This window comes from Triticum aestivum, chromosome 7A (genome assembly GCF_018294505.1).
Source record: "Triticum aestivum cultivar Chinese Spring chromosome 7A, IWGSC CS RefSeq v2.1, whole genome shotgun sequence".
NCBI classification, from domain to species: Eukaryota; Viridiplantae; Streptophyta; class Magnoliopsida; order Poales; family Poaceae; genus Triticum; species Triticum aestivum.
Window position 1 is genome coordinate 174,554,586 of NC_057812.1, and position 72,089 is coordinate 174,626,674.

At 41.7% G+C, this 72,089-nt stretch overlaps 2 protein-coding genes and 1 long non-coding RNA gene across 4 annotated transcripts; all 3 read right to left on the bottom strand.

The window, feature by feature from the left end:
* Positions 1–36,519: 36,519 nt before the first annotated feature.
* On the bottom strand, positions 36,520–37,841 carry LOC123150665 (protein CURVATURE THYLAKOID 1A, chloroplastic). The gene is made up of 5 exons (XM_044570494.1): positions 37,544–37,841; positions 37,368–37,459; positions 37,159–37,266; positions 36,973–37,044; positions 36,520–36,860 (listed from the first exon to the last, which is right to left on the bottom strand). Exons 1-5 carry the CDS (start codon positions 37,668–37,670, stop codon positions 36,795–36,797), a joined length of 465 nt encoding a protein of 154 aa, XP_044426429.1. The 5' UTR covers positions 37,671–37,841; the 3' UTR covers positions 36,520–36,794.
* Positions 37,842–41,793: 3,952 nt separating this feature from the next.
* Positions 41,794–45,954, bottom strand: LOC123151131 (carbon catabolite repressor protein 4 homolog 3). 2 transcript variants are annotated; one of them, XR_006475510.1, is made up of 14 exons: positions 45,631–45,954; positions 45,084–45,247; positions 44,944–45,009; positions 44,818–44,870; positions 44,647–44,728; positions 44,074–44,154; positions 43,763–43,855; positions 43,450–43,482; positions 43,269–43,339; positions 43,078–43,189; positions 42,909–42,994; positions 42,756–42,840; positions 42,109–42,586; positions 41,794–42,007 (listed from the first exon to the last, which is right to left on the bottom strand). XR_006475510.1 is itself a non-coding variant. In XM_044570898.1 (13 exons), exons 1-13 carry the CDS (start codon positions 45,890–45,892, stop codon positions 42,431–42,433), a joined length of 1,344 nt encoding a protein of 447 aa, XP_044426833.1. In that variant the 5' UTR covers positions 45,893–45,954; the 3' UTR covers positions 42,015–42,430. The 2 variants fall into 2 exon arrangements, 1 of the variants encoding a protein (XP_044426833.1); XM_044570898.1 differs by lacking the exon at positions 41,794–42,007 and having other exon boundaries at positions 42,015–42,586.
* Positions 45,955–49,539: 3,585 nt separating this feature from the next.
* On the bottom strand, positions 49,540–51,522 carry LOC123147253 (uncharacterized). Its single transcript, XR_006473143.1, has 2 exons — positions 51,475–51,522; positions 49,540–49,884 (listed from the first exon to the last, which is right to left on the bottom strand). It is a non-coding gene; the product is annotated as an uncharacterized lncRNA (long non-coding RNA).
* Between the last annotated feature and the right edge of the window lie 20,567 nt (positions 51,523–72,089).

The window sequence follows — 72,089 nt, forward strand, 5'->3', positions numbered from 1 at the left end:
TTTTAGCTGGATGGATCAATCTCAATCGTGGCAAGAAACATGGCATTGTCCTTGTGCTAGGAATTAGAGTGAAAAAGACAGCACAAGGGGTCGAACACTTAGCCTAGAGCGGCGAATGTTCGCTACGTCGGCAACGGCGGAGCAGATTGCCGTTGACGGCAGCGGAGACCAGCGGCGGGAGGTCGCTGGCGGCGAGAGGACGATCCGGAGACCCGAAGAGCCAGGGCAGGTTATGCGCGGGTGAAGGGTTTCGAAATTTTTCCAAAATTTGACCAGTCAATATATATAACCTGACCCTGTCAGTGTGACCAAGTGGAACAACTCGGTGTGACCGAAAGGTTCTAATCAGTTACACCGGGATTGAAAACCTAGATCAACTAAGTGATCTCGGTAGGACCGAAAAGGATGAATCGGTCAGACCGAAATGCACAAAGAGGTTTTGGAAGTTTAACTCTATGATGAATCGGGGACTCCGAGTGCTCCTCACACAGAGTGGTTCGAATCTGACTTGATCAAACTTTGTGATGTAGCACGAATAAAATTTGAGACGAGGAAAGCATAGATAGCTAGAGGGAGGTCTTAGGCATTCTTGTCCATCCATTTGGCAAAATAGAAAAAGCCAAACAATCACAGCAACAAATGGATGTCCTCGAATGATAAAAATATGCATTCAACATGCTCACACAATAATATGGCAAAAGAAATATGTGACAAAGCATGCACAAACACTCTAGCATCTATCAAGCAATTGGCGATGACTAGGTCATCTATATATGAGTATATTGACTTAGGAGTCAAATGAGAACATTTGACCATAGGTCATACTCATCGTTTAAGCACAAGTGGGGTTACCACTTTTACATAAAGCATTGTTGTGCTCACACCATTTGAGTTGCTTTAGCTCAATTTTTAGAGTAAAGCTCCCCCTAGATGTGATATCCTCCCTGATACGTCTCCAACGTATCTATAATTTTTGATTGCTCCATGCTATATTATCTACTGTTTTGGATGTTTATGGGCTTTATTATACACTTTTATATCATTTTTGGGACTAACCTATTAACCCAAAGCCCGGTGCCAGTTTCTATTTTTACCTTGTTTAGGGTTTCGAAGAAAAGGAAAATCAAATGGAGTCCAATTGACCCGAAACTTCACGGAACTCATTTTTGGAAGGAAAGAAGCCCAGAAGACTTGAAGTGCACGTAAGGGAAGCTTCGAGGAGGCCACGAGGTAGGGGGCACGCCCACCCCCCTAGGGCACGCCCTCCACCCTCGTGGGCCCCTCATGGCCCCCCTGATGTACTTCTTCCGCCTATATATCTCCATATACCCTAAAACTTCCAGCGAGCACAATAGATCGGGAGTTCCGCTGCCAGAAGCCTCCGTAGCCACCGAAAGCCAATCTAGACCCATTCCGGCACCCTGCTGGAGGGGGCAATCCCTCTCCGGTGGCCATCTTCATCATCCCGGTGCTCTCCATGACGAGGAGGGAGTAGTTCTCCCTCGGGGCTGAGGGTATGTACCAGTAGCTATGTGTTTGATCTCTCTCTCTCTCGTGGTCTTGAGGTGATACGATCTTGATGTATCGCGAGCTTTGCTATTATAGTTGGATCCTACGATGTTTCTCCCCCTCTACTCTCTTGTAATGGATTGAGTTTTCCCCTTGAAGTAATCTTATCGGATTGGGTCTTTAAAGATTTGAGAACACTTGATGTATGTCTTGTTGTGCATATCTGTGGTGACAATGGGATACCACGTGATTCACTTAATGTATGTTTTGGTGATCAACTTGCGGGTTCCTCCCATGAACCTATGCATAGGGGTTGGCACACATTTTCGTCGTGATTCTCGGTCGAAACATTGGGGCACTCTTTGAGGTCCTATGTGTTGGTTGAATAGATGAATCTGAGATTGTGTGATGCATATCGTATAATCATACCCACGGATACTTGAGGTGACATTGGAGTATCTAGGTGACATTAGGGTTTTGGTTGATTTGTGTCCTAAGGTGTTATTCTAGTACGAACTCTAGGGCTGTTTGTGACACTTATAGGAATAGCCCAACGGATTGATTGGAAAGAATAACTTTGAGGTGGTTTCGTACCCTACCATAATCTCTCCGTTTGTTCTCCGCTATTAGTGACTTTGGAGTGACTCTTTGTTGCATGTTGAGGGATAGTTATGTGATCCAATTATGCTATTATTGTTGAGGGAACTTACACTAGCGAAAGTATGAACCCTAGGCCTTGTTTCCTATCATTGCAATACTGTTTATGCTCACTTTTATCACTTGCTACCTTGCTATTTTATATTTTCAGATTACAAATACCTTTATGTACTATCCATATACCACTTGTATCACCATCTCTTCACCGAACTAGTGCACCTATACAATTTACCATTGTATTGGGTGTGTTGGGGACACAAGAGACTCTTTGTTATTTGGTTGCAGGGTTGCTTGAGAGAGACCATCTTCATCCTACGCCTCCTACGGATTGATAAACCTTAGGTCATCCACTAGAGGGAAATTTGCCACTGTCCTACAAACCTCTACACTTGGAGGCCCAACAACGTCTACAAGAAGAAGGTTGTGTAGTAGACATCAAGCTCTTTTCTGGCGCTGTTGCCGGGGAGGTGAGTGCTTGAAGGTATATATTTAGATCTTGCAATCGAGTCTTTTAGTTTCTTGTTTTATCACTAGTTTAGTTTATAAAAGAAAACTATAAAAAATGGAATTGAGTTTGTCTCATACGCTTCACCTTTTTAATATCTTTCATGAGTATGATGGAAAGGATAATTGTGCTCAAGTGCTAGAAGAAGAAATCTATAAAATGTTTGGCACTAAATATTTGAATGATGGGCATGATTTCAATGTTGTTAGTATGAATTCCTTGAATATCCATGATGCTATTGATATGCAAAGCCACAAGCTTGGGGAAGCTATGTTTGATGAAGATGATATTTTTTGTCCCCCAAGTTTTGATGAGCAAATTTATTATGATGAAAGCATGCCTCCTATCTATGATGATTATTGTGATGACACGTATGCTTTAAAGAATAATGATAACCATGAAACTTGTCATCTTGATCTTAATTTTCAATCACATGATAGTTATTTTGTTGAGTTTGCTCCCACTATTATTGATGAGAAGAATTTTGCTTGTGTGGAGAGTAGTAAATTTTCTTTGCTTGTAGATCATGAAAAGAATGCTTTAGGTGCTGGTTATATTGTTGAATTCATTCATTATGCTACTGAAAATTATTATGAGGGAGGAATATATTCTTGTAGGAATTGCAATAATATCAAGTTTCCTCTCTGTGTGCTTAAAATTTTGAAGTTATGCTTGTTTTACCTTCCTATGCAAGTTGATCCTTGTTCCCACAAGTTGTTTGCTCACAAAATCCCTATGCATAGGGAGTGGGTTAGACTTAAATGTGCTAGTCATATTCTTCATGATGCTCTATTTATGTTTAAATTCTTATCCTTTATGTGAGCATCATTGAAATCATCACGCCTAACTAGGGCGTCAAACGATAGCGCTTGTTGGGAGGCAAACCAACTTTATTTTTGTTCCTTACTTTTTGCTCCTGTTTAGTAATAAATAATTTATCTAGCCTCTGTTATTATTGAGTTTTTATGTTTTAATTAGTGTTTGTGCCAAGTAGAACCTTTGGGAAGACTTGGGGAAAGTCTTGTTGATCTTGCTGTAAAAAACAGAAACTTTAGCACTCACGAGAACTGCTGCCATTTTTATTTGGAGAGTTCTATTTAGTTAATTATTTTTTCATATGATTAATAGATAAATTCCTCAGGTCCAGAAATTTATTTTAGAATTTTTGGGGTTCCAGAAGTTTGCGTTAGCTACAGATTACTACAGACTGTTCTGTTTTTGACAGATTTCTGTTTTTTGTGTGTTGTTTGCTTATTTTGATGAATCTATGGCTAGTAAAATAGTTTATAAACCATATAGAAGTTGGAATACAGTAGGTATAACACCAATATAAATAAAGAATGAGTCCATTACAGTACCTTGAAGTGGTCTTTTGTTTTCTTTCGCTAACGGAGCTCACGAGATTTCTACTTTAAGTTTTGTGTTGTGAAGTTTTCAAGTTTTGGGTAAAGATTTGATGGATTATGGAACATGGAGTGGCAAGAGCCTAAGCTTGGGGATGCCCATGGCACCCCCAAGATAATCTAAGGACACCTAAAAGCCAAAGCTTGGGGGTGGCCCGGAAGGCATCCCCTCTTTTGTCTACTTCTATCGTTAACTTTACGTGGAGCTATATTTTTATTCGCCACATGATATGTGTTTTGCTTGGAGCGTCAATTTATTTTGTTAGAATTTGATTGCTATTATTTAGAAAAATGTTTTTCATCTTTTATTTCAATAAAAGTGGCATCGATAGCCTTTACAATGCGTATTTTACAAGTCTTCATGTTGCTGTTTGAAAACAGAAAGTTTACCGCTGTTGCAATAATTCCCTAGAAAATTAAGAATGTGATAAAATGTTTAAACCTTTTGAATTTTAAGATCTGATAAATTTACTACAGTGGGAATTTTCTTTCATAATTTTTGGAGTTAGGGAAGTATGGATCTAGCTGCATTCTTTACAGACTGTCCTGTTTAGGCAGATTGCTGTCATGATTGCATTGTTAGCATATGTTTGTTTCTTTAATGATTCGATTTGAGGATAGGTATATTAAATATGCAGAGGCATTTAGTGTGCAATGTTGAATAATAATTTTTGTGATTTGCTACAGTAGAGGATGATAAGGTTTTTGCATTGATTTATACTAACTTATCTCACGAGTCCTTGTTGAGTTTTGTGTGGATGAAGCTTTTGAGATTTAGGGAGACCGTGATATGAGAGGAATTAAGGAGACACAAAAGCTCAAGCTTGGGGATGCCCAAGGCATCCCAAGATAATATTTCAAGAAGTCTCAAGCGTCTAAGCTTGGGGATGCCCCGGTTGGCATCCCACCTTTCTTCTTCAACAACTATCGGTTAGTTTCGGTTGATCCTAAATTTTTGCTTCTTCACATGATGTTTGCCATTCTTAGAATGTCATTTTATTTTGCTTTTCTTGCTGCTTGAATAAAATACCAAGATCTGAAATTCTTAAATGTTAGAGAGTCTTCACATAGTTGCATAATTATTCGACTACTCATTGATCTTCACTTATATCTTTCGGAGTAGTTTGTTGTTGCTCTAGTGCTTCACTTATATCTTTTAGAGCACAGTTGTGGATTTGTTTTATAGAAACTATTGATCTCTCATGCTTCACTTAGAATATTTTGAGAGTCTTCATGGTAATTTGCTTAAATAATCCTAATATTCTAGGCATCCAAGAATAGTAAAAACTTTCATATGGAGTATTGAATACTAAGAGAAGTTTGATGCTTGATGATTGTTTTGAGATATGGAGGTAATAAAATCAAAGTCGTGCTAGTTGAGTAGTTGTGAAATTGAGAAATACTTGTGTTGAAGTTTGCAAGTCCCGTAGCATGCACGTATGGTAAACGTTATGTAACAAATTTGAAACATGAGGTGTTATTTGATTGTCCTCCTTATGAGTGGTGGTTGGGAACAAGCGATGGTATTTTCCTACGAATCTATCCCCCTAGGAGCATGTGCGTAGTCCCGAGGTTTTTGATGACTTGTAGATTTTTGCAATAAGTATGTGAGTTCTTTATGACTAATGTTGAGTCCATGGATTATACGCACTCTCACCCTTCCATCCTTGCTAGCCTCTTCGGTACCGTGCATTGCCCTTTCTCACATTGAGAGTTGGCGCAAACTTCGCCGGTGCATCCAAACCCTGTGATATGATACGCTCTTTCACACATAAACCTCCTTATATCTTCCTCAAAACAGCCACCATACCTACCTATTATGGCATTTCCATAGCCATTCCGAGATATATTGCCATGCAACTTTCCATCATTCCATTCATCATGACACATTCATCTTTATCATATTGCTTAGCATGATCATGTAGTTGACATAGTATTTGTGGCAAAGCCACCGTTCATAATTCTTTCATACATGTCACTCTTGGTTCATTGCATATCCTGTACACTGCCGGAGGCATTCATATAGAGTCATACTTTGTTCTAATATCGAGTTGTAATCATTGAGTTGTAAATAAATAGAAGTGTGATGATCATCATTTTCTAGAGCATTGTCCCAAGTGAGGAAAAAAATAAAAAAAATGAGAAAGGCCATAAAAAAGGAGAAGGCCCAAAAAAGAAAGAGAAAGGCCATAAAAAAAGAAAGTCCCAAATAAAAAAATGAGAGAAAAAGAGAGAAGGGACAATGCTACTATCCTTTGCCACACTTGTGCTTCAAAGTAGCACCATGATCTTCATCATAGAGAGTCTCTTGTTTTGTCACTTTCATATACTAGTGGGAATTTTTCATTATAGAACTTGGCTTGTATATTCCAACAATGGGCCTCCTCAAGTGCCCTAGGTCTTCATGAGCAAGCAAGTTGGATGCACACCCACTTCGTTTCTTTTGTTGAGCTTTCATACATTTATAGCTCTAGTGCATCCGTTGCATGGCAATCCCTACTCCTTGCATTAACATCAATCGATGGGCATCTCCATAGCTCATTGATTTGCCTCGTTGATGTGAGACATTCTCCTTTTTGTCTTCTCCACATAACCCCCATCATCATATTCTATTCCACCCATAGTGCTATGTCCATGGCTCACACTCATATATTGCGTGAAAGTTTATAGGTTTGAGATTACTAAAGTATGAAACAATTGCTTGGCTTGTCATCGGGGTTGTGCATGATGAGAGCATTCTTGTGTGATGAAAATGGAGCATGACTAAACTATATGATTTTGTGGGGATGAACTTTCTTTGACCATGTTATTTTGAGAAGACATAATTGCTTAGTTAGTATGCTTGAAGTATTATCATTTTTATGTCAATATGAACTTTTGTCTTGAATCTTTCGGATCTGAATATTCATGCCACAATTAAGAAGAATTACATTGAAATTATGCCAAGTAGCACTCCGCATCAAAAATTCCGTTTTTATCCTTTACCTACTCGAGGACGGGCAGGAATTAAGCTTGGGGATGCTGATACTTCTCCAATGTATCTATAATTTTTGATTGCTCCATGCTATATTATCTACTGTTTTGGATGTTTATGGGCTTTACTATACACTTTTATATCATTTTTGGGACTAACCTATTAACCCAGAGCCCAGTGCCAGTTTCTGTTTTTACCTTGTTTTAGGGTTTCGAAGAAAAGGAAAATCAAACGGAGTCCAATTGACCTGAAACTTCACGGAACTCATTTTTGGAAGGAAAGAATCCCAGAAGACTTGAAGTGCACATAAGGGAAGCTTCGAGGAGGCCACGAGGTAGGGCGGCGCGCCCACCCCCCTAGGGCGCGCCCTCCACCCTCGTGGGCCCCTCGTGGCCCCCCTGACGTACTTCTTCCGCCTATATATCTCCATATACCCAAAAACTTCCAGGGAGCCCAATAGATCGGGAGTTCCGCCGCCAGAAGCCTCCGTAGCCACCGAAAGCCAATCTAGACCCGTTCTAGCACCCTGCCGGAGGGGGGCAATCCCTCTCGGTGGCCATCTTCATCATCCCGGTGCTCTCCATGATGAGGAGGGAGTAGTTCTCCCTTGGGGCTGAGGGTATGTACCAGTAGCTATGTGTTTGATCTCTCTCTCTCTCGTGTTCTTGAGGTGATACGATCTTGATGTATCGCGAGCTTTGCTATTATAGTTGGATCCTATGATGTTTCTCCCCCTCTACTATCTTGTAATGGATTGAGTTTTCCCCTTCAAATAATCTTATCGGATTGAGTCTTTAAAGATTTGAGAACACTTGATGTATGTCTTGCCGTGCGTATCTGTGGTGACAATGGGATACCACGTGATTCACTTGATATATGTTTTGGTGATCAACTTGCGGGTTCCGCCCATGAACCTATGCATAGGGGTTGGCACACGTTTTCGTCGTGATTCTTCGGTCGAAACTTTGGGGCACTCTTTGAGGTCCTATGTGTTGGTTGAATAGATGAATCTGAGATTGTGTGGTGCATATCGTATAATCATACCCACGGATACTTGAGGTGGCATTGGAGTATCTAGGTGACATTAGGGTTTTGGTTGATTTGTGTCTTAAGATGTTATTCTAGTACGAACTCTAGGGCTGTTTGTGACACTTATAGGAATAGCCCAACGGATTGATTGGAAAGAATAACTTTGAGGTGGTTTCGTACCCTACCATAATCTCTCCGTTTGTTCTCCGCTATTAGTGACTTTGGAGTGACTCTTTGTTGCATGTTGAGGGATAGTTATGTGATCCAATTATGCTATTATTGTTGAGGGAACTTACACTAGCGAAAGTATGAACCCTAGGCCTTGTTTCCTATCATTGTAATACCGTTTATGCTCACTTTTATCACTTGCTACCTTGCTGTTTTATATTTTCAGATTACAAATACCTTTATCTACTATCCATATACCACTTGTATCACCATCTCTTCGCCGAACTAGTGCACCTATACAATTTACCATTGTATTGGGTGTGTTGGGGACACAAGAGACTCTTTGTTATTTGGTTGCAGGCTTGCTTGAGAGAGACCATCTTCATCCTATGCCTCCTACGGATTGATAAACCTTAGGTCATCCACTTGAGGGATATTTGCTACTGTCCTACAAACCTCTGCACTTGGAGGCCCAACAACGTCTACAAGAAGAAGGTTGTGTAGTAGACATCACTCCCTAAGAGGGATGAACTGACCTTGGGTTTTGTCGATGATGACTTCATGTAGGTAATGAAGATGTGGATGCTCAATGTTGATGTGGATCATTCGGAGCATTCCATTGGAGTGAGTTGCACTTTCAATACCTACACGGGTTAGTCCCACAAGGAACAAGCAAGGATATCCATATCCATAGAGTGATGTATACACAAGATGATGTCCATGAAAGCATTAGGTTACCTTGTCCCTTGTCTTACCAATAAGAGGGTTTTGTGACTCCTTGAACTAGTGCAAGATATGGAAGTTGTTTACACTTGTTATTGCCAAATGATAAGAGTGATGTATGTTGGAGGATCACCCTCAAGAACTCTCTAGTTCTTCTTCTTCGGGATCCACACCATCTTGATGAGAATCCTTTGAGTTGTAGTCGTACGTGATGAGGTAGAACTTGATGTAGTCTTGGGAACCCACTTGGCCAAGGCCTTAGGAGCTTCTTCAAATTCATCACTCTCCTCTTGAAGATTGTCCTTGCCTTTTTGCTTGTGGTCTTGTGGTGGAAGATCATCTTGAGCTTGTGTTTCTTTGAAAGAAGTAGGATCATACTTCTCTTGTTGAGGAACAAACTTCGTCTTGGGGTATTGATCTTCTTCCCACTCAACTCCATTGTCATTGAACTTTCGTTCAAAACCAACACCTTGATTCTTCCGGTGCCTTCCTTGCTTGCGTACAATTTCCTCAAATTGCTTACTTCCGGCAAGGCTCTTGTAAACACCTTTCTATATAATTCCCTTCAATAAGCTATTTTCTTGCTCAAGTGTAACTTGGATAAGAGAGTCATTAGTGGAATCAAGAGAACTACTAGAAGCAACAACATTGGATTTAGCATGATTGTTGTTACTACTAGATGAAGAATCTTTCTTGTTCTTGTTGCTAGATTTAACTCGTGGCATGTAAGTAGACAAGAGTAAACGCTTGGCAATGTAAGAAGAACTTTTCTTGTGAAGATCATCATTGGTTGCTTTTAAGAACTCATGCTCTTGCTCAAGGTTGAGCTTTTCAAAGCGTAGCTTCTCATGAGTCTTTAAAAGTTCTCGATGATCTTTCAAGGTAGTTTCATGAGCTAACTTAAGAGTGTTTAGTTCTTTAGTTAGACACTCAATCGCCTTCTTATCATCGTCATTCGTTTTATCTTGATTAGCATGATTAATAGCAAGTTCATCGTAGTTTTCATAACTAGAGTTATCAACAAGTAAATCATCATCTCCTAGCAAATCATCTTCATCACTATTGAAATCAACATACTCGGGGTGTGTTACCTTTGGACCTTTAGCCATGAAGCATATTCCAATTCCTTCATTTGGTGAGTCAAATATGTTGTAGGAGTTGGTTGTCACAAGTGCTAGTCCGGCAACACCTTCATCTTGAGTATATTCGGAGTCGGAGTAATAACTTCTTTCGGAGTGATGGTCAGAGTCAGATCCGGATACCCATTCACCAACATGAGCTTGATGTCTTCATTTTGTGTAGCTCCTTGATGACTTATCCTTCCTCTCCGAATCCTTGCTTCTCCGAGAGGGTCTTCGTTCATAATGATCATCTCTACTCCTCCTCTCTCTTGATGGTGATTCTTCTCTCCTACTTCTTCTCTTGGGAGAATCTTATCTTCTTTTGTAGGGAGCCGTACACTCACTAGAATAGTGTCCGGGTCTTCCACAATTGTAGCAGTTACGCTCATGACTAGAAGATCTTTTGTCATTGTAGGACCTTGACTTGGAACTTCTTTCCTTGCTTCTAATCTTGTAGAACTTGTTGAAGTTCTTCACCATTAGGCTCAATTCTTCATTTAAGGTTTGCTTCTCATTTGATAATGTGGGGGCATCACATGAGGCTTTGTAAGCACCACTTGACTTGTTGTGAAGCTCTTCATTATCCTTAAGTGACATCTCATGAGCAACAATTCTTCCAATGACTTCCGTTGGCTTGAGATCTTTGTAGTTGGGCATCATTTGGATCAATGTGCACACGGTATCATATTTTCCATCCAAGGCTCTAAGGATCTTCTTGATGATGAATCTATCGGTCATCTCTTCACTTCCTAAGCTGGCAATCTCATTTGTGATGAGAGCAAACCTAGAGTACATTTCAGTGACACCTTCACCATCCTTCATTTTGAAATTGTCAAGTTGACTTTGAAGCACATCCAATTTGGATTCCTTGACGGAGTCGGTACCTTCGTGCATATCAATCAAAGTATCCCAAATTTCCTTTGCATTCTCAAGACAGTTGATTTTGTTGAATTCTTCGGGGCACAATCCATTGAAGAGAATATCACAAGCTTGAGAATTGTACTGCAGCATCTTCAACTCTTCCGCGGTAGCTTCATGGTTCAGTTCTCTCCCATCAAAGAATTCACCTTGCAAGCCAATACACACAATAGCCCAAACGGCGGGGTTATGTCCAAGAATATGCATTTTCATCTTATGCTTCCAACTATCAAAATTTGTACCATCAAAGTAAGGACCTCTACGGTGGTAATTTCCCTCGCTAGACGCCATACTCTCCTAGGTTGTGAAACCAAGGCTATGACCACCAAAAGCTATGGAAATCAAAGCAAATGGAGACCAACACTCTGATACCACTTGTAGGATCGAAAGTATGTCTAGAGGGGGGTGATTAGACTACTTGACCAAATAAAAATCTAGCCTTTTCCCAATTTTAATACTTGGCAGATTTTAGCAACTTTGCACAAGTCAAGCAATCAACCTAAACATGCAATTCTAAGAGTATAGCAGCGGAAAGTAAAACAATTGCATATGAAGGTAAAGGGAGGAGTTTGAGGGAGCAAACACAATGTTGACATGGAGATTTTTGTCTGTGGTTCCGATAGGTGGTGCTATCGTACATCCACGTTGATGGAGACTTCAAACCACGAAGGGTAACGGTTGCGCGAGTCCATGGAGGGCTCCACCCACGAAGGGTCCATGTCGGGGGACTGATCCACGAACACCTATGGGACCGGCGGGCCGAGTCCCTTTCGATTCGGTGAGGGCGGAGGCCGTGCAAAGAGCGGATCGAGGCGAGGCATGCGAGCGGTTTACCCAGGTTCGGGCCGCACGGATGCGTAAAACCCTACTCCTGCTTTGTGGTTTGTATTGATTTCTTGCTCGGGAGCGCGGAGTGCTACAGTACACACCAACAGCTAATGAGACCGAGCGGGAGTGTTCTCCGAACTAGCTAACTAGCTAGCCCATTCACCAGCCAACCTCCTCTACGTTGCGCATGGGCCTCCTTTTATATGCTCAAGGGGTCACCGACAGGTGGCAACGTAGACAAGGGTAAAAATGGAAAGGTGCTGCGGTAGGTACAGCTACCTGCTACAGTGTATAATACCTAACCCTGACGGCAGGGGACAAGGGCATTAAATGCTCGTCTGGTCGCCTAAACAGTGCAAAAGGGACCGCCAGGGACGCCACCGCGTGCCACGATGGCAATCTTGTCAGCGCCGCTTGCCACCGCGCACCCCTGGCTGCACAGCCTCCCGCCACGTACGCCTGGAAGGGTCCCAGAGCGACACGTTGGTGGATGTGCTGGAGCGCGGGCGCGGAGTGGTGGCTTGCCGCGGCAAGCGCCTTGCCGTGGTCGTTGTCTTGTCACGTCCGGGAGCTTGTCGCTCACTGGGCCTTGCCGGGGCGCGTGGCGCGTCGCGGCAAGTTCCTTGAGGTGCCTTGGTTGGCCTTCCCGGCAAGCTCCTCTTGCCGGGGTCTTGCCTCCTTGGCTTGGATACTTTGTTCTTGAATGGCTCCAAAGGAACCACGGAGGACCTTGGCGGTCACCCGGCAAGCCTTGCCATGGGACGCTGCGACTGCCCGTGCACAAGTTCGGGATACTAGGGTACCCCTACTCTAGTACACCGACAGTCCACGAAGAAGCAACCTTGTCTATCCCACCATGGTCGTCGCCCACGAAGGACTTTCCTCACTCGGGTATATCTTCATGAAGTAGGCGATCTCCTTCCCCTTACAAACTCTTTGGTTCAACTCCACAATCTTTACGGAGGCTCCCAAGTGACACCTAGCCAATCTAGGAGACACCACTCTCCAAGAGGTAACAAATGGTGTGTTGATAATGAACTCCTTGCTCTTGTGCTTCAAAAGATAATCTCCCCAACACTCAACTCTCTCTCACGGGATTTGGATTTGGTAGAAAGAATATTTGAGTGGAAAGCAACTTGGGGAAGGCTAGAGATCAAGATTTATGTGGTTGGAATGGAATATCTTGACCTCAACACAAGTGTAGGTGGTTCTATCTCAGAAAATGTATGTTGGAAGTGTAGGCATGTTCTGATGGCTCTCTCCATGAATGAAGAGTGGGTGGAGGGGTATATATATCCTCCACACAAAATCTAACAGTTACACACAATTTACCAAACTCGGTGGGACCGAATCATGAAACTCGGTCGGACCGATTTGGTTCATAATGTGACCGTTAGAGTTTTCGGTGGGACCGACATGTCAACTCGGTGGGACCGATGTCATTAGGGTTAGGTCATAACTTAATCTTGATGAGACCGATTACACAAACTCGGTGAGACCGATTTTGGTAATAGACTAACCAGAGAGTTGGTCAGGCAAACTCGGTGGGACCGATTCGCTCATCTCGGTTGGACCGAAATGTTACGAAAGGGAAACAGAAAGTTTGCATTTCAATATTGGTGGGACCGTTCGCTCATCTTGGTTTGATAGAAACGTTACGAAGGTAAACAGAGAGATTACAATCCCACCTCGGTGATACCGAGATCCCTATCAGTGAGACCGAAAAGACTAGGGTTTCTGGCAGTGGCTATGTCAAGAGAACTCGGTGGCACCGGATAGAAAATTTCGGTGGGGCCGAGTTTAACTTTTGGTTTGGGACATATGTGGATATGAGAAAGTAGTTGAGGGCTTTGGAGCATATCACTAAGCATTTTGAGCAAGAACCTCATTAAGCAGCACCTCACCCCCTCTTGATAGTATTGGCTTTTCCTATGGACTCAATGTGATCTTGGATCACTAAAATAAAAAATGTAGAGTCTTGTGCTTTGAGCTTGAGCCAATCCTTTTGTCCTTGGCACTTTAAGGGGTCCACTTTTCTAATACATGCCATGCCAATAATTGAGCTTTCCTGAAATATTTATCTTGAAATAGCATTAGCTCAATGAGCTATATGTTGTTAGGAATTACCAAAACCACCCAGGGATAGTTGCACTTTCAGTTAGTATAAGAAAATAAATCACCACTTAGGTACTGTTGTTAACTCATTCTAAATTCATATTGGTGTAATATCTACTATATTCCAACTCATATATGGTTCATACCCTCCGATACTACTCATAAATTCATCAAAATATGCAAACAACACATAGAAAACAGAATCTGTCAAAAACAGAACAGTCTGTAGTAATATGGATCAAACGTATACTTCTGGAACCCCAAAAATTCTAAAATAAATTGCTGGACATGAGGAATTTGTCTATTAATCATCTGCGAAAAGAATTAACTAAATAGCACTCTCCAGTAAAAAATGGCAGCAAATCTCGTGAGCACTAAAGTTTCTGTTTTTTGAAGCAAGATCACAAAGACTTCACCCAAGTCTTCCCAAAGGTTCTAATTGGCACAAACACTAATTAAAACATAAAACCACATGTAAACGGAGGCTTGATAAATTATTTATTACTAAACAGGAACAAAAGGCAGGGAACAAAAATAAAATTGGATTACCTCCCAACAAGCGCTATCGTTTAACGCCCCTAGCTAGGCATGATGATTTCAATGATGCTCATATAAAAGATAAGAATTGAAACATAAAGAGAGCATCATGAAGAATATGACGAGCACATTTAAGTCTAACCCACTTCCTATGCATAGGGATTTTGTTAGCAAACAACTTGTGGGAACAAGAATCAACTTGCATAGGAAGGTAAAACAAGGATAACTTCAAGATTTTCAACACATAGAGAGGAAACTTGATGTTATTGCAACTCCTACAAGCATATATTCCTACCTCATAATAATTTTCAGTAGCATCATGAATGAATTAAACAACATAACCATCACATAAAGCATTCTTTTCATGATCTACAAGCATATAAATTTTATTAGTCTCCAGATAAGTGAATTTCTTCTCATGAATAGTAGTGGGAGCAAACTCAACAAAATAAATATCATGTGAGGCATAATCCAATTGAAAGTTAAAATCAATATGACAAGTTTCATGGTTATCATTGTTCTTTATACCATACATGTCATCACAATAATCATCATAGATAGCGACTTTGTTCTCATAATCAATTGGAACCTCTTTCGAAATAGTGGAATCATTACTAAATAAAGTCATGACCTCTCCAAATCCACTTTTATCAATATAATCATCATAAATAGGAGGCATGCTATCATCATAATAAATTTTCTCATCAAAACTTGGGAGACAAAAAATATCATCTTCATCAAACATAGCTTCCCCAAGCTTGTGGCTTTGCATATCATTAGCATCATGGATATTCAAGGAATTCATACTAACAACATTGCAATCATGCTCAACATACAAAGATTTAGTGCTGAACATTCTAATGCAGTCTTCTTCTAACACTTTGGCACAATTATCGGAATCCTTATTTTCACGAAAGACATTAATAAGATGAAGCATATGAGGCAAACTTAATTCCATTTTTTTGTAATTTTCTTTTATAGACTAAACTAGTGATAAAACAAGAAACAAAAAGATTTGATTGCAAGATCTAAAGATATACCTTCAAGCGCTAACCTCCCCGGCAATGGCACCAGAAAAGAGCTTGATGTCTACTACACAACCTTCTTCTTGTAGACGTTGTTGGGCCTCCAAGTGCAGAGGTTTGTAGGACAGTAGCAAATTTCCCTCAAGTGGATAACCTAAGGTTTATCAATCCGTGGGAAGCGTAGGATGAAGATGGTCTCTCTCAAATAACCCTGCAACCAAATAACAAAGAGTCTCTTGTGTCCCCAACACACCCAATACAATACAATGGTAAGTTGTATAGGTGCACTAGTTCGGCGAAGAGATGGTGATACAACTGCAATATGGGTGGTAGATATAGGTTTTTGTAATCTGAAAATATAAAAACAGCCAGGTAGCAAGTGGTAAAAGTGAGCATAAACAGTATTGCAATGTGTTGAAACAAGGCCTAGGATTCATACTTTCACTAGTGCAAGTTCTCTCAACAATAATAACATAATTGGATCAAATAACTATCCCTCAACATGCAACAAAGAGTCACTCCAAAGTCACTAATAGCGGAGAACAAACAAAGAGATTATTGTAGGGTACGAAACCACCTCAAAGTTATCCTTTCTGATCGATCTATTCAAGAGTCCATAGTAAAATAACACGAAGCTATTCTTCCCGTTCAATCTTTCCTAGAGTTCGTACTAGAATAACACCTTAAGACACAAATCAACCAAAACCCTAATGTCACCTAGATACTCCAATTTCACCTCAAGTATCCATGGGTATGATTATACGATATGCATCACACAATCTCAGATTCATCTATTCAACCAACAAAAAGAACTTCACAGAGTGCCCCAAAGTTTATACCGGAGAGTCAAGACGAAAACGTGTACCAACCCCTATGCACAAGTTCACGAGGTCACGGAACTCGCAAGTTGATCACCAAAACATACATCAAGTGGATCACGTGATATCCCATTGTCACCACAGATAAGCACATGCAAGACATACATCAAGTGTTCTCAAATCCTTAAAGACTCAATCGGATAAGATAACTTCAAAGGGAAAACTCAATTCATCACAACAAAGTAGAGGGGGAGAAACATCATAAGATCCAAATATAATAGCAAAGCTCGCGATACATCAAGATCGTGCTGACTCAAGAACACGAGAGAGAGAGAGAGAGAGAGAGAGAGAGAGAGAGAGATCAAACACATAGCTACTGGTACATACCCTCAGCCCCAATGGAGAACTACTCCCTCCTCATCATGGAGAGCGCCGGGATGATGAACATGGTCATCGGAGAGGGATTCCCCCCTCCGGCAGGGTGCCAGAACAGGTCTAGATTGGTTTTCGATAGCTACGAGGCTTCTGGCGGCGGAACTCCCGATCTATGTTTCTTTCTGGAAGTTTTGGGTTATATAAGAGGTGTTGGAATCGGGAACAAGGCAGGGGGTGATGTCTACTACACAACCTTCTTCTTGTAGACGTTGTTGGGCCTCCAAGTGCAGAGGTTTGTAGGACAGTAGCAAATTTCCCTCAAGTGGATGACCTAAGGTTTATCAATCCGTGGGAGGCGTAGGATGGAGATGGTCTCTCTCAAGCAACCCTGCAACCAAATAACAAAGAGTCTCTTGTGTCCCCAACACACCCAATACAATGGTAAATTGTATAGGTGCACTAGTTCGGCGAAGAGATGGTGAAACAAGTGGTATATGGATAGTAGATAAAGGTATTTGGAATCTGAAATAATAAAAACAGCAAGGTAACGAATGATAAAAGTGAGCGTAAACGGTATTGCAATGCTAGGAAACAAGGCCTAGGGTTCATACTTTCACTAGTGCAAGTCCTCTCAACAATAATAACATAATTGGATCACATAACTATCCCTCAACATGCAACAAAGAGTCACTCCAAAGTCACTAATAGCGGAGAACAAACGAAGAGATTATGGTAGGGTACGAAACCACCTCAAAGTTATTCTTTCCAATCAATCCGTTGGGCTATTCCTATGAGCATCACAAACAGACCTAGAGTTCGTACTAGAATAACACCTTAAGACACAAATCAACCAAAACCCTAATGTCACCTAGATACTCCAATGTCACCTCAAGTATCGTGGGTATGATTATACGATATGCATCACACAATCTCAGATTCATCTATTCAACCAACACATAAGACCTCAAAGAGTGCCCCAAAGTTCCTACCGGAGAATCACGACGAAAAACGTGTGCCAACCCCTATGCATAGGTTCATGGGCGGAACCCGCAAGTTGATCACCAAAACATACATCAAGTGAATCACGTGGTATCCCATTGTCACCACAGATACGCACGGCAAGACATACATCAAGTGTTCTCAAATCTTTAAAGACTCAATCCGATAAGATAGCTTCAAAGGGGAAACTCAATTCATTACAAGAGACTAGAGGGGGGAAGAAACACCATAGGATCCAAATATGATAGCAAAGCTCGCGATACATCAAGATCGTATCATCTCAAGAATAAGAGAGAGAGAGAGAGATCAAACACATAGCTACTGGTACATACCCTCAGCCCTGAGGGAGAACTACTCCCTCATCGTCATGGAGAGCACCAGGATGATGAAGATGGCCACCGAAGAAGGATTGCCCCATCCAGCAGGGTGCCGGAATGGGTCTAGATTGGTTTTCGGTGGCTACGGAGGCTTCTGGCGGCGGAACTCCCGATCTATTGTGTCCACGGATGTTTTTAGGGTATATGGAAATATATAGGCGGAAGAAGTACGTCAGGGGGGCCACGAGGGGCTCACGAGGGTGGAGGGGGCGCCCAGGGGGTGGGCGCGCCCCCCTGCCTCGTGACCTCCTCGCAGATCCCCCGACGTGCACTCCAAGTCTTCTGGGCTTCTTTCCTTCCAAAAATGAGTTCCGTGAAGTTTCAGGTCAATTGGACTCCGTTTGGTTTTCCTTTTCTTCGAAACCCTAAAACAGGGTAAAAACAAAAACTGGCACTGGGCTCTGGGTTAATAGGTTAGTCCCAAAAATGATATAAAAGTGTATAATAAAGACCATAAACATTCAAAACAGTAAATAATATAGCATGGAGCAATCAAAAATTATAGATACATTGGAGACGTATCAGCATCCCCAAGCTTAATTCCTGCTCGTCCTCGAGTAAGTAAATGATAAAAACAGAATTTTTGATGCGGAGTGCTACTTGGCATAATTTCAATGTGACTCTTCTTAATTGTGGTATGAATATTCAGATCCATAAGATTCAAGACAAAAGTTCATATTGACATAAAAATGATAATACTTCAAGCATACTAACTAAGCAATTATGTCTTCTCGAAATAACATGGCCAGAGAAAGTTCATCCCTACAAAATCATATAGTTTAGTCATGCTCCATTTTCGTCACACAAGAATGCTCTCATCATGCACAACCCCGATGACAAGCCAAGCAATTGTTTCATACTTTAGTAATCTCAAACCTATAAACTTTCATGCAATATATGAGTGCGGCCATGGACATAGCACTATGGGTGGAATAGAATATAATGAGGGGGGTTATGTGGGGAAGACAAAAAAGGAGAAAGTCTCACATCAACGAGGCTAATCAATGGGCTATGGAGATGCCCACCGATTGATGTTAATGCAAGGAGTAGGGATTGCCATGCAACGGATGCACTAGAGCTATAAATGTATGAAAGCTCAACAAAAGAAACTAGTGGGTGTGCATCCAACTTGCTTCCTCACGAAGACCTAGGGCACTTGAGGAGGCCCATTGTTGGAATATACAAGCCAAGTTCTATAATGAAAATTTCCCACTAGTATATGAAAGTGATAACATGAGAGACTCGCTACTATGAAGATCATGGTGCTACTTTGAAGCACAAGTGTGGTAAAAGGATAGTAACATTGTCCCTTCTCTCTTTTTCTCTCATTTTTTGGGGGCCTTCTCTTTTTTTTATGGACTTTCTTTTTTTCGGGCCTTCTCTTTTTTTATGGCATTTCTTTTTTTATTCCTCACTTGGGACAATGCTCTAATAATGATGATCATCACACTTCTATTTATTTACAACTCAATGATTACAGCTCGATACTAGAACAAAGATGACTCTATATGAATGCCTCTGGCGGTGTACCGGGATATGCAATGAACCAAGAGTGACATGTATGAAAGAATGATGAACGGTGGCTTTGCCACAAATACTATGTCAACTACATGATCATGCTAAGCAATATGACAATGATGAATGTGTCATGATGAACGGAATGATGGAAAGTTGCATGGCAATATATCTCGGAATGGCTATGGAAATGCCATAATAGATAGGTATGGTGGCTGTTTTGAGGAAGATATAAGGAGGTTTATGTGTGCAAGAGCGTATCATATCACGGGGTTTGGATGCACCGGCGAAGTTTGCGCCAACTCTCAATGTGAGAAAGGGCAATGCACGGTACCGAAGAGGCTAGCAAGGATGGAAGGGTGAGAGTGCGTATAATCCATGGACTCAACATTAGTCCTAAAGAACTCACATACTTATTGCAAAAATCTACAAGTCATCAAAAACCTCGGCACTACGCGCATGCTCCTAGGGGGATAGATAGGTAGGAAAAGACCATTGCTCGTCCCCGACCGCCACTCATAAGGAAGACAATCAAATAACACCTCATGTATCAAATTTGTTGCATAACGTTTACCATACGTGCATGCTACGGGACTTGCAAACTTCAACACAAGCATTTCTCAATTTCATACTCAACTAGCACGACTTTGATATTTTTACCTCCATATCTCAAAACAATCATCAAGCATCAAACTTCTCTTAGTATTCAAAACACTCATAAGAGAATTTTATTATTAATCTTGTATACCTAGCATATTAGGATTTTAAGCAAATTACCATGCTATTTAAGACTCTCAAAATAATATAAGTGAAGCATGAGAGTTCATCTATTTCTACAAAATAAAACCACCACCGTGCTCTAAAAAGATATAAGTGAAGCACTAGAGCAAATGACAAACTACTCCGAAAGATATAAGTGAAGATCAATGAGTAGTTGTATAATTATGTAACTATGTGAAGACTCTCTAACATTTAATAATTTCAGATCTTGACACTTTATTTAAACATCAAGCAAAGCAAAATAAAATGACATTCTAAGAATGGCAAACATCATGTGAGGAAGCAAAAACCTAGGATCAACCGAAACTAACCGATAATTATTGAAGAAGAAAGGTGGGATGCCAACCGGGGCATCCCCAAGCTTAGACGCTTGAGACTTCTTGAAATATTATCTTGGGGTGCCTTGGGAATCCCCAAGCTTGAGCTTTTGTGTCTCCTTATTTCCTCCCATATCACGGTCTCCCTAAATCTCAAAAGCTTCATCCACACAAAACTCAACAAGGACTCGTGAGATAAGCTAGTATGAACCATTGCCAAAACCTTATCATACTATACTGTAGCAAATCACTAAAAATATTATTCAACATTGCATACTAAATGCCTCTGCATATTTAGTAGTTCTATCCTCAAATAGAATCATTAAAGAAGCAAACATAACAGCAATCTGCCTAAACAGGACAGTCTGTAAAGAATGCAGCAACATCCATACTTCCCTAGCTCCAAAAATTATGACATAAAATTCACACTTTAGTAAATTTATCAGAGCTTAATATAAAAAAGGTTTCAACATTTTATCACATTATGACTTTTCTAGGGAATTATTGCAACAGCGGTAAACTTTCTGTTTTCAAACAGCAACATGTGGACTTGTAACATAGGCATAGTAAAGACTATCAATGCCACCTTTATTGGAATAAAAGATGCAAAATATTGTTCTAAATAACAGAAAGCAAATCCTAACAAAATAAATTGATGCTCAAAGCAAAACACATATCATGTGGTAAATAAAAATATAGCTCCAAGTAAAGTTACCGATGAACGAAGACGAAAGAGGGGATGCCTTCCGGGGCATCCCCAAGCTTAGGCTTTTGGTTGTCCTTGAATAATACCTTGGGGTGCCTTGGGCATCCCCAATCTTAGTATCTTGCCACTCCTTATTCCATATTCCATCGAATCTTTGACTCAAAACTTGAAAACTTCACAACACAAAACTTAAAGTAGAAAACTCGTGAGCTCCGTTAGTATAAGAAAATAAATCACCACTTCAAGGTACTGTAATGAACTCATTCTTTATTTATGTTGGTGTTAAACCTACTGTATTCCAACTTCTATATGGTTTATAAAGTCTTTTACTAGCCATAGATTCATCAAAATAAGCAAACAACACACGAAAAACAGAATCTGTCAAAAACAGAACAGTTTGTAGTAATCTGTAACTAATGCAAACTTCTGGAACCCCAAATATTATAAAATAAATTGATGGATCTGAGTACTTTATCTGTTAATCATCTTAAAAAAGAATTAACTAAATATCACTCTCCAAATAAAAATGGCATCAATTCTCGTGAGCGCTAAAGTTTCTGTTTTTTACAGCATGATCAACAAGACTTTCCCCAAGTCTTCCCAAAGGTTCTACTTGGCACAAACACTAATTAAAAGCATAAAACCACATCTAAACAGAGTCTAGATGAATTATTTATTACTAAACAGGAACAAAAAGCGAGGAACAAAAATAAAATTGGGTTGCCTCCCAACAAGCGCTATCGTTTAATGCCCCTAGCTAAGCATGATGATTTCAATGATGCTCACATAAAAGATAAGAAATGAAACATAAAGAGAGCATCATGAAGAATATTACTAGCACATTTAATTCTAACCCACTTCCTATGCATAGGGATTTTGTGAGCAAACAACTTGTGGGAACAATAATCAACTAGCATAGGAGGGCAAAGCAAACATAACTTTGAAACTTTAAGCACATAGGGAGGAAATTTGATATTATTGAAATTCCTACAAGTATATATTCCTCCCTCATAATAATTTTCAGTAGCATCATGAATGAATTCAACAATATAACCAGCACCTAAAGCATTCTTTTCATGATCTACTACTATAGAAATTTTATTACTCGCCACATAAGCAAAATTCTTCTGATGAATAATAGTGGGAGCAAACTCAACAAAATAATTATCATGTGATTGCAAATTAAGATCAAGATGACAAGTTTCATGGATATCATTATTCTTTATAGCATACAAGTCATCACAATAATCATCATAGATAGCAACTTTGTTTTCATAATCAATTGGAACCTCTTCCGAAATAGTGGAATCATTACTAAATAAAGTCATGACCTCTCCAAATCCACTTTCATCAATATAATCATCATAAATAGGAGGCATGCTTTCATCATAATAAATTTGCTCATCAAAACTTGGGGGACAAAAAATATCATCCTCATCAAACATAGCTTCCCCAAGCTTGTGGTTTTGCATATCATTAGCATCATAGATATTCAAGGAATTCATACTAACAACATTGCAATCATGCTCATCATTCAAATATTTAGTGCCAAACATTCGATAGATTTCTTCTTCTAGCACTTGAGCACAATTATCCTTTCCATCATACTCACGAAAGATATTAAAAAGGTGCAGAGTATGAGACAAACTCAATTCCATTTTTTATAGTTTTCGTTTATAAACAAAACTAGTGATAAAACAAGAAACTAAAAGACTCGATTGCAAGATCTAAATATATACCTTCAAGCACTCACCTCCCCGGCAACGGCGCTAGAAAAGAGCTTGATGTCTCCTAGACAACCTTCTTTTTGTAGACATTGTTGGGCCTCCAAGTGCAGAGGCTTGTAGGACAGTAGCAAATTTCCCTCGAGTGGATGACCTAAGGTTTATCAATCCGTGGGAGGCGTAGGATGAAGATGGTCTCTCTCAAGCAACCCTGCAACCAAATAACAAAGAGTCTCTTGTGTCCCCAAAACACCCAATACAATGGTAAATTGTATAGGTGCACTAGTTCGGCGAAGAGATGGTGATACAAGTGGTATATGGATAGTAGATAAAGGTATTTGTAATCTGAAATATAAAAACAGCAAGGTAACTAATGATAAAAGTGAGCGTAAACGGTATTGCAATGCTAGGAAACAAGGCCTAGGGTTCATACTTTCACTAGTGCAAGTCCTCTCAACAATAATAACATAATTGGATCACATAACTATCCCTCAACATGCAACAAAGAGTCACTCCAAAGTCACTAATAGCGGAGAACGAACGAAGAGATTATGGTAGGGTACGAAACCACCTCAAAGTTATTCTTTCCAATCAATCCGTTGGGCTATTCCTATAAGTGTCACAAACAGCCCTAGAGTTCGTACTAGAATAACACCTTAAGACACAAATCAACCAAAACCCTAATGTCACCTAGATACTCCAATGTCACCTCAAGTATCCGTGGGTATGATTATACGATATGCATCACAGAATCTCAGATTCATCTATTCAACCAACACATAAGACCTCAAAGAGTGCCCCAAAGTTCCTACTGGAGAATCATGACGAAAACCTGTGCCAACCCCTAAACATAGGTTCATGGGCGGAACCCGCAAGTTGATCACCAAAACATACATCAAGTGAATCACGTGGTATCCCATTGTCACCACAGATACGCACGGCAAGACATACATCAACTGTTCTCAAATCTTTAAAGACTCAATCCGATAAGATAACTTCAAAGGGGAAACTCAATTCATTACAAGAGAGTAGAGGGGGGAAGAAACATCATAGGATCCAAATATGATAGCAAAGCTCGCGATACATCAAGATCGTATCATCTCAAGAACACGAGAGAGAGAGAGAGAGAGAGAGATCAAACACATAGCTACTGGTACATACCCTCAGCCCCAAGGGAGAACTACTCCCTCCTCGTCATGGAGAGCACCGGGATGATGAAGATGGCCACCGGAGAAGGATTGCCCCCTCCGGCAGGGTGCCGGAACGGGTCTAGATTGGTTTTCGGTGGCTATGGAGGCTTCTGGCGGCGGAACTCCCGATCTATTGTGTCCACGGATGTTTTTAGGGTATATGGAAATATATAGGCGGAAGAACTACGTCAGGGGGGGCACGAGGGGCTCACAAGGGTGGAGGGCGCGCCCCCCCTGCCTCGTGACCTCCTCGCAGATCCCCCGACGTGCACTCCAAGTCTACTGGGCTTCTTTCCTTCCAAAAATGAGTTCCGTGAAGTTTCAGGTCAATTGGACTCCGTTTGGTTTTCCTTTTCTTCGAAACCCTAAAACAGGGTAAAAACAGAAACTGGCACCGGGCTGTGGGTTAATAGGTTAGTCCCAAAAATGATATAAAAGTGTATAATAAAGCCCAGAAACATTAAAAACAGTAAATAATATAGCATGGAGCAATCAAAAATTATAGATACGTTGGAGACGTATCAGCATCCCCAAGCTTAATTCCTGCTCGTCATCGAGTAGGTAAATGATAAAAACAGAATTTTTGATGCGGAGTGCTACTTGGCATAATTTCAATGTAATTCTTCTTAATTGTGGTATGAATATTCAGATCCGAAAGATTCAAGACAAAAGTTCATATTGACATAAAAATGATAATACTTCAAGCATACTAACTAAGCAATTATGTCTTCTCAAAATAACATGGCCAAAGAAAGTTCATCCCTACAAAATCATATAGTTTAGTCATGCTTCCATTTTCGTCACACAAGAATGCTCTCATCATGCACAACCCCGATGACAAGCCAAGCAATTGTTTCATACTTTAGTAATCTCAAACCTATAAACTTTCACGCAATATATGAGCGCGAGCCATGGACATAGCACTATGGGTGGATAGAATATAATGAGGCGGGTTATGTGGAGAAGACAAAAAAGGAGAAAGTCTCACATCAACGAGGCTAATCAATGGGCTATGGAGATGCCCACCGATTGATGTTAATGCAAGGAGTAGGGATTGCCATGCAACGGATGCACTAGAGCTATAAATGTATGAAAGCTCAACAAAAGAAACTAGTGGGTGTGCATCCAACTTGCTTGCTCACGAAGACCTAGGGCACTTGAGGAGGCCCATTGTTGGAATATACAAGCCAAGTTCTATAATGAAAAATTCCCACTAGTATATGAAAGTGATAACATGAGAGACTCTCTACTATGAAGATCATGGTGCTACTTTGAAGCACAAGTGTGGTAAAAGGATAGTAACATTGTCCCTTCTCTCTTTTTCTCTCATTTTTTGGGGCCTTCTCTTTTTTATGGCCTTTCTCTTTTTTGGGCCTTCTCTTTTTTATGGCCTTTCTTTTTTTATTCCTCACTTGGGACAATGCTCTAATAATGATGATCATCACACTTCTATTTATTTACAACTCAATGATTACAACTCGATACTAGAACAAAGATGACTCTATATGAATGCCTCCGGCGGTGTACCGGGATATGCAATGAACCAAGAGTGACATGTATGAAAGAATTATGAACGGTGGCTTTGCCACAAATACTATGTCAACTACATGATCATGCTAAGCAATATGACAATGATGAATGTGTCATGATGAACAGAATGATGGAAAGTTGCATGGCAATATATCTCGGAATGGCTATGGAAATGCCATAATAGGTAGGTATGGTGGCTGTTTTGAGGAAGATATAAGGAGGTTTATGTGTGAAAGAGCGTATCATATCACGGGGTTTGGATGCACCGGCGAAGTTTGCGCCAACTCTCAATGTGAGAAAGGGCAATGCACGGTACCGAAGAGGCTAGCAAGGATGGAAGGGTGAGAGTGCGTATAATCCATGGACTCAACATTAGTCGTAAAGAACTCACATACTTATTGCAAAAATCTACAAGTCATCAAAAACCTCGGCACTACGCGCATGCTCCTAGGGGGATAGATTGGTAGGAAAAGACCATCGCTCGTCCCCGACCGCCACTCATAAGGAAGACAATCAAATAACACCTCATGTTTCAAATTTGTTGCATAACGTTTACCATACGTGCATGCTACGGGACTTGCAAACTTCAACACAAGAATTTCTCAATTTCACAACTACTCAACTAGCACGACAATGATATTATTACCTTCATATCTCAAAACAATCATCAAGCATCAAACTTCTCTTAGTATTCAAAACACTCATAAGAGAATTTTATTATTAATCTTGTATACCTACCATATTAGGATTTTAAGCAAATTACCATGCTATTTAAGACTCTCAAAATAATCTAAGTGAAGCATGGGAGTTCATATATTTGTACAAAATAAAACCACCACCGTGCTCTAAAAAGATATAAGTGAAGCACTAGAGCAAATGACAACTACTCCGAAAGATATAAGTGAAGATCAATGAGTAGTTGTATAATTATGTAACTATGTGAAGACTCTCTAACATTTAATAATTTCAGATCTTGATACTTTATTCAAACAGCAAGCAAAGCAAAATAAAATGACATTCTAAGAATGGCAAACATCATGTGAAGAAGCTAAAACCTAGGATCAACCGAAACTAACCGATAATTGTTGAAGAAGAAAGGTGCGATGCCAACCGGGGCATCCCCAAGCTTAGACGCTTGAGACTTCTTGAAATATTATCTTGGGGTGCCTTTGGCATCCCCAAGCTTGAGCTTTTGTGTCTCCTTAATTCCTCTCATATCACGGCCTCCCTAAATCTCAAAAGCTTCATCCACACAAAACTCAACAAGGACTCGTGAGATAAGTTAGTATGAACCATTGCCAAAACCTTATCATACTACACTGTAGAAAATCACTAAAATTATTATTCACCATTTCATACTAAATGCCTCTGCATATTTAATAGTCCTATCCTCAAATAGAATCATTAAAGAAGCAAACATATGCAAACAATGCAAACATAACAACAATCTGCCTAAACAGGATAGTCTGTAAAGAATGCAGCAACATCCATACTTCCCTAGCTCAAAAAATTATGAAAGAAAATTACCACTGTAGTAAATTTATCAGAGATTAATATGAAAAATGTTTCAACATTTTATCACATTCTGACTTTTCTAGGGAATTATTGCAACGGCGGTAAACTTTCTGTTTTCAAACAGCAACATGTGGACTTGTAACATAGGCATAGTAAAGGCTATCAATGCCACTTTTATTGAAATAAAAGATGAAAACATTGTTCTAAATAACAGCAAGCAAATCCTAACAAAATAAATTGACGCTCCAAGCAAAACACATATCATGTGGTAAATAAAAATATAGCTCCAAGTAAAGTTACCGATGAACGAAGACGAAAGAGGGGATGCCTTCCGGGGCATCCCCAAGCTTAGGCTTTTGGTTGTCCTTGAATAATACCTTGGGGTGCCTTGGGAATCCCCAAGCTTAGGCTCTTGCCACTCCTTATTCCATAGTCCATCGAATCTTTACCCAAAACTTGAAAACTTCACAACACAAAACTTAACTAGAAAACTCGTAAGCTCCGTTAGTATAAGAAAATAAATCACCACTTCAAGGTACTGTAATGAACTCATTATTTATTTATATTGGTGTTAAACCTAATTTATTCCAACTTCTCTATGGTTTATAAACTCTTTTACTAGCCATAGATTCATCAAAATAAGCAAACAACACACGAAAAACAGAATCTGTCAAAAACAGAACAGTCTGTAGTAATCTGTAACTAACGCAAACTTATGGAACCCCAAAAATTATAAAATAAATTGATGGACCTGAGTAATTTATCTATTAATCATCTGCAAAAAGAATTAACTAAATATCACTCTCCAAATAAAATTGGCAGCAATTCCCGTGAGCGCTAAAGTTTCTGTTTTTTACAGCATGATCAACAAGACTTTTCCCAAGTCTTCCCAAAGGTTCTAATTGGCACAAACACTAATTAAAAGCATAAAACCACATCTAAGCAGAGGCTAGATGAATTATTTATTACTAAACAGGAACAAAAAGCAAGGAACGAAAATAAAATTGGGTTGCCTCCCAACAAGCGCTATCGTTTAATGCCCCTAGCTAGGCATGACGATTTCAATGATGCTCACATAAAAGATAAGAATTGAAACATAAAGAGAGCATCATGAAGAATATTACTAGCACATTTAAGTCTATCCCACTTCCTATGCATAGGGATTTTGTGAGCAAACAACTTGAGGGAACAATAATCAACTAGCATAGGAGGGCAAAGCAAACATAACTTTGAAACTTTAAGCACATAGGGAGGAAATTTTATATTATTGCAATTCCTACAAGTATATATTCCTCCCTCATAATAATTTTCAGTAGCATCATGAATTAATTCAACAATATAACCAGCACCTAAAGCATTCTTTTCATGATCTACTAGTATAGAAATTTTATTACTCTCCACATAAGCAAAATTGTTCTCATGAATAATAGTGGGAGCAAACTCAACAAAATAATTATCATGTGAATGAAAATTAAGATCAAGATGACAAGTTTCATGGATATCATTATTCTTTATAGCATACAAGTCAACACAATGATCATCATAGATAGCAACTTTGTTTTCATAATCAATTGGAACCTCTTCCGGAATAGTGGAATCATTACTAAATAAAGTCATGACCTCTCCAAATCCACTTTCATCAATATAATCATCATAAATAGGAGGCATGCTTTAATCATAATAAATTTTCTCATCAAAACATGGGGGACAAAAAATATCATCTTCATCAAACGTAGCTTCCCCAAGCTTGTGGCTTTGCATATCATTAGCATCATAGATATTCAAGGAATTCATACTAACAACATTGCAATCATGCTCATCATTTAAATATTTAGTGCCAAACATTCTACAGATTTCTTCTTCTAGCACTTGAGCACAATTATCCTTTCCATCATACTCACGAAAGATATTAAAAAGGTGAAGAGTATAATACAAACTCAATTCCATTTTTTATAGTTTTCTTTTATAAACAAAACTAGTGATAAAACAAGAAACTAAAAGACTCGATTGCAAGATCTAAAGATATACCTTCAAGCACTCACCTCCCCGGCAACGGCACCAGAAAAGAGCTTGATGTCTACTACACAACCTTCTTATTGTAGACGTTGTTGGGCCTCCAAGTGCAGAGGTTTGTAGGACAGTAGCAAATTTCCCTCCAGTGGATGACCTAAGGTTTATCAATCCGTAGGAGGCGTAGGATGAAGATGGTCTCTCTCAAGCAACCCTGCAACCAAATAACAAAGAGTCTCTTGTGTCCCCAACACACCCAATACAATGGTAAATTGTATAGGTGCACTAGTTCGGCGAAGAGATGGTGATACAAGTGGTATATGGATAGTAGATAAAGGTATTTGTAATCTGAAATAATAAAAACAGCAAGGTAACGAATGATAAAAGTGAGCGTAAACGGTATTGCAATGCTAGGAAACAAGGCCTAGGGTTCATACTTTCACTAGTGCAAGTCCTCTCAACAATAATAACATAATTGGATCACATAACTATCCCTCAACATGCAACAAAGAGTCACTCCAAAGTCACTAATAGCGGAGAACAAACGAAGAGATTATGGTAGGGTACGAAACCACCTCAAAGTTATTCTTTCCAATCAATCCGTTGGGCTATTCCTATAAGTGTCACAAACAGCCCTAGAGTTCGTACTAGAATAACACCTTAAGACACAAATCAACCAAAACCCTAATGTCACCTAGATACTCCAATGTCACCTCAAGTATCCGTGGGTATGATTATACGATATGCATCACACAATCTCAGATTCATCTATTCAACCAACACATAAGACCTCAAAGAGTGCCCCAAAGTTCCTACCGGAGAATCACGACAAAAACGTGTTCCAACCCCTATGCATAGGTTCATGGGCGTAACCCGCAAGTTGGTCACCAAAACATACATCAAGTGAATCACGTGGTATCCCATTGTCACCACAGATACGCACGGCAAGACATACATCAAGTGTTCTCAAATCTTTAAAGACTCAATCCGATAAGATAACTTCAAAGGGGAAACTCAATTCATTACAAGAGAGTAGAGGGGTAAGAAACATCATAGGATCCAAATATGATAGCAAAGCTCGCGATACATCAAGATCGTATCATCTCAAGAACACGAGAGAGAGAGAGAGAGAGAGATCAAACACATAGCTACTGGTACATACCCTCTGCCCCAAGGGAGAACTACCCCCTCCTCGTCATGGAGAGCACCGGGATGATGAAGATGGCCACCGGAGAAGGATTGCCCCCTCCGGCAGGGTGCCGGAACGGGTCTAGATTGGTTTTCGGTGGCTACGGAGGCTTCTGGCGGCGGAACTCCCGATCTATTGTGTCCAAGGATGTTTTTAGGGTATATGGAAATATATAGGCAGAAGAAGTACGTCAGGGGGGGCACGAGGGGCTGACGAGGGTGGAGGGCGCGCCCAGGGGGTGGGCGCGCCCCCTGCCTCGTGACCTCCTCGCAGATTCTCCGACGTGCACTCCAAGTCTTCTGGGCTTCTTTCCTTCCAAAAATGAGTTCCGTGAAGTTTCAGGTCAATTGGACTCCGTTTGGTTTTCCTTTTCTTCGAAACCCTAAAACAGGGTAAAAACAGAAAACTGGCACTGGGCTCTGGGTTAATAGGTTAGTCCCAAAAATGATATAAAAGTGTATAATAAAGCCCATAAACATTCAAAACAGTAAATAATATAGCATGGAGCAATCAAAAATTATAGATACGTTGGAGACGTATCAGGGGGGTCTCCGGGCTGTCCACGAGGCAGGGAGGCGCGCCCAGGGGGTGGGTGCGCCCCCCACCCTCATGGGCAGCCCGGGACTCTTCTGGCCCAACTCTTCTACTCCGTGTCCTTCTTCTGGTCCAAAAATAAGTTCCGTGAAGTTTCGGGTCAATTGGACTCCGTTTGGTTTTCCTTTTCTGCGAAACTCAAAAACAAGGAAAAAACATAAACTGGCACTGGGCTCTAGGTTAATAGGTTAGTCCCAAAAATCATATAAAATAGCATATAAATGCATATAAAACATCCAAGGTTGATAATATAATAGCATGAAACAAGCAAAAATTATAGATACGTTGGAGACGTATCAGAGAACAAAGTGTGGACTTTGGTTGACTTGCCTGTTGATCGGCAGGCCATAGAAAATAAACGGATCTTCAAGAAGAAGACTGACGCTGACAGTAATGTTACTGTCTACAAAGCTTGACTTGTTGCAAAACATTTTCGACAAGTTCAAGGAGTTGACTATGATGAGACCTTCTCACCCGTAGCGATGCTTAAGTCCGTCCAAATCATGTTAGCAATTGCCGCATTTAATGACTATGAAATTTGGTAAATGGATGTCAAAACTGCATTCCTTAATGGATACCTCAAAGAAGAGTTGTATATGATGCAACCAGAAGGTTTTGTCGATCCAAAAGGTGTTAACAAAGTGTGCAAGCTCCAGCGATCCATTTATGGACTGGTGCAAGCCTCTCGGAGTTGGAATATACGCTTTGATAGTTTGATCAAAGCATATGGTTTTATACAGACTTTTGGAGAAGCCTGTATTTACAAGAAAGTGAGTGGGAGCTCTGTAGCATTTCTGGTCTTATATGTAGATGACATATTGTTGATCGAAAATGATACTGAATTTATGAATAGCATAAAAGGATACTTGAATAAGAATTTTTCAATGAAAGACCTCAGTGAAGCTGCTTATATATTGGGCATCAAGATCTATAGAGATAGATCAAGACGCTTAATTGGACTTTCACAAAGCACATACCTTGATAAAGTTTTGAAGAAGTTCAAAATGGATCAAGCAAAGAAAGGGTTCTTGCCTGTATTACAAGGTGTGAAGTTGAGTCAGACTCAATGCCCGACCACTGCAGAAGATAGAGAGAAAATGAAAGGTGTTCCCTATGCTTCAGCCATAGGCTCTATCATGTATGCAATGCTGTGTACCAGACCTGATGTGTGCCTTGCTATAAGTTTAGGAGGGAGGTACCAAAGTAATCCAGGAGTGGATCACTGGACAACGGTCAAGAACATCCTGAAATACCTGAAAAGGACTAATGATATGTTTCTCGTATATGGAGGTGACAAAGAGCTCGTCATAAACAGTTACGTCGATGCAAGCTTTGACACTGATCCGGATGACTCTAAGTCACAAACCGAATACGTGTTTTTATTAAATGGTGGAGCTGTCAGTTGGTGCAGTTCCAAGCAGAGCGTCGTGGCGGGATCTACGTGTGAAGCGGAATACATAGCTACTTCAGAAGCAGCAAATGGAGGAGTCTAGATGAAGGAGTTCATATCCGATCTAGGTGTCATACCTAGTGCATCGGGTCCAATGAAAATCTTTTGTGACAATACTGGAGCAATTGCCTTGGCAAAGGAATCCAGATTTCACAAGAGAACCAAGCACATCAAAAGACGCTTCAATTCCATCCGTGATCTCAAGTCAAGGAGGGAGACATAGAGATTTGCAAGATACATACGGATCTGAATGTTGCAGACCCATTGACTAAGCCTCTCTCAGGAGCAAAACATGATCAGCACCAAGACTCCATGGGTGTTAGAATCATTACAGTGTAATCTAGATTATTGACTCTAGTGCAAGTGGGAGACTAAAGGAAATATGCCCTAGAGGCAATAATAAAGTTGTTATTTATATTTCCTTATATCATGATAAATGTTTATTATTCATGCTAGAATTGTATTAACCAGAAACTTAGTACATGTGTGAATACATAGACAAACAAAGTGTCACTAGTTTGCCTCTACTTGACTAGCCCAATGAATCAATGATGGTCATGTTTCCTAACCATAGACATGAGTTTTCAATTGATTAACGTGATCACATCATTAGAGAATGATGTGATTGACTTGACCCATCCGTTAGCTTAGCACGATGATCGTTTAGTTTGTTGCTTTTGCTTTCTCCATAACTATACATGTTCCTATGACTATGAGATCATGCAACTCCCGAATACCGGAGGAACACTTTGTGTGCTACCAAACGTCACAACGTAACTGGGTGATTATAAAGGTTCCCTACAGGTGTCTCCGATGGTGTTTGTTGATTTGGCATGGATCGAGATTAGGATTTGTCACTCCGATTGTCGGAGAGGTATCTCTGGGCCCTCTCGGTAATGCACATCACTATAAGCTTTGCAAGCAATGTGACTAACGAGTTAGTTACGGGCTGTTGCATTACGAAACGAGCAAAGAGACTTGCTGATAACGAGATTGAACTAGGTATTGAGATACCGACGATCGAATCTCGGGCAAGTAACATACCGATGACAAAGGGAACAACGTATATCGTTATGCGGTTTGACCGATAAAGATCTTCGTAGAATATGTAGGAACCAATATGAGCATCCAGGTTCCGCTATTGGTTATTGACCGGAGATGAGTCTCGGTCATGTCTACATAGTTTTCGAACCCGTAGGGTCCGCACGCTTAACGTTCGGTGACGATCGGTATTACAAGTTTATGTGTTTTGATGTACCAAAGGTAGTTCGGAATCCCGTATTTGATCACGAACATGACGAGGAGTCTCGAAATGGTCGAGACATAAAGATCGATATATTGAAAGCCTATATTTGGACATCGGAATGGTTCCGAGTGGTTTGGGCATTTTTCCGGAGTACCGGGAGGTTACCGGAACCCCCCGGGGAGTATATGGGCCTTATTGGGCCTTAGTGGAATAGAGGAGAGGGAAGGGAAAAGAGGGAAGCGTGCCCCCCAAGCCCAATCCGAATGGGGAGGGGGGCCGGCCCCCCTTTCCTTCCTCCCTCTCTCCTCCTTCCTTCCTCTCCTACTCCTACTCCTACTTAGAAGGGCTCCTACTTCTACTAGGAAAGGAGGGAATCCTACTCCCGGAGGGGGTAGGACTCCCCCAGGGCGCGCCATAGAGAGGGTCGGCCCTTCCCCTCCTCCACTCCTTTATATACGGGGGAGGGGACACCCCATGGATACACAAGTTGATCAGTTGATCTTTTAGCCGTGTGCGGTGCCCTCCTCCACCATAATCCACCTCGGTTATATCGTAGCGGTGCTTAGGCGAAGCCCTGTTCCGGTAGAAACATCATCACCGTCATCACACCGTCGTGCTGACGAAACTCTCCCACGAGGCTCTACTGGATCTTGAGTTCGTGGGACGTCACCGAGCTGAACGTGTGCAGATCGTGGAGGTGCCGTACGTTCGGTACTAGGATCGGTCGATCGTGAAGACATATGACTACATCAAGTGCGTTGTCATAACGCTTCCTCTTACGGTCTACAAGGTTATGTAGACGATACTCTTCCCTCTCGTTGCTATGCATCACCATGATCTTGCATGTGCGTATGATTTTTTTGAAATTACTGCGTTCCCCAACATCCTTTCCCTTCCTCCCTGACTTCGCTTCTCACGCGGGTGAGCTCCCCCTGCCATGGCACCTCGGCCTATGCTCCATCCACCGCCTGCCATGGCCGGCCCCAAGCGCCTCCTCCCAGCCTCGCCCGCGGTCCTTCTGCATCTCCTCCGTGACCCCTGCCTAACGCCAGGGCCGAGCTGCTTGCCTCCCTTGCCGTCCGCCACCATTGACTCCCTCCTGCCGCTGATGTGTTGTTGGCCCTCGCCGTCGAGTGCGTCATCGGTGGCCTCCTCCATGCCCTGGGCTCCATCCAGCTCTGTCGCCTCCCAGCGTCATCCTGCCTGCGCCGCCCCATGGCTCTCCCGAGGCCATCACCGACCACCACCCTACGACGTTCGGCCTTTGGACTACCACTCACGCAAGCACGTGAGTAACGACGCCGGCGACTCAATGGTGACCAGGTCACACGCCAGGCGGCAGCGGCTCGTTGGCGTGCTGCAGTCCAAAGAGCTACCGCTAGTGTGCTGCTCTACTGCTGGTAAGGTGTTTGTTGAAATGACAAAGAGAGAGAGGAGGAGGAAGGTGATGCTGACATGTGGGGTCCACCTATCGTAACGGTCAACTTAATGGTCCGAAATAACAGAGTTGACTTTCCCGCCACGTCAGCCTTGACAGACAGGTCCAGCATGTCATAAAGCATTTAAATCGTCTGAACTGGCCATTTTCCGAAAGTGGTAGTTTTTAGTCACGAGATTCCAATTTTTTGGTAGTTTTCGGTCACTTTTTAAAAAGTGGTAGTTCCGTGGGACGGAAGCCTCAAATGTGGTAGTTTTTTGTCAAACACTCTGTTTGTCACCTTCCTACCTGAGATGACAATATATTTGCCAGGTCATTGTCACCGGCGTATTCTAGCTCCAATGTCGACTTCACACCCGTTGCTCAACAACATTTCCCTGGCTCTGATGGTGTTTCAAAGGCCCGGAGGCGACATCAAGCTTTGCTCAAGGCGCTCTGCAGGCGAGCGCAGGAGAAAGACAACGTCGATTTCCTAAGTACATGTGTGTAGTTTTCTTTGTAAGTATGGCCTTGTAGGGGTGGTTGACTGTATATGACTTTTGATCTTTTTGGAAACAAGAGGTTTGCTTACGTCATGATGAAAACCTAATTGTCATGAACGGGAAACATTATGTTTAATTAGTTTTGTGTGTTGATGGGAACTATAGAAACCATTGAGAGCTAAAAAATAGGTTTTTCCTCGCAAATGTGTATAAAAACCTATAAAAGGGATGACGACACATATCACACATTATAAAACACCGAGGAGTCGGTGAGCTTAATAGTACCTAGCAACACTAGCACCAAGGAAGCGTCATGCTCGTCGCATGAAGCAACACTGAAAGATGATGAAGTGGGTAGACAATCATCGATATCCAAAGTGACTATGAAATATCCATATTCAATGTAGATTTGGGTTCACCTCCAACTACAAATATCAGGCAATTTTGTTTTGACGGTGAATATCAGGCAATTGCAATAATGGGGTATAAACTGTTGCTGCTAAATGTTTATTGTAACTTCAACATTTTATTTTGGTATAATGGTCATTGTAGCACTTTACTAAATTAAACTAAGATAACTCATTAGTTTCAACCCTGCATTATCATGTAATATCAAATTAAAACATGTTATTTGCATGTAAACCTCATAAGTAGATTAAGAGATCATGATTTACACCTTTCTATATTTATTTATTTATACCAAATAAATATACTAAAAATAGGTGTGCCTCAGCTTTGAGTCACTTATCCTCTACAATACAATATGAGTTTCATTTTATTCATATAAAGTCAATTCGACAGATCACGTTTCCCATATGAACACATTGATATAGAAAACAATAGAAGACTTCCAGAAACTGATACAATTTCACTATTGTCACCGCACACCAACCAAAGCGCATTTCTTTTTTCATACAGATATGTATGTAACACACAAATGCAGTGGATGGTACTCTAAGCAAGTAGGTGTTCTTCCATTACATGGACAGACAAAGGAGCCATCGAAAACGTTCCAGAGAACTTGAGTTTATTCTGTTCCGGCGATCTTCTTCTTCAAGCTCTCGATGTCGGTGGCCAACTCTTTCCTGCTTTCCTGTGAGAAGTAAGAAACACCAAAGCATCCATGTAAATTAATAATCCTATGCAAAATTGGCCAATTCAATTCAAACGCACACAAGATGTACCATGTGCTAGCATTGTTATACCTTGAAGAGGAGGTAGCGGTAGACGAACCACCCGGTGTAGCCGAGCCCAACCAGCTCCAGGAGCTTGGGGAGCTGCACAAAGCAGACCACAGAACATCATAAATTCATCATCCACCACAGTTCAGAGCTTGGGGATTAACTGCGAAAAAACGCAAGAGGCGGTTAATTTGGTCAGCGTGCACGTACCAACGGCACGGAGTTGATGGCGCCGACGACGACGGTGGTGAGCCAGAGAGCCACGACGGCGCCGCCGCTGTAGAGGAGGAAGGTGGGCTTGTCCTCAATCGCCTCCCACTGTCACACAGGAGAAGAGAACGGGTGACGATAGGCACATTGTGCAGGAGCCAGGAACTGATATGCCCATACGTTTACGCAGGCAGGTAGCTGGTACGAACCTTCCCCTTGAGGTCCTCGATGATCTCGTCGCCGCTCGCCGACGTGTCGTCGGAGGCGGCCTTCACGCGGAGCAGGGACGGCCTGGGCGCATCTGCAAGCTCGGCGAAGTCGTCAGAGCCAAAAGAATTTCCCCGAAAAAACCCGGCTGATAGATACTACTAGCATGCATGTGCACCTTGGAGGCGGAGAGGGTGGAAGTTGCGCCGCGGGAGGAGGGCGGAGGAGCGGGGGGCGGCGTTGCCGGTGGCGGCGGGGAGGCGTGCCCCTCCGAGGAGGGCCACGGAGTACGCCGTGGCAGCCATTGATCTGTCAGTGCCTTATCGCTAGAGCTATCGCTTCCTCGGCCTCTCGCTCTGCGTTTCGCTGGTGCTAACGGAACAACAAAAGCTGGAACGGTTGTTGTGTAGGAGGGGCTCTTGTGCGGCCGCGCTCGCCCGCGTCTTTGGTCCCTCGGAGCGGTGACGTGGCGGCGCGCTTGGCTGTGATTGGCTGCCTCCCTATCTTCACATCCATGGATGGCCTCCCTGCCCTCCCGTACCAGGCATTCCTTTGGTTGGTGCCTGATGAGTGGGGACTGGGAATTTCACGGTTGGGGACAATGCAAGGTCGATTTGCATTTTGCTAGTACCACTCAGCTTCTGCATCTGTATGTTTCGCTATTGCAGCAATTTTTAGTTTTTTCTTTTATGAAAAAGACTTGGCCTCATACAAAAGTCCACCAGAAGTACAAAACAGAACACACATAATAAAAATCACTCCATCTGTAGATTAATAGATCATCGAATGATCACTATCCCATTAGAACAAGCCGCCGACGCCCAGCTCCCCTACTAAAGCCTGTCTGACCTCATCGACAACAGCAATTTCTAATATATTAGGGGATCTGTGCAACGTTTGGTTAGTCTCCTACTCCTATAGCAGTCTAAACACAAGATCCTCAAATAATTAGTGCCAACGAGTTAGTATATAGCGCATAGTACAGACTGCCAGGATTGGCTAGAACTGGTCTAGCTGAGACATAACTATGCTCTAATTCATCTCAGCTGATGTCATCATAGTTGTATCTCGTTTGTTTTTCTTTTTGGGCTGGCCTAATGCGTGTTCTTGTCTTTTCTTAGCCTAGTAATTTTTTGTGTTGTGCGGCAAGAGGCTTGAGCACAACTACTAGTTGTTATTGCGACGCTGAATAGTAGCAGAACTACTAGTTGTAGCCACGATGAAGCTAGGTGGGAACTTGTAGGTTTAACTCAAAAAAAAAGTGGGAACTTGTAGGAAAACATGTTTTAGGAACAATTAACATGACAAACTAATTAGCGAACCAACATGTGGTTGGATGGTTGGAGGGACTGTGGTATTCCCAGCCCATCAAAGTTTAAGTCCTAGTACTCACATTATTCCTGAATTTATTTCAGGATTTCCGGCAATGCGCTTTCAATGGGAGTAGACGATCTCGTCGATGATGAGGTGCCTACGGTGATTTCATAAATCTCAAGAAGATATGCCGGCTCAGTCTTTCGAAGGTGCTCATAGGGATAGGGTGTGCGTGTGTATTCATAGAGATGAGTGTATGCGCGTATGTATGAGTGCTTACGCCTGTATTGTGTCAAAAAAAACACGACAAACTAATTAACCATGATTTTTTTAATTTCCTTTTGTTCCATTTCGCTATAATATGTTGGCAAAAATGGCGCCGCAATTATAATAATAGAGCTATGTCAATTTCCTGTTGCTCCATTTCTCCATATACCATGTGATTTTTTATTTTGTCAAATACAAAAAATGTTCATGAATTTCAAAAATTGATCATGAATTCAAAAAAATGTTGGTGAAACTTAAAAATCCTAAATGTAAAAAAAGTTCACGAAATTTTAGAAATCATGAATTTGTCGAAAAATCACAAGTTCCCAAAGTGTATAGAGATTTTTTTATTTGAAAAAGCTCATGATTTTTTCAAACATGCAGTCACGACACTCCCTTGAAAGCATGCAGTTGCGACCCCGCTTGAAATACATGCAGTCACAACATGCCTTAGCAACTCCTCTTGAAAAACATGCATGTGATCTCACCTTGAAGACATGTAGTTGCGACCCCCTGTTGAAAACATGCAGATGCAACACCCTCCCCCCCCCCCCCTCCCCTTGTTGAAAACATGCAGATGCGACCCGCCTTAATAACATTCAGTTGCGACCCCTCTTGAAAATGTGCAGTTGCGACCCGCCTTGAAAACATGCAGTTTCAACCTGCCTTAAAAAGATGCGTTGCGACCTACCTTAAAAACATGCAGTTTTGACTCACCTTAAAAACATACAGTTGCGACCCTCTTTTGAAAACATATAGTTTCAACCCACTTTAAAAACATGCAGTTACGACCCCTCTTGAAAACATACAGTTGCACTGCGACCCCATTTTAAAAATATGCAATTGCGACCCACCTTAAAAACATGCAGTTGCGGCCTCTCTTAAACACATGGAGTTGTGGCCTCTCTTATAAATATGCAGTTGTAACTCACCTTGAAAATATGCAGTTGTGACCCCCCCCCCCCCCCCCCCCCCCTCTAAAAATATGCAATTACGATCTACCTTGAAAACATGCAGTTATGACCCCGGCTTAAAATCATGTTGTTGCGACTCACCTTGCAGACATGCAGTTGCGGCCCCTCTTGAAACATACAGTTGCGACTCCACCTTAAAAACATGTAGTTGTGATCCAACTTGAAAACATGCAGTTGCGGCCCCTTTTAAAATGTTGCAGTCAGGTTATAACACTTGCAGTTGCAGGACATGCATGTGGCTCCCCCTCCCGACCATAGTTGCAACCCTTTTTTTATTTCTCAACTTCATTATTGTGTTGACACCGTGAATTTTTATTTAAAAATTATAAGGGACAAATTATGTAAAAACAAATATTAAGCTAAAACAAAATTAATCTATTAAAGTTAAGAAAAGAGAAAATAGTGACACAATGTTCTAATATACTCCCTCCGTCCCAAAAACAGCAATTAATCATGAGAAAAGGGTAAATAAGTCATAACAAAGAGCTTACCCCTCATCCGCCAAAAAAAAAAAAGAGCTTACCCCTAGAAGCTATCGTGAGCAAATAACAAAACATGCAAAAAGCTTGGAGCGATCCCCATCTTTCCTTTTTGGTCGGGTAAAAAGAAGAAACCCCACATAGCTCAACTCGTGGAGCGATCCCCATCTTTCCTTTTTGGTCGGGTAAAAAGAAGAAACCCCACATAGCTCAACTCGTGCAAATAAGCAAAAGTAACTCGTCGCTTGTCTGTGGGCTCGTAGAAAGGTGATGGGTAAGGCAGCCCCTGTACAGATGAGCCGCACACCCGTCGCTCCCGTGGTAACAAACAAAAGCCATCACGAATCTTAGCGTGACGATGGGAGGGCTAGAAATGTGACTTGAGACCATAGTTTTTTTTTTTGAAAACTACTTGGCGCACTTTATTAAAGTCATATCAAAGTTACATCATCCACAATGTCCGAAAGTAAAAAGCTGGGAGGATCACCATCCCAAACAAAAGTAGAATTTAAATTGCAACTATGTCTAGCAAGATTGTGCGCCAATCTATTAGCCTCCCTAGGGCAATGAGTGAAGGATACCGCACCAATACGGTATGCTTTTTGAAAATAATCAGCCAAAATAGCAGTATAGGGGCTCCAAATCTCAATCGCGCCATTGCATGCTTGAATAGCTTCCAATGAGTCAGATTCAACAATGACCTGGTGACAGCCGAGTCCTTCAACCAACTCTAGTCCTCGCTGAATAGCTACTGCTTCCGCCGTTGTTGCATCAAGGAGATGATGAAGCAACCAGGATGCTCCCGCAAGAGCCTCTCCTCGGTTGTTTCGAAGAATTGCTGCAGCTGCACCCGTTCCATCTTCAAAAAAAGCGGCGTCAACATTTAATTTATAAGAATTGATTGGAGGTTTCACCCACATAACTTTATCCGGTTTCTTCTGATCCGCAGCTCGAGAAAAGTTACTTGTGATCGCTTGGATAGCGAAAGCAGTACTCGAAGGATTTTGGACATTTTTGCCCTTAACAAATTCTCGTCGTTGCCACCATATATACCAAGCCCCAACGACCAAAGACTCCCGGAATCCCAACCTACCAAGAACAGGTGAATGTCTCGCCGGTTGCGTTAGTAATTCTTCAAGGATCACACTACCTGACCTGTCAATTTAAATGACTTCACCTATTATTTCATGTAACCCCAGTTTCTTCCATACTTCTTTTGCTCTTTCACATGTAAACATCAGATGTCGCATATCTTCCGCCCCTTGCTTGCCCCTTGCTTGCATACTGGGCATTGAGGCTGTACCTTGATGTGTCTGTTTGCCAAGATCGACATCCCTGGGACAATACCATGTAAAGCACGCCAGGCGAACCACCGACGGACACAACTCCCCTACTAAAGCCAACCTGGCCTCATCGATGACACTCCCTCCATAAACAAATGTAAGAGCGTTTAGATAACTAAAGTAATGATCTAAACGCTCTTATATTTCTTTAGAAGGAGTATAATTTATTACAGGATATATGCAACGTTTGGTTAGTCTCCTCCTATATAGCATTCTAAACACAGGGTATAGACAGAACGAGTACATTACAGTCGTCATGTACAGCCTGCACGTTAAATCATAATGATAGCCTGTCAATATTCTGCGCAAAATAGGAGAATAGATACACTTGAGTACCAAATGCTAAACTGACAAATATTTGTATACCTTGCGGAGAACACTCGAGCGTTTGGCCATAACCTTGGCATTGGAGACATCATCTCCACACACCTGATTCTGATCCGTATCAGCAGCCTGAAGCAGCATGACTGGAATCCACTACAGGTTCTGGCAAAACACCTTGCACATTCACTCACAACGTGTTTGGCAAGGATATGACATGAGCCTTACGATAGATAAGATAATTTCTGCATCTGAATCCTGACTGGCATGGTCACCGCCGCACATACTCTGATGTGCTGTGCGCTGTGCCCTCCGAGTCAGTTATCCTAAACCTTTCCTACCAATTGAATAACTAACTTGTATCAGCCTAACTGTCACTGTCTGAGAAATATATGTGTTTTGATGTGCTTGCTTCTCGTGCAGATTCGTCTTGGTCGGATTCATCTTCTTGCTCGGATGCATCTCTGATCTGTTCCGAGAAGATGAATTCAGCAACAATGGGCAGATGATCACTGCCCATCTCCTGATAAATTTTCAACATGACATCGTTGTTAGCAGTTAAATATGAACATTGTGCATAACAGAAAATTTACAGCCAAAACTCGAATCATGACACGACCCAAAGTTTAAACCATGTCCTTTTTCACAGAAAGATTTTTCTAATTAGTATGATGTACTAAATGAGGAAGTACCCTGGTTGGAAGACCCCTCGTTCTCCTCAAAGCATCCACAGGTAGGGTGTCCAAAACTCTGGAGCATTCAAGCCCAGGAGTATACCTTCAACAAAGAGACTCAGCCACATTGTACATGTGTAGAATAAGATATAGGCATGATTAGAAGCATACCACAAATAATCAACAGTCCCAAGAAACTTCTTGTGATATGACGTTGCTAGAGGTTCACCATGATAACCCCTATTGCTCGAATTTCCCTAAAATAAATCGACACTTCATTTCAACTATATGTCGAATAGTCAAAGAGAGTGCTTCACTTTCCAATGAAAATAAATACTACCTTTAACATGGCATAAGAGCTAGAGAGCTTCAACGGATGGCTAGCGACCATGACATTTGAGGACCCTGTCGCATTTCTCACTTCTTCGTCACTCCATCCATAGTTCAGTAAACTACAAGGAAGGTACATACAAATCTTAAAAGGAAGAAATGTGCTAGGTCAACTAAGATCTGACAAGAAAAGATTCTGACCTACAATACAAACCAAATTCAGAGCTATCCAGTCCAGACAACTGCCTTCTATCATGCAAAGAAACGTTCAGCTGGTGACACAAAAAAGAGCAGATTGTATGCATTGTCAATCAATTCTATAATAACCAGAGTCCACTATAACTTTGGGGATATGCAAGAAATATCTAACGCAATATTTCACCTTCATTGTCGACAAGAACTTGTAGATGGCACTCTGGTCCAAGGAAAAGAAAAAAGAAAAGTTAGAACCGATGAAAGAAAAATGTCAGCTCTAAATTATGAGATACCACATTTCAGTAAAAAAATATTTAAAAACCTATTCACAACTTATTACTCTAATTGTACCATCCTAGACCCGCAGCCAATCTAAAGCACTATCACTCATGAGCAGTAAAACGTCATCTCAGTTCCAGAAACCAAACACTTGTTACAAGTAATTATCTTTATGTGAGAATCTTAAGGCACATATATGCAAGGAAGCAACTAAAACATACTTCAGGTGTGCTGTTAAAATCACCAGCAAGTACAATAGGAATTCCATCCCATTTTCCAGCAAGAGCATTTGCCCTCTCCAGTAGCATGCGGACCTGGAAGAAGGGGAATCAGGAGTAAACAACAATTTGGGTAAAGTTGGAAGGAGTAAATAGATAGCTGCCAAATTTTAAGTGGTCAATAGTCATTTCAAACTGTGCATTACATTCATATCAGCTAATGAGGATTATGCAGACCATCTTGAGACACGACCACACAATGATATTAGATACGCAGGAAACAAATGATGCTGATTTTAACTAAACTGACATACCTGTCCCATTTTTACATCTCCACGCTTTGGATTAAACAAAACATGAATATTCCCGAGTACAAATTTTTGGGTTCCGTTAAGCTGAAAAGGAAACATGTAACAGAAAAAATTAATACAACCATTTTTCTGCCAACAATAAAATATTGGTTACTTAGCAGAGACCTGAATAAGAAGAAAAATTATACAAAAGATGGTAGCTGGGAAGCTATTTAGAAAATGCACGATTGTAGTACATCATTTGGTTCATTTACACAATGTAAAGGAAGTCACAAGGCAATGCTAAAATTGTAATAATACATGGTGCATGTTTCCAGATAGAGCTATTCGACTCGCAAAGAAAAGATAGAACTATCACAGAAAAAAAGATATCCAGTCTCCCCTCCTTTTCTATTTCCTGCTAGTTCTACCCATTATTTGGGTCTCGGGCCCATATCAAATAGGGAAAAACATTACTAGCAGAAGAAGCCAAACGATTATGATTATCTGCTAACTCTTACCAGGATGAATGAGAAATTACTCCTTACTTTAGTTAATGAACTGAACCAACTAGTGCTTTGATGTAAATCTAAGTACCTCAAAAACTAATACTTGAGCAACATTATTTCGTAGATTGAATTCACTAAAGTCAATACTATCTTCCTCAAGCAGACGTAACCTACAATTCAAACAAAGATAAGGATGAAATTGCTGCTTTGTTCCAATCAATAAAGATAACAAGCAGAGAAGGAGTAGCATTAATCATACCGTTCTGACTTCCAAAAGGTAGCACATCCATCTTTAGCATCCCCAGTACGCCCCTGAGGATGGCATGGGACTCAGCTTAGGATTTGAAAGGCAGAAATTCGAAAGAGAAATGTTACAGTGCTATACCTTAAAGCTACATTCATAGCCTCTGTTCTTCATTTCTGCAGCAATTTCCCGGAATCTATCCACCTCCTATTTTCCAAACACGAAGTGTTACAGAGTACAGTGGAAGGATGGCATCGCCAATATGCAGGTTGAGTTCTTGCCTGAAGACACACTAAATCAGAGTCCCAGTGCCTAATTTCATGGATAATAAGCCTTCTCCTCGAATCCCACCTCAAAGCATCCCAAGGGACGTCCAAGTAAAGGTCAGGATGGTTCCGTGCATTGTTATCCGCCAAGATGTTGTATGACATGATTGTGCATGCATCTACCAAAAGAAAGACAGAAATTATCAGTACAAAACTAATAGTGCACGAATGCCTACATCTCAGCAACACAATTGCATCCAATATGATATAACTTTGTAATAAGCAACACACTTCCAAGCCAACAAGCCAAACTGATACAACTTTGTAACGGAAGGACACACGAAGATCATGACTTTGTGGGAGATTGCACTAGCTGGGTAGAAGCTTTTGACTTTCACCGACCTTTTTTCCTTCGGAAAATTACTTCCACTAACTAATTCGTTGAACTAGCTCCTTATACTATACCTAATGCAAAGGGTCAATTTTATCAGACCTATACACAAACAAGTGGTGAGCAAAGGTAACCAATCTCCTCGACAGCTATGTGCAGCTAACAGGATACCTGAGCCTGAGGTCGATGCCTCGTCCGCGAAGACCCACCGCCGGTAGGGCACCGGAGCATGTGGCGCGTGGTACCCCTGCCAGACGCGGCCAGACGCGCCTGCGGGGTCCTGCCAGCGGCGGCGGTGGTCGAAAGGAGCGACGTATGCGGACGCGCGCCACACCGCCGCGCCGGGAGCAGAGGGAGAGCGTCCGCGCTTCCTGGGGCGAGGGGCCGCGGGAGCTGGCGGCGAGAGGCGCGCGCGCGAAGGGTTGTACGCCATTGCGGCGACCTGTGGCGGTGGGCCGGCGAGGGGTGGGTGGGTCAGGTCGGGGTGAGAGGGGAACGGAATTGTACGGGTTCGGTACTCGTTTTGTGGGTTCCTATATACGAGGGGTTGAGTACAATAAGTGCCTCAAGATCTGGATCGGACGGTCCAGATGTGTTGTAAATCTAGGTTATTTATAATACCTAAATAATTCATCCCCACTAACCTATTACATGCAAGATGTCCACATCAGCAAATCTTCCACCTTAGCAAATCAGCCATGTCAAAAAAAATCAACAATTTGTTGGATATTTTTCGTAGTACATGGTCACCCCCAAAGCAAGCCAACGTTTCCTATTCACGACACATCTTAATTGGAGCAAAATAAAAGAGCCTCAGGCACGCACGTATCATCTTCTCTGGCGATTCCTTTGCTCTTCCTTGGTGATTCGTTTGCTCTTCCCTTCCACGTTATATTTCTCTCCCGTGGCCCATCGGCATCCACACCCCAAGCCATATTTTGGCCTTCTACGAATCCATGCAACAATCTCATCTCTTGATTGTCTACAATGACGCTACTGCCGAATTCAGCGGTGAGGAGCTGCGATGACCCGAGCAGATGTTGGATTCAGTGGTGAGAAGTTGCGCCAGCCTCTCCTGCGGCAGAGCTCCGCCATACTCGCTCCCTTTCCCATCTTCAACTCCATGCGACACCTTCAACTCTCTCCACCACCGCGGATTCGACGACGAACAGGTACGACTGCCCCTGCCACAACCTGATTTGATGACGAGGAGTCTCGCCAACCCCTTCAGCAATCAAGCTCTTCCGCCCTCACTCCCTTTTCCCATCTTCAATTGTTACCTTGATGCAGCCCGAAGAAAAGGCGAGTAAAATACATCAAGTTTTGGTTTTCTACAGCGTCACTGCAAGATGTCATCCTGAATTTGTGGATTGTTGTGGAATCATGAGCTTCTGCATATGATAAGGTGAGTTATCATGTTAGTTGTTTTTCGGAAGAAGTTGGCTTAATTCTCTGTTCATTACAATGATGACCTATAGAACAGATAATTGGATTAGCATGATTTCGACGTGTTATCCCTTGAATGTTATTTCGGAGGATATACACAGGGAAGCGACAATGATGGTACAAAAAATCCCAGATTAACTAGAGGAAGTACCAAGAATCGAGTAATTAATTCTGTATACTTTATATTGTTATGGCAAAAAACCCGTGACTAAATAATCTGTATACACATCATGTCGTATAGTTTGATTCGGTATGATGTGCACACTTACAGTTTATAATAAGAGGCCAGAAAGGTGATTATTCCTGCTTAGTAAACTTACCTTTATTTTTTATAAATGTATTTCTATACTTCATTGTTCTCTATCTTACATTAATGAGAAACAAGCTATTACCATTGGTTTTTAGCTATGATGTGCCATCCGGCGTGGCACCATCTATAAGTTGCCTCTTACTTTTGTCAATCTATTTTTGCTAAAGATCTTGATGCATACACACTACACACTAAACTCTCTCGCTTCTTTCCTGAAAGATACTGAAGTTACCGTCTTCTTTCGTGAATGATGCACTGAAGTCGTTGTCTTCTGTCATGCTTCTGTTGGGTAGATCATAAGCATTGCATGCTAGGTGGAAAATGTTTTTAATTCAAGAAATTTCGAAGAGATGTGCTACTTGGTCCAGTCTAACTCATAACTTTTTTTTCTATTTTTCCTTTTCTTACAGAAGTCTACTTCCTGCACACGCAACAATGTTAAGGTATATGCAAATGTATGTTTACCGCTAATCATGGTAGCTCGCATCCTTTCTTTGATGTAATTTTATTACAATTCCTCTATACTTCCCTTTGTGCAAGTATTCCATGTAGATTCAGATAAATATCATGTACTGTTGATGCATAAATAGATTATTCTGGAGTTTCATCATTCGTATGGTCCACTGCAGATCAATGAAACTGAGAATAGTATTCCTTAAATTATGATCATTTTGGTCTCTTGAGAAAAGGATTTAACTTTACTGAACATTCCAGTGCTACTTTGCTTATTTTATTTTCTTAGTCACACTTGGAGAGGTCCATGGTGTCACGACTTTACTCAGTTTTAACAAAGATACAGGTGTAACGGCTATCTAGGTACACCCAAGATCCCCAAAATAATCGATCAATGTCTGCAAACAATATTATTCATGGATATGATTTTTCATGACATTTGTGTTTGTGAGGCAATGGCAATGCTATTATGCACTCAATGCAACTCATATTTCGCATGCATTGCGCATCATGTATCATTCTAAAGTATTGTTGTCAAAGCAGAATCGTATATTCATAATTTTGCTTAACCTTTTTTGAGTTATTTTACCGAGTAAGACAATAATTTAGGGCAATATTTCCCACAGCAACGCGCGGGGAATCATCTAGTTTTCTTAACCACCGTTCCACATATATGGTGTTAACTCTTTTTTTGCGCAAAATATATGGTGTTAAAAACTAGGACAATGCCTGCACGTAAAAAAACTAGGATAATGCTTGTGCATTGCAATGGAATATAAATATTTTTAGTATGTTAGCTTGTGATTTATCTGTTCATATTAATGTGATGTGCAAATATATGTTTATCAAATTCTGCCCATGATTTTTTTTATATTTTGATGAGAATTTTGATAAGTAAATTAAACTGGAATTGGCTCAGAAGGTAAGTAAATTATGATGATTTGATTATCATACGGGGAAATTTGAAAAACGAGGTGGTGCAAAAAAAAGTAAACATGGGACATTACATTCTTCTTAAGTAAAAAAAAATAGTAGAGATAGAGATTACTTTTTTACAAATTGTTTTTTGCAGGTATTTTTTTAAAAATTGTTACAAAACTATTTTTGCATGGTTATAATACCTTCATGAAAAAAATGTTGTGAAAGATTGTTGCATAACCACCGATTTGTTACATTACTACTTATTTTATATTTTTTGTAACACTTCTGAAAATACATAGTCAAGATTTGTTGCAACGATTTATTTCTACTAGAGAGGTGAGATTTTGTCACGAAAACAACCGTTTTTCCCTCACCGTCGGGGGACGGACGACTTAGCACAGCCCCTCAGTCAATTCCGTGTCGAAGACGCTGCATGTTGCATGCTTCAGTTCACTCAATCAAAACATATGCATGCGATCTAGCTGGTTTTATTTATCAAATCTTCTATATCTAAATAGCTAGTCTCCATTATCTATTTCTCTTAACATGCAAGTATGTCATATCATTCCTTAACATGCATGAGAAAAGGTCCACCCCACTACCATGTGTCTCTCAACATGCAAGCATGCCACTTCATCATGACATGCATAAAAAAAGGAACGACTACAACAGAAGAAGGGCCACCAGTGCAAAAATAGAAAAACAACCATGAGCCATTGGATCGTAGGTGGATGGCATAGATTCTGGTGGAAGAATCTCAGCCACTTAATGTACATTTTATGAAAAAAAACCCTACTAGCAATTAGTTATAAAATAGAACTTTTGCAGCAACCACCTCAAGTATTTCATCTCCCTCTCCATTCATTTTGTTCAAGGACGGCTTATGGCACAAATTCAGCCACCATTTGAAGCATAACAAAACATCTGACTGGACCTTCGCAGATTGAGCATATCACAAGCATACATATCTTGATGAGACATGGTAGCACCATTTTTAGTACATGGCCAGCAAGACAGAGTATTAAGGACTAATATCTTGATAGTACATAAAAGAAATGCTCTAGCCGTTCCCTCCAGTTCTACTACTTGCTCATGAAGCTTCTTGTTCTAGGAAAGATCACACCAAGCAAACCATATTCAGTTGAGTGCAGCCACATACAGATGCATGATCAAGAACAGACTTAAATTTATATTGCAGAGAAATTCTCTCAAGTGTCAGAAAGGGAAGACTTTGATAAAAGCTTCTTCTATCCATCTGTAGTCCTGATGTTTCCGGTAGTCAGAGCATCATGCATCTACAAATACAAGCAAAAATAGTTTACATTACAAGGACATAAATAGGAAAACAATTAAGAATGCAATTCAAGTTCTTCTAATAACTCGTATATGACAAAAGTAAAAATTTGATGTTGCAGCACAAAGTCACATGTCAGACTAGTGAAGAGACAAAGAAAGAATATCACATGGCAAAATATAATCACAGCTTGACAATGACAGATCACTTGTATCAATTTTTGCAACTCATCATCCCAGTAAGACTTGCTTAACGCGAATAGCTTACGACCGGTTGTTCTGCTGTATTGATATTACATTATGACTCAATGGCTGGTTAGCAACCGAAGGCCTATCCCAAATCAAGCCCAATACACAGAAAGAGTGTCTTCTTTTCTACATACACAGAAAGAGTATCTTATTTTCTACATATACGCAGAAAGTGTGTCTTCTTTTCTACATACAAAAGGTAAAAAATGTTGTCTTTTTATAATTGTAGTGTCATAAAAGCCGAATGAGGAAGACCAAAGAGCCAATACAATTGTTTCACTAAAGCAAAACTATCATGATTTTAGTTTCGGTGGCATTACTGGACAAATTGACAGTGAACTCCCAGAAATCAGTGAAGTGGCACACATTGCAAGTGTAACGAATTCCAGTCTTGTGCCTACAAGCACTTCACATGCAGGTACTTTAATAGGTAGATGAGATTAGTATGTCCTCATGTACAATATCCGACAAGAGGATGAAATTTCACAATACAAAACTGCTCGAAAATCTAGTATAAGCAAACTTGTCCGGTGATTAATTTTTCTATGCATTGATATAGAGAGATATCCCTATTATTGCTCTCAAGTTGAAAGCAAGCATATCCCAGATGAGCATAAACTAGTTGTCCAGTCAAAATTTTGAAGTAAGCAAACATTATGTGTTTTGTTGTGGCTAATCAACACCGAATAAAGGTCTCTCTAAATTAACTGAATCTGGTACAGCAAAGTATCAATACATACTAAACTAAGATTCCGCACTATAGTTTGTGGTACAAACATTGAACAAAAATGATTTCCTACATAAATGCTACATAATTAACTAGGGAAAATTGGTAGCAACCTCACAGGCAAGCATACAGAGAGATATCCTTGTTATTGCTCTCAAGTTGAAAGCAAGCATATCCCAGATGAGCATGAACTAGTTGTCCAGCCCAAATTTTCAAGTAATCACACATTGTGTCTTTTTGTTATGGCTAATCAATACTGGATAAATGTCTCTCAGAATTAACTGAATTTGGTACAGAGAAGTGTGTGTATATGCCAATGGGTTTGCTACTGTACTACTTAAGCATACTTCTCTGAATATAGCCTTTGCGCAAAATAATTGTAAGCTTCCAAGCTACTGCTACTCATGTTAAAAATATGTTATCTAACCTAAATGTGCATATGCTTAGAATTTTCAAAATGTTGTCATTCATATCATTTCTAAATATGCAGAATTATACAACATCCAACAACGATATAACATAGTTCTCGGACAAGAAGGATTTCTTTTACGAGCGCTACATGAAATGCTACAGAATTAACTATGTAAACTGGTAGCAACCTGGCAGACAAGCATACCTGAAGGCTAGCTGTAGTTTTCTTCTCAGGCGTTACCAGATGGCGGAGTGATGTCTACTACACAACCTTCTTCTTGTAGACATTGTTGGGCCTCCAAGTGCAGAGGTTTGTAGGACAGTAGCAAATTTTCCTCAAGTGGATGACCTAAGGTTTATCAATCCATAGGAGGCGTAGGATGAAGATGGTCTCTCTCAAGCAACCCTACAACCAAATAATAAAGAGTCTCTTGTGTCCCCAACACACCCAATACAATGGTAAACTGTATAGGTGCACTAGTTCGGCAAAGAGATGGTGATACAAGTGGTATACGGATAGTAGATAATGGTATTTGCAATCTGAAATTATAAAAACAGTAAGGTAGCAAGTGATAAAAGTGAGCATAAACGGTATTGCAATGATAGGAAACAAGGCCTAGGGTTCATACTTTCGCTAGTGTAAGTTCCCTCAACATGCAACAAAGAGTCACTCCAAAGTCACTAATAGCGGAGAACGAACGAAGAGATTATGGTAGGGTACGAAACCACCTCAAAGTTATTCTTTCCAATCAATCCGTTGGGCTATTCCTATAAGTGTCACAAACAGCCCTAGAGTTCGTACTAGAATAACACCTTAAGATACAAATCAACCAAAACCCTAATGTCACCTAGATACTCCATTGTCACCTCAAGTATCCGTGGGTATGATTATACGATATGCATCACACAATCTCAGATTCATCTATTCAACCAACACAAAGGACCTCAAAGAGTGCCCCAAAGTTCCTACCGGAGAATCACGACGAAAACGTGTGCCAACCCCTATGCATAGGTTCCCAATGTCACTAAACCCGCAAGTTGATCACCAAGACATATATCAAGTGTTCTCAAGTCTTTAAAGACTCAATCAGATAAGATAACTTCAAAGGGGAAACTCAATTCATTACAAGAGAGAAGAGGGGGAGGAGAAACATAGGATCCAACTATAATAGCAAAGCTCGCGATACATCAAGATCGTATCATCTCAAGAACACGAGAGAGAGATCAAGCACATAGCTACTGGTACATACCCTCAGCCCCGAGGGAGAACTACTCCCTCCTGGTCATGGAGAGTGCCGGGATGATGAAGATGGCCACCGGAGAAGGATTGCCCCCTCCGGCAGGGTGCCGGAACGGGTCTAGATTGGTTTTTGGTGGCTACGGAGGCTTCTGGCGGCGGAACTCCCGATCTAATCTCTCTTCTGGAAGTTTTAGGTTACGTAGGTACATATGGGTGCAGGAGGTACGCCGGTGGACCGAAGGGGGGGGGCACGAGGCAGGGGGTGCGCCCCAGGGGGGTGGGCGCTCCCCCTACCCTCGTGAGCTCCTCCTTCATCTTCTGACGTAGGGTCCAAGTCTATCCGGTAGGTTTCCTTCCAAAAATAACTTCTCCAGTTGATTTCGTTCCGTTTTGACTCCGTTTGATATTCCTTTTCTTCGAAACACTGAAATAGGCAAAAAACAGCAAATCTGGGCCGGGCCTCTGGTTAATAGGTTAGTCCCAAAAAAATAATATAAAAGTGGAAAATAAAGCCCAATATTGCCTAAAACAATAGATAATATAGCATGGAGCAATCAAAAATTATAGATACATTGGAGACGTATCAAGCATCCCCAAGCTTAATTCCTGCTCGTCCTCGAGTAGGTAAATGATAAAAAAAAGATAATTTTTGATGTGGAATGCTAGTTGGCATAATTTCAATGTAATTCTTCTTACTTGTGATATGAATATTCAGATCCGAAAGATTCAAGACAAAAGTTCATATTGACATAAAAATAATAATACTTCAAGCATACTAACTAAGCAATTATGTCTTCTCAAAATAACATGGCCAAAGAAAGTTCATCCCTACAAAATCATATAGTTTAGTCATGCTCCATTTTCGTCACACAAGAATGCTCTCATCATGCACAACCCCGATGACAAGCCAAGCAATTGTTTCATACCTTAGTAATCTCAAACTTATAAACCTTCACGCAATACATGAGCGTGAGCCATGGATATAGCACTATGGGTGGAATAGAATATAATGAGGGGGGTTATGTGGAGAAGACAAAAAGGCGAAAGTCTCACATCAACGAGGCTAATCAATGGGCTATGGAGATGCCCATCGATTGATGTTAATGCAAGGAGCAGGGATTGCCATGCAACGGATGCACCGGAGCTATAAATGTATGAAAGCTCAACAAAAGAAACTAGTGGGTGTGCATCCAACTTGCTTGCTCACGAAGACCTAGGGCACTTGAGGAGGCCCATTGTTGGAATATACAAGCCAAGTTCTATAATGAAAAAATCCCACTAGTATATGAAAGTGACAGAACAAGAGACTCTCTATCATAAATATCATGGTGCTACTTTGAAGCACAAGTGTGGAAAAAGGATAGTAGCATTGTCCCTTTTATTTTTTATTTTTTGGCCTATTTTTTATTTGGCCTTTTTTTATTTGGACTTTCTTTTTTATGGCCTTTTTTTGGTACAATGCTCTATTGAATGATGATCATCACACTTCTATTTATTTACAACTCAATGATACAACTCGATACTAGAACAAAGATGACTCTATATGAATGCCTCCGGTGGTGTACCGGGATATGCAATGATTCATGAGTGACATGTATGAAAGAATTATGAACGGTGGCTTTGCCACAAATACTATGTCAACTACATGATCATGCTAAGCAATATGACAATGATGAATGTGTCATGATAAAAGGAATGGTGGAAAGTTGCATGGCAATATATCTCGGAATGGCTATGGAAATGCCATAATAGGTAGGTATGGTGGCTGTTTTGAGGAAGATATAAGGAGGTTTATGTGTGACAGAGCGTATCATATCACGGGGTTTGGATGCACCGGCGAAGTTTGCACCAACTCTCAAGGTGAGAAAGGGCAATGCACGGTATCGAAGAGGCTAGCAAGGATGGAAGGGTGAGAGTGCGTATAATCCATGGACTCAACATTAGTCATAAAGAACTCACATACTTATTGCAAAAATCTACAAGTCATAAAAAAACCTCGGTACTACGCGCATGCTCCTAGGGGGATAGATTGGTAGGAAAAGACCATTGCTCATCCCCGACCGCCACTCATAAGGAGGACAATCAAATAACACCTCATGTTTCAAATTTGTTACACAACATTTACCATACGTGCATGCTACGGGACTTGCAAACTTCAACACAAGCATTTATCAAATTCACAACTACTAAACTAGCACGACTTTGATATTATTACCTCCATATCTCAAAACAATCATCAAGCATCAAACTTCTCTTAGTATTCAAAACACTCATAAGAGAATTTTATTATTAATCTTGTATAACTAGCATATTGAGACTTTAAGCAAATTACCATGCTATTAAGACTCTCAAAATAATATAAGTGAAGCATGAGAGTTCATCTATTTCTTGCCACCATGCTTTTAAAGATATAAGTGAAGTACTAGAGCAAACAACAAACTACTCCGAAAGATATAAGTGAAGATCAATGAGTAGTCGAATAATTATGCAACTATGTGAAGACTCTCTAACATTTAATAATTTCAGAACTTGGTATTCTATTCAAACAGCAAGAAAAACAAAATAAAATGGCATCTAAGAATATCAAACATCATGTGAAGAAGCAAAAACTTAGGATCAACCGATACTAACCGATAGTTGTTGAAGAAGAAAGGTGGGATGCCAACCGGGGCATCCCCAAGCTTAGAAGCTTGAGACTTATTGAAATATTATCTTGGGGTGCCTTAGGCATCCCCAAGCTTGAGCTTTTGTGTCTCCTTAATTCCTTTCATATCACGGTCTCCCTAAATCTCAAAAGCTTCATCCACACAAAACTCAACAAGGACTCATGAGATAAGTTAGTATAAACCATTGCCAAAACCTTATCATACTCTACTGTAGAAAATCACTAAAATTATTATTCAACTTTGCATACTAAATGCCTCTGCATATTTAATAGTCCTATCCTCAAATATAATCATTAAAGAAGCAAACATATGCAAACAATGCAAACATAACAGCAATCTGCCTAAACAGGATAGTCTGTAAAGAATGCTGCAACATCCATACTTCCCTAGCTCCAAAAATTATGAAAGAAATTCCCACTGTAGTAAATTTATCAGAGCTTAATATGCAAAAGGTTTGAACATTTTATCACATTCTGATTTTTTTAGGGAATTATTGCAACAGCGGTAAACTTTCTGTTTTCAAACAGCAACATGTGGACTTTTAAAATAGGCATAGTAAAGGCTATCAATGCCACTTTTATTGAAATAAAAGATGCAAAACATTGTTCTAAATAACAGCAAGCAAATCCTAACAAAATAAATTGACACTCCAAGCAAAACACATATCATGTGGTGAATAAAAATATAGCTCCAAGTAAAGTTACCGATGAACGAAGACGAAAGAGGGGATGCCTTCCGGGGTATCCCCAAGCTTAGGCTCTTGGCTATCCTTGAATATTACCTTGGGGTGCCTCGGGCATCCCCAAGCTTAGGCTCTTTCCACTCCTTGTTCCACAATCCATCGAATCCTTACCCAAAACTTGAAAACTTCACAACACAAAACTTAACAGAAAACTCGTAAGCTCCGTTAGCGAAAGAAAACAAAACACCACTTAAAGGTACTGTAATGAACTCATTCTTTATTTATATTGGTGTTAAACCTACTGTATTCCAACTTCTCTATGGCTTATAAACTATTTTACTAGCCATAGATTCATCAAAATAAGCAAACAACACAATGAAAACATAATATGTCAAAAACAGAACAGTTGGTAGTAATCTGGATCAAACGTATACTTATGGAACTCATAAAATTCTCAAATAAATTGCTGGACCTGAGGAATTTATCTATTAATCATCTGAAAAAATAATTAACTAAATATCACTCTCCCAATAAAAATGGCAGCAATTCTCGTGAGCGCTAAAGTTTCTGTTTTTTACAGCATGATCAACAAGACTTTCCCCAAGTCTTCCCAAAGGTTCTACTTGGCACAAACACTAATTAAAAGCATAAAACCACATCTAAACATAGGCTATATGAATTACTTATTACTAAACAGGAACAAAAATCAAGGAACAAAAGTAAAATTGGGTTGCCTCTCAACAAGCGCTATCGTTTAACGGCCCTAGCTAGGCATGATGATTTCAATGATGCTCACATAAAAGATAAGAATTGAAACATAAATAGAGCATCATGATGAATATGACTAGAACATTTAAGTCTAACCCTCTTCCTATGCATAGGGATTTTTTGAGCAAACAATTTATGGGAACAATAATCAACTAGCATAGGAGAGCAAAACAAGCATAACTTCAAAATTTTAAGCACATAGAGAGGGAACTTGGTATTATTGCAACTCCTACAAGCATATGTTCCTCCCTCATAATAATTTTCAGTAGCATCATGAATGAATTCAACAATATAACCAGTACCTAAAGCATTCTTTTCATGATCTACAAGTATAGAAATTTTATTACTCTCCATATAAGCAAAATTCTTCCCTTGAATAGTAGTGGGAGCAAACTCAACAAAGTAACTATCACGTGATTGAAAATTAAGATCAAGATGACAAGTTTCATGGCTATCATTATTCTTTAAAGCATACGTGTCATCACAATAATCATCATAGATAGGAGGCATGCTTTCATAATAATAAATTTGCTCATCAAAGCTTGGGGGACAAAAAATATCATCTTCATCAAACATAGCTTCCCCAAGCTTGTGGCTTTGCATATCATTAGCATCATGGATATTCAAGGAATTAATACTAACAACATTGCAATCATGCTCATCATTCAAATATTTAGTGCCAAACATTCTATGTAATTCTTCTTCTAGCATTTGAGCACAATTTTCCTTTCCATCATACTTACGAAAGATATTAAAAAGGTGAAGCGTATGAGACAAACTCAATTCTATTTTTTTATCGTTTTCTTTTATAAACTAAACTAGTGATAAAAACAAGAAACTAAAAGACTCGATTGAAAGATCTAAAGATATACCTTCAAGCACTCACCTCCCCGGCAACGGCGCCAGAAAAGAGCTTGATGTCTACTACACAACCTTCTTCTTGTAGACGTTGTTGGGCCTCCAAGTGCAGAGGTTTGTAGGACAGTAGCAAATTTTCCTCAAGTGGATGACCTAAGGTTTATCAATCCGTAGGAGGCGTAGGATGAATATGGTCTCTCTCAAGCAACCCTGCAACCAAATAACAAAGAGTCTCTTGTGTCCCCAACACACCCAATACAATGGTAAATTATATAGGTGCACTAGTTCGGCGAAGAGATGGTGATACAAGTGGTATATGGATAGTAGATAATGGTATTTGTAATCTGAAATTATAAAAACAGCAAGGTAGCAAGTGATAAAAGTGAGCGTAAACGGCATTGCAATGATAGGAAACAAGGCCTAGGGTTCATACTTTCGCTAGTGTAAGTTCCCTCAACAATACTAACATAATTGGATCACATAACTATCCCTCAACATGCAACAAAGAGTCACTCCAAAGTCACTAATAGCAGAGAACGAATGAAGAGATTATGGTAGGGTACGAAACCACCTCAAAGTTATTCTTTCCAATCAATCCGTTGGGCTATTCCTATAAGTGTCACAAACAGCCCTAGAGTTCGTACTAGAATAACACCTTAAGATACAAATCAACCAAAACCCTAATGTCACCTAGATACTCCATTGTCACCTCAAGTATCCATGGGTATGATTATACGATATGCATCACACAATCTCATATTCATCTATTCAACCAACACAAAGGACCTCAAAGAGTGCCCCAAAGTTCCTATCGGAGAATCACGACAAAAACGTGTGCCAACCCCTATGCATAGGTTCCCAATGTCACTAAACCCGCAAGTTGATCACCAAGACATACATCAAGTGTTCTCAAGTCTTTAAAGACTCAATCCGATAAGATAACTTCAAATGGGAACTCAATTCATTACAAGAGAGAAGAGGGGAGGAGAAACATAGGATCCAACTATAATAGCAAAGCTCGCGATACATCAAGATCGTATCATCTCAAGAACACGAGAGAGAGAGAGAGAGAGATCAAACACATAGCTACTGGTACATACCCTCAGCCCCGAGGGAGAACTACTCCCTCCTTGTCATGGAGAGCGCCGGGATGATGAAGATGGCCACCGGAGAAGGATTGCCCCCTCCGGCACGGTGCCGGAACGGGTCTAGATTGGTTTTTGGTGGCTACGGAGGCTTCTGGCGGCAGAACTCCCGATCTAATTTCTCTTCTGGGAGTTTTAGGTTACGTAGGTATATATGGGTGCAGGAGGTACATCGGTGGACCGAAGGGGGGCAACGAGGCAGGGGGCGCACCCCTGCCCTCGTGAGCTCCTCCTTCATCTTCTGACGTAGGGTCCAAGTCTATCCGGTAGGTTTCCTTCCAAAAATAACTTCTCCAGTTGATTTCGTTCCGTTTCGACTCCGTTTGATATTCCTTTTCTTCGAAACACTGAAATAGGCAAAAAACAGCAAATCTGGGCTGGGCCTCCGGTTAATAGGTTAGTCCCAAAAAAATAATATAAAAGTGGAAAATAAAGCCCAGTATTGCCTAAAACAGTAGATAATATAGCATGGAGCAATCAAAAATTATAGATACGTTGGAGACGTATCATGGAGCTAGTGTCGTAGGGGTGCAGGCGACATGTGGAGAATGGTCTGGTTGGGTAGGACAGAGGATGGAGCGAGGTTGTCCTCTGGACGTCAGAGCAGAGTACCTTGGAGAACTTGTCCGCACAAGGCTGCAGCTTAGAACATGGGAGATCCGTCGGGGCAGCCAGACCGCCGGCGATGAGACGGTCGGGTGCTGGATCTGGACCTCCACTACTGGCCGCAATCGCCCGGCTAGGCACCGGATCTGGCCCGCTGCCACCATCGGCGGGGCTTGTCAAGTATCCAAGAGTTGGCGGCCATGCGGATTGGGGGATTTGGGTCTGCTCTGCTGCGTTCCTACGGTAGAGAAGATGGTTCTGAAAGCAAAACGACTATAACCAGGGGTGTTTTTTTGCAAATGACCTAGCACCTGTGCGCTCGGATTCATCCACTAGAATCTGGACCATTCATCCCAGATCTGATGGCCCAGACAGATTTTTTTCTATTTTTGCACCGGTGGCCCTTCTTCTATTGTAGTCGCCCCCATAAAAAAAGACCCATCTTAACATGCAAACATACATGGGAATTTTTATCCTATTATGCTACATATATTTAATGAACATTTTACAATTATATAGTAATCAAACATAATAACTCATTTGTATTTTTTATTTTAGCTTTTTATATTATTACTTCAAATATTCAGGTTTCATACAACGAATCACATTGAAAATCTAAATAGCTAGTCCCCACTATCTATTTCTCTTAACATGCAAGTATGCCACATCATCCCTTAACATGCATGAGAAAAGGCCCACCCCACTACCATCTGTCTCTCAACATGCAAGCATGCCACTTCATCATGACATGCATGAAAAAAAGACCCATCTTAACATGCAAACATACATGAGAATTTTTATCCTATTATGCTACATATATTTAATGAACATTTTACAATTATATGGTAATCAAACATAATAACTCATTTGTATTTTTTATTTTAGCCTTTTATATTAATACTTCAAATATTCAGATGTAACGCCCGGATAATTAAGCTACAGTACTCCCACGCTAATGGTGCCACGTCACCACTATTACTGTTGATAATATCGCGTTGGATCAAAACCGTTTAAAAATTCAAGTTCAAATTAATGTCAACAATGAAATATTTTCAAAATTTGAAACAAAAATGTTCGGGAGGTGCCATATTTTGCATATGTAATTATGGTGTAATAAACACATCTTTATAAAATGCCTAAATAAGTTAAATTGAAATAAAACAGAAAAGTAAATAAATAAAAAGAAAAGAAAATACAAAAGAGAAAACAAACAAAAAGAAAACCCCCTTCCCCTGGACCAAATGGCCCAGCTAATAGGGCATCGGCCCACCTGGCCCAACCGCCAGGCTGGCCCACGCCACGGGCCTACCTAACCCCCCCACTCCCCCGTAACCCTAAACCAACCGCACCACTCCTCCCACTCGTGCCCCCACTCTCCCTTCCCCCTCCCTCGATCCAGATCGGATCGGGGCACGACGCCGCTGTGCGTTGCCGCCTCGCCTTCGTCCGTCGCCGCCCGGAGCGCGTCCTCGCCGGCCTGCTACCTCTTCGCGTGCAACGTCCCCGGTCTCCTCCCCGAGCAACGCTGCCCTCGAATCCCTATGCTACCCCGTGAGCTCCCCCTCTCCTCGTTCGGTACCGCGCGCCCGCGCCGTCCCGTGCACGTGCTCGCGCCGTGGCCGCGCCCTCTTCCCCCACAGCTCCCTCGTCCTGTGCACGCGCCGTCCGCACGCACACAGCACCCGCGCGCCGCGCCCCAGCTCCTGGCCTCACCTGCCTGCGCCGAAGCGCGCGCGCTCGCGCGCCCAGTGCCCCGCTGCCACCCCGGGGCCGCGACCTCCTTCCCCGCGCCGCGCCTGGGCCGTGCGCCCCGCCATCCCGCTCCTTGCGCCACCGTGTTGGCCTCGCCCGCTGACCCCGCGCCTTCGTTGCCGCCTGCTCACCGCACGGCACCGCTCCGCCGTGCCGCCCGCTTCGCCGTTGCTGCCGCTCCCCGCGCTCGCCCGCAACTACCTGAGCCTCTGTTCGTCGCGGCCGCCTCTGCTCGTGCGTGCCCCTGCGGCCTTGTTCCGCCGCCCCGTGCTGGCCACGCCCCACTTGCCGCGCCACTCCAGCGCCCTGTTGTCGCCTTCGCCCCCTCGCGTCGGCTCCGCCTCCAGCCGCACCGGCGCCGCTGCGGCCACTGCCTGGTTGGCCCGCGCCCGTCGCCGCCCATTGGCGTGCGCCCCTATGGGCTGGCGCCCATCGCCCGACACCCGCTACGCCTGCCCGACCCGCTAAGGCCCCCTGGGCCTATGACGAACGGGCCCCAGCGCCCCTAGAACGAAATTAAAAAAAGAGTTTAAAATAATAATAATAAATAAATAAATAATAAAAACAATTAATTAATTAACTTAATTAATTCTGTTTAAATTAACTAATTAAGATTAATTAACCTAATAACTAGTTAACCTAATTAACTACTGTTAATTAGTCAAACAGTCACTAACACGAGGGACCCACCTGTCAGGTTGACCAGGTCAACTGCTGACGTCATGATGACATCAGCAAACACTGTTCTGGATAATGTTGAATTAAATTAATTAAATAAATGCTAAGATTGATTTAAATCTTTTAAAATCAATATAAAATAAACCGTAGCTCGGATGGAAAAACTTTGTACATGAGTTGCTCAGAACGACGAGACGAACCCGGATACGCAGCCCGTTCGTCCGCCACGCATCCCTAGCATAGCGAACACGCAACTTTCCCCTCCGATTCATGTGTCCGAAAACGTGAAACACCGGGGATATTTTCCCGGATGTTTCCCCCCTTCACCGGTATCACCTCATACCGCGTTAGGGCACCCCTAGCATCGCTACTTGTCATGTCATGCATCGTTATGCATTTGTTTGCATTGTATTCATTGTTTCTTCCCCCTCATCTCTCCGGTAGACTACGAGGTTGACGCTGCTGCTGGTGCCCCGATTGACTATGCTGTTGATGACCCCTCTTTCTCGCCAGAGCAACCACGCAAGCCCCCCCTTGATCACCAGATATCGCCTATTCTCTCTTTACTGCTTGCATTAGAGTAGTGTAGCATGTTAACGCTTTCCATTAATCCTATTATGATGCATCACCTGTCATTGTTGCTTCAGCTATTGATACCTTACCTGCAATCCTAAATGCTTAGTATAGGATGCTAGTTTATCATCAGTGGCCCTACATTCTTGTTAGTCTGCCATGCTATACTATCGGGTCGTGATCACATCGGGTGTTGATCACGGGTATATACTATACATATTACACATGATGCATGTTGTGACTAAAGTCGGGTCGGCTCGTTGAGTACCCACAAGTGATTCGGATGTGGGGGACTGAAGGGGCAGGTGGTTCCATCCAGGTAGTGGTGGGCCTGGGTTCCCGACGGCCCCTGACTGTTACTTTGTGGTGGAGCGACAGGGCAGGTGGAGACCACCTTGGTGATAGGTGGGCCTGGCCCTAGTCGGCATTCGCGGTTACTTCAAAATAACACGCTTAACGAGATCTAGGTATTTGATCTGAGTCTGGATACTGGCCTATACACACTAACCAACTACGCGGGAACAATTATGTGCACTCGACGTCGTGGTATCAGCCGAAGCCTTCGCGACGCCAGCGACTGAGTGGTGCGCGTCGGATTGGACCGCGTAACGCAACTTCCTTTGTAATGGAGGTTGCTAGGTCTGCTCTCCGGCCGCCCTCGCAACGTGCAGGTGTGCAATGGGCGATGGGCCCAGACCCCTGCGCGCATAGGATTTACACCGGCGTGTTGACCTCTTTGTTGTACCTAGTTAGGGCTGCGACGTGTGCCAGGCATGACCCAGGAAGGTGTGTCCGGACAAAGGGGATTGAGCGTGTTGGGAAATGTGGTGCACCCCTGCAGGGAAGTTAATCTATTCGAATAGCCGTGATCTTCGGTAACAGGACAACTTGGAGTTGTACCTTGACCTTATGACAACTAGAACCAGATACTTAATAAAACACATCCTTCCAAGTGCCAGATACAGCCGGTGATCGCTGTCTCACAGGGCGACGAGGGGAGGATCATCGGTTAGGATTATGCTATGCGATGTTACTTGGTGAACTTACCATCTACTCTCTCCTTCTGCTGCAAGATGGAGGTTACCAGAAGCGTAGTCTTTGATAGGATTAGCTATCCCCCTCATATTCCGGGATTCTGCAGTTCAGTCCACATATGTTACCCCTTTTTTCATTTGATACCAATGCATACATATGTAGTGTAGCTCCTTGCTTGCGAGTACTTTGGATGAGTACTCACGGTTGCTTTGCTCCCCCCTTTCCCTCTTTCTATACCCGATTGCTGCGACCAGACGTTGAAGTCCAGGAGCCAGATGCCACTGTCGATGATGACTGCTACTACTCGGGAGGTGCCTACTACTACGTGCAGCCCACTGACGACGACCAGGAGTAGTTTAGGAGGATCCCAGGCAGGAGGTCTGCTCCTCTTTCGATCTGTATCCCAATTTGTGCTAGCCTTCTTAAGGCAAACTTATTTACTTATGTCTATACTCAGATATTGTTGCTTCCGCTGACTCGTCTATGATCGAACTCTTGTATTTGAGCCCTCGAGGCCCCTGGCTTGTAATATGATGCTTGTATGACTTATTTTTATTTGTAGAGTTCTGTTATGATATCTTCCCGTGAGTCCCTGATCTTGATCGTACACGTTTGCGTGTATGATTAGTGTATGGTCAAACCGGGGGTGTCACAAGTTGGTATCAGAGCCGACTGCCTGTAGGAATCCCCCTTCCACACTCCTTGGCCGAAGTCGAGTCTAGACATTACAAAACTTTTTACTAACACATGGTTGTGTGCCTTACGGGCCCACGTCGCCATCTGGGTGGTATTAGGATCTTTTACTCCTCGATCCTTACTCTGGGACTCCGAACTCTCTTCTACTCGGGTTAAACGATTTTACTAACTCTAACATTAGGATCCCGTGACTACGTTCACCCCAAAGTTGGATAAGCCCTAGTTATTCTTTAGAGTAGTATTTGAACATTATCCACATTGTCATTTGACTGCTTTGAAAACATCTTTGTTTTCAGATGGAACCCATGAGACAGGTCGTGCGCCACACGAAGGCCATTGGTGCCTCAGGATCACCTGCTGTGTTGGTTGAGATGATGACCTATCTGGGTTATCGCTGGCACCCTGAGTGTTGGGGAACGTAGTAATTTCAAAATTTTCCGATGCACACGCAAGATCATGGTGATGCATAGCAACGAGAGGGGAGAGTGTTGTCCACGTACCCTCGTAGACCGAAAGCGGAAGCGTTAGCACAACGCGGTTGATGTAGTCGTACGTCTTCACAATCCGACCGATCCAAGTACCGAACGCACGACACCTCCGAGTTCAGCACACGTTCAGCTCGATGACGTCCCGCGAACTCCGATCCAGCAGAGCTTCACGGGAGAGTTCCGTCAGCACGACAGCGTGGTGACGGTGATGATGTTGCTATCGACGCAGGGCTTCGCCTAAGCACCGCTACGATATGACCGAGGTGGAATATGGTGGAGGGGGGCACCACACATGGCTGGGAGAGATCAACTGATCAACTTGTGTGTCTAGAGGTGCCCCCTGCCCTTGTATATAAAGGAGCAAGGGGGTAGGCCGGCCGACCCTCTATGGGTGCGCCAGGAGGAGGAGTCCTCCTCCTAGTAGGAGTAGGACTCCCCTTTCCTACTCATACTAGGAGGAGGAAAGGAAGGAGGAGAAGGAGAAGGAAGGAGAGGGACGAAAAGGAGGAAAGGGGGGCCGGCCCCCTAGTCCAATTCGGTTTGGGCTAGGCGGGCCGCGCGCCCTGCCTCCTCTCTTCCACCACTTGGCCCATGAGGCCCATTACTTCTTCCTCGTATTCCCGTAACTCCCCGGTACCCTCGAAAATACCCGAATCACTCGGAACCTTTCCGATGTCCGAATATAATCGTCCAATATATAGATCTTTACGTCTCAACCATTTCGAGACTCCTCGTCATGTCCCCGATCTCATCCGGGACTCCGAACTACCTTCGGTAAATCAAATCACATAAACTCATAATACAATCGTCACCGAAACTTTAAGCGCGCGGACCCTACGGGTTCGAGAACTATGTAGATATGACCGAGACATGTCTCCGGTCAATAACCAATAGCGGAACCTGGATGCTCATATTGGCTCCCACGTATTCTACGAAGATCTTTATCGGTCAGACCGCATAACAACATGCGTTGTTCCCTTTGTCATCGGTATGTTACTTGCCCGAGATTCGATCGTTGGTATCTCAATACGTAGTTCAATCTCGTTACCGGCAAGTCTCTTTACTCGTTCCGTAATACATCATCCCGCAACTAACTCATTAGTTGCAATGCTTGCAAGGCTTAAGTGATGTGCATTACCGAGAGGGCCCAGAGATACCTCTCCGACAATCGGAGTGACAAATCCTAATCTCGAAATACGCCAACCCAACAAGTACCTTCGGAGACACCTGTAGAGCACCTTTATAATCACCCAGTTACGTTGTGACGTTTGGTAGCACACAAAGTGTTCCTCTGGTAAACGGGAGTTGCATAATCTCATAGTCATAGGAACATGTATAAGTCATGAAGAAAGCAATAGCAACAAACTAAACGATCAAGTGCTATGCTAACGGAATGGGTCAAGTCAATCACATCATTCTCCTAATGATGTGATCCCGTTAATCAAATGACAACTCATGTCTATGGCTAGGAAACATTAACCATCTTTGATTCAACGAGCTAGTCAAGTAGAGGCATACTAGTGACACTCTGTTTGTCTATGTATTCACACATGTATTATGTTTCCGGTTAATACAATTCTAGCATGAATAATAAACATTTATCATGATATAAGGAAATAAATAATAACTTTATTATTGCCTCTAGGGCATATTTCCTTCAGTCTCCCACTTGCACTAGAGTCAATAATCTAGTTCACATCGCCATGTGATTTAACATCAATAGTTCACATCACCATGTGATTAACACCCATAGTTCACATCGACATGTGACCAACACCCAAAGGGTTTACTAGAGTCAATAATCTAGTTCACATCGCTATGTGATTAACACCCAAAGAGTACTGAGGTGTGATCATGTTTTGCTTGTGAGAGAAGTTTAGTCAACGGGTCTGCCACATTCAGATCCGTAAGTATTTTGCAAATTTCTATGTCAACAATGCTCTGCACAGAGCTACTCTAGCTAATTGCTCCCACTTTCAATATGTATCCAGATTGAGATTTAGAGTCATCTGGATCAGTGTCAAAATTTGCATCGACGTAACCCTTTACGACGAACCTTTTGTCACTTCCATAATCGAGAAACATATCCTTATTCCACTAAGGATAATTTTGACCAATGTCCAGTGATCTACTCCTAGATCACTATTGTACTCCTTTGCCAAACTCAGGGCAGGGTATACAATAGGTCTGGTACACAGCATGGCATACTTTATAGAACCTATGGCTGAGGCATAGGGAATGACTTTCATTCTCTCTCTATCTTCTGCCGTGGTCGGGTTTTGAGTCTTACTCAACTTCACACCTTGTAACACAGGCAAGAACTCCTTCTTTGACTGTTCCATTTTGAACTACTTCAAAATCTTGTCAAGGTATGTACTCATTGAAAAACTTATCAAGCGTCTTGATCTATCTCTATAGATCTTGATGCTCAATATGTAAGCAGCTTCACCGAGGTCTTTCTTTGAAAAAACTCCTTTCAAACATTCCTTTATGCTTTGCAGAATAATTCTACATCATCTCCGATCAACAATATGTCATACATATACTTATCAGAAATGTTGTAGTGCTCCCACTCACTTTCTTGTAAATACAGGCTTCACCGCAAGTCTGTATAAAACTATATGCTTTGATCAACTTATCAAAGCGTATATTCCAACTCCGAGATGCTTGCACCAGTCCATAGATGGATCGCTGGAGCTTGCATATTTTGTTAGTACCTTTAGGATTGACAAAACCTTCTGGTTGCATCATATACAACTCTTCTTTAATAAATCCATTAAGGAATGCAGTTTTGTTTATCCATTTGCCAGATTTCATAAAATGCGGCAATTGCTAACATGATTCGGACAGACTTAAGCATAGATACGAGTGAGAAACTCTCATCGTAGTCAACACCTTGAACTTGTCGAAAACCTTTTTGCGACAATTCTAGCTTTGTAGATAGTAACACTACTATCAGCGCCCGTCTTCCTCTTGAAGATCCATTTAATCTCAATGGCTCACCGATCAATTGGCAAGTCAATCAAAGTCCATACTTTGTTCTCATACATGGATCTCATCTCAGATTTCATGGCCTCAAGCCATTTCGCGGAATCTGGGCTCATCATTGCTTCCTCATAGTTCGTAGGCTCGTCATGGTCAAGTAACATGACCTCCAGAACAGGATTACCGTACCACTCTGGTGCAGATCTCACTCTGGTTTACCTACGAGGTTCGGTAGCAACTTGATCTGAAGTTACATGATCATCATCATTAGCTTCCTCACTAATTGGTGTAGTAGTCACATGAACATATTTCTGTGATGAACTACTTTCCAATAAGGGAGCAGGTACAGTTACCTCATCAAGTTCTACTTTCCTCCCACTCACTTCTTTCGAGAGAAACTCCTTCTCTAGAAAGGATCCATTCTCAGCAATGAATATCTTGCCTTCAGATCTGTGATAGAAGGTGTACCCAACATTTTCTTTTGGGTATCCTATGAAGATGCACTTCTCCGATTTGTGTTTGAGCTTATCAGGTTGAAACTTTTTCACATAAGCATTGCAACCTCAAACTTTAAGAAACGACAACTTAGGTTTCTTGCCAAACCATAGTTCATACGGTGTCGTCTCAACGGATTTAGATGGTGCCCTATTTAACGTGAATGTAGCTGTCTCTAATGCATAACCCCAAAACAATAGCGGTAAATCAGTAAGAGACGTCATAGATCGCACCATATCTAATAAAGCACGGTTACGACGTTCGGACACACCATTACACTGTGGTGTTCCAGGTGGCGTGAGTAGTGAAACTATTTCACATTGTTTTAACTGAAGGCCAAACTCGTAACTCAAATATTTTACTTCTGCGATCATATCGTAGAAACTTTTATTTTGTTACGATGATTCTCCACTTCACTCTGAAATTCTTTGAACTTTTCAAATGTTTCAGACTTGTGTTTCATCAAGTAGATATACTCATATCTGCTCAAATCATCTGTGAAGATCAGAAAATAATGATACCTGCCGCGAGCTTCAATATTCATCGGACCACATACATCAGTATGCATGATTTCCAACAAATCTGTTGCTTGCTGCATTGTTCCGGAGAACGGAGTCTTAGTCATCTTGCCCATGAGGCATGGTTCGCAAGCATCAACTGATTCATAATCAAGTGATTCCAAAAGTCCATCAGCATGGAGTTTCTTCATGCGCTTTACACCAATATGACCTAAACGGCAGTGCCACAAATAAGTTGCACTATCATTATTAACTTTGCATCTTTTGGTTTCAATATTATGAATATGTGTATCACTACGATCGAGATCCAACGAACCATTTTCATTGGGTGTGTAACCATATATGTAAACAGAACAACAATTTATTCTCTTACTTAAATGAATAACCGTATTGCAATAAACATGATCAAATCATATTCATGCTCAATGCAAACACTAAATAACACTTATTTAGGTTCAACACTAATCCTGAAAGTATAGGGAGTGTGCGATGATGATCATATCAATCTTGGAACCAGTTCCAACACACATCGTCACTTCACCCTTAACTAGTCTCTGTTCATTCTGCAACTCCCGTTTCGAGTTACTACTCTTAGCAATTGAACCAGTATCAAATACCGAGGGGTTGCTACAAACACTAGTAAAATACACATCAATAATCTGTATATCAAATATACCTTTGTTCACTTTGCCATCCTTCTTATCCGCCAAAACTTGGGGCAGTTCCGCTTCCAGTGACCAATCCCTTTGCAGTAGAAGCACTTAGTCTCAGGCTTAGGACTAGACTTGGGCTTCTTCACTTGAGCAGCAACTTGCTCGCCGTTCTTCTTGAAGTTCCCCTTCTTCCCTTTGCCCTTTTCTTGAAACTAGTGGTATTGTCTACCATCAACACTTGATGCTCTTTCTTGACTTCTACCTTCATTGATTTCATCATAATGAAAAGCACGGGAATCGTTTTCGTCATCCCTTGCATACTATAGTTCATCACGAGGTTCTACTAACTTGGTGATTGTGACTAGAGAATTCTGTCAATCACTATCTTATCTGGAAGATTAACTCCCACTTGATTCAAGTGATTGTAGTACCCAGACAATCTGAGCACATGCTCACTGCTTGAGCTATTCTCCTCCATCTTTTAGCTATAGAACTTGTTGGAGACTTCATATCTCTCAACTCGGGTATCTGCTTGAAATATTAACTTCAACTCCTGGAACATCTCATATGGTCCATGACGTTCAAAACGTCTTTGAAATCCCGATCCTAAGCTGTTAAGCATGGTGCACTAAACTATCAATTAGTCATCATATTGAGCTAGCCAAACGTTCATAACGTCTGTATCTGCTCCTGCAATAGGTTTGTCACCTAGCGGCGCATCAAAGACATAATTCTTCTATGCAACAATGAGGATAATCCTCAGATCACGGATCCAATCCGTATCATTGCTACTAACATATTTTTCAACATAATTTTTCTCTAGGAAAAAAATAAACTGGGAGCAACATCGCGAGCTATTGATCTACAACATAGATATGCTAATACTACCAGGACTAAGTTCATGATAAACTAAAGTTCAATTAATCATATTACTTAAGAACTCCCACTTAGACAGACATCCCTCTAATCTTCTAAGTGATCACGTGATCCATATCAACTAAACCATGTCCGATCATCACGTGAGATGGAGTAGTTTCAATGGTGAACATCACTATGTTGATCATATCTACTATATGATTCATGCTCGACCTTTCGGTCTCTGTGTTCCGAGGCCATATCTGTTATATGCTAGGCTCGTCAAGTTTAACCTAAGTATTCCGCGTGTGTAACTGTTTTGCACCCGTTGTATTTGAACGTAGAGCCTATCACACCCGATCATCACGTGGTGTCTCAGCACGAAGAACTTTCGCAACGGTGCATACTCAGGGAGAACACTTATACCTTGATAATTTAGTGAGAGATTATCTTATAAAGCTACCGCCGAACTAAGCAAAATAAGATGTATAAAAGATAAACATCACATGCAATCATAATATGTGACATGATATGGCCATCATCATCTTGTGCCTTTGATCTCCATCTCCAAAGCATCGTCATGATCTCCATCGTCACCGGCATGACACCATGATCTCCATCATCTTGATCTATATCAATATGTCGTCACATGGTTGTCTCGCCAACAATTGCTCTTGCAACTATTGCTATCGCATAGCGATAAAGTAAAGCAATTATTTGGCGCTTGCATCTTATGCAATAGAGAGATAACCATAAGGCTTTTGCCAGTTGCCGATAACTTCAACAAAACATGATCATCTCATACAACAACTTATATCTCATCACGTCTTGACCATATCACATCACAACATGCCCTGCAAAAACAAGTTAGACGTCCTCTACTTTGTTGTTGCAAGTTTTACGTGGCTGCTACGGGCTGAGCAAGAATCGTTCTTACCTATGCATCAAAACCACAATGATAGTTTGTCAAGTTGGTGCTGTTTTAACCTTCTCAAGGACCGGGCCTAGCCACACTCGGTTCAACTAAAGTTGGAGAAACCGACACCTGCTAGTCACCTGTGTGCATAGCACGGTGGTAAAACCAGTCTCACGTAAGCGTACGCGTAATGTTGGTCCGAGCCGCTTCATCCAACAATACCGCCGAACCAAAGTGTGACATGCTGGTAAGCAGTATCACTTATATCGCTCGCAACTCACTTGTGTTCTACTCGTGCATATTACATCAACGCATAAAACCTGGCTCGGATGCCACTGTTGGGAAACGTAGTAATTTCAAAATTTTCCTACGCACACGCAAGATCATGGTGATGCATAGCAACGAGAGGGGAGAGTGTTGTCCACGTACCCTCGTAGACCGAAAGCGGAAACGTTAGCACAACGCGGTTGATGTAGTCGTACGTCTTCATGATCCGACCGATCCAAGTACCGAACGCACGGCACCTCCGAGTTCAGCACACGTTCAGCTCGATGACGTCCCGCGAACTCCGATCCAGCAGAGCTTCACGGGAGAGTTCCGTTAGCACGACGGTGTGGTGACGGTGATGATGTTGCTACCGACGCAGGGCTTCGCCTAAGCACCGCTACGATATGACCGAGGTGGAATATGGTGGAGGGAGGCACCGCACATGGCTGGGAGAGATCAACTGATCAACTTGTGTGTCTAGAGGTGCCCCCCTGCCCCTGTATATAAAGGAGCAAGGGGGGAGGCCGGCCGGCCCTCTATAGGCGCGCCAGGAGGAGGAGTCCTCCTCCTAGTAGGAGTAGGACTCCCCTTTCCTACTCCTACTAGGAGGAGGAAAGGAAGGAGGAGAAGGAGAAGGAAGGAGAGGGAGGAAAAGGAGGAAAGGGGGGCCGGCCCGCTAGTCCAATTCGGTTTAGGCTAGGGGGGCCGCGCGCCCTGCCTCCTCTCTTCCACCACTTGGCCCATGAGGCCCATTACTTCTTCCTCGTATTCCCGTAACTCCCCGGTACCCTCGAAAATACCCGAATCACTCGGAACCTTTCCGATGTCCGAATATAGTCGTCCAGTATATCGATATTTATGTCTCGACCATTTCGAGACTCCTCGTCATGTCCCCGATCTCATTCGGGACTCCGAACTACCTTCGGTACATCAAATCACATAAA

Excerpts from the sequence above, each read along its gene's own strand:
- LOC123151131 (XM_044570898.1), bottom strand. The coding sequence starts at position 45,892 with ATGGCGTACAACCCTTCGCGCGCGCGCCTCTCGCCGCCAGCTCCCGCG. Across the intron at positions 44,871-44,943 it reads GCTATGAATGTAGCTTTAAG|GGGCGTACTGGGGATGCTAA; the intron begins GTATAGCACTGT and ends TGCCATCCTCAG. Across the intron at positions 44,729-44,817 it reads ACCTTTTGGAAGTCAGAACG|GTTACGTCTGCTTGAGGAAG; the intron begins GTATGATTAATG and ends TTTGAATTGTAG.
- LOC123150665 (XM_044570494.1), bottom strand. The coding sequence starts at position 37,670 with ATGGCTGCCACGGCGTACTCCGTGGCCCTCCTCGGAGGGGCACGCCTC. Across the intron at positions 37,460-37,543 it reads CCACCCTCTCCGCCTCCAAG|ATGCGCCCAGGCCGTCCCTG; the intron begins GTGCACATGCAT and ends CCGAGCTTGCAG. Across the intron at positions 36,861-36,972 it reads ACCGCTACCTCCTCTTCAAG|GAAAGCAGGAAAGAGTTGGC; the intron begins GTATAACAATGC and ends TACTTCTCACAG.